This window comes from Bos grunniens, chromosome 17 (assembly GCF_055505025.1).
Source record: "Bos grunniens cultivar Pamir isolate PY7600 chromosome 17, Bosgru_T2T1.0, whole genome shotgun sequence".
NCBI lineage: Eukaryota > Metazoa > Chordata > Mammalia > Artiodactyla > Bovidae > Bos > Bos grunniens.
This window is the reverse complement of record NC_141181.1, coordinates 25,841,561-25,913,649: the sequence shown is the minus strand read 5'-3', so window position 1 is coordinate 25,913,649 and position 72,089 is coordinate 25,841,561.

Genomic DNA, 72,089 nt, shown 5'->3' with positions numbered 1-72,089 from the left:
GCAACCCGCTCCAGTGTTCTTGCCTGGAGAATCCCAGGGACAGAGGAGCCTAGTGGGCTGCCGTCTATGGGGTCGCACAGAGTCGGACACGACTGAAGGGACTTAGCAGCAGCAGCATACATTTTTTAAGTCATGATCTTTCAAAAGTGACTATTTTTATCCATGGCAGAAATTTAGAAACCTGAGTTTTTTATAAATTTAGAAGTTATCTAAGAAATCTACTGAGAAATGTATAGAAGAGTTGCCTTCCCCGACATTAGAAATAGCGATCATTAAAGAAAAAAACTAATCAAAAATTACTCATCACTTTATTATTTTACAGCTACTTTAGAAAATACCTGAATCCCCTGTATAAACAATATGTGCCATTTAGTAAAAGACTAAAAACTTTTTAAAGAATATAATCTTAAAGCCAAACAACATTTTACAGACTCTAGAATTATTCTATATGTGAACATTTAAATCTTCTTGCTGTGACAAAAATAACCAAAACGTTTCAACACACACACAGACTTCTCATCAAAAGTGTATGAAAACTAAGTCCAACGAAAAACTCTTATCCTAGAAAAGAGAATGGCAATAATCTTCTAGAAGATAATACCCCTTCCTTCTCCACTTTTGTTCTAATACCTTTTTGAGGGCAGACTCAGTTATATCTTACTGTGCTAAGCCACTCACCCTAATGGAAAAGAAATGCAAGTCTCCTAAAGCACAACTGAAAAATTCAGTAAATCTGTAATGTGTCATGCTCTCTTCTAATGTCATTTTAAAGAAGTATTAAAGTCAAAGTGGAAAGCACCTGATTTCTCCTACAGTGTCATTTCCCGCCCCCACCCCCGCCCTCAGTGAAATCCCTAACCACCAAGTGACAATTTTGATCTTATACCTAGAAAAACACTCCAAACCTAGTTTCATATCTCTTTGAAAAATCATTTTCCCATCGTAAATTAATCTCATTTGGAAATGATTTTTTAAATTTGATTTATGCAAAACAAATCCCAGTGCCCAGAAGAACCTGCATTTGTGGTCGTTATGCCACAGCTAGAAGTGAAATTACTGATCAGTGAGCTGTTTCAGAATGGCGACGTGAACTGCAGCCTGGATTAAGCAATCTGATGAAGCATAACCTACCATGAAAGAAATAAAAACATTTTATAGGACTCATGGGCATTACTGACAGGTTTCTACTGCTTTTTCAATAGGATTCTGTTTAGCAGGAGATCTCATTTATCCAGAACCCTTTTGTTTAAACATAATAAAATGCCCCATTACATTATGGGAAACATGAAATGTTTTCTCCTTAATATAGTTTTGTGTAGGGAACCGTCATTATAAAAATCTTTTGAAATACTTTTTGAAACACTTTTTGGCTTGTTACATTAAATGTTAAATAAAGAAACAAGATAGATATGTTTTAGATTAAGTAGAGTTTATTTAAATTTGTACGTCAATTAAGCATTTGCTCCAACCTAGTTTTAGGATGACACATTTCTTCAATTAAGAAAAAAGTAATACTTCTTTTGTTAAATCAATATCACTGTAGCAAAGCTGCTATTTCAATAAATAAATACTGTCTTAAGAATCCAGTTCTTAAATTCTCCATTTATTTAAAATAAAGGTTTACTATATGATCTTGTAATGGCAACATGGCCCAGCCATACCTGTTTTCCAAAATGATTTATAAGTCTCCTTGTAAATGAGAAAAGTTACATAAGGAAAATTCACTTGATTTCAAGTGAATTTGAAAGAAAATACTTTCTTTTAAGAATTAATGCATGTCACTTTTCTTTGTCTCTGGTTTTCTATCTCCCCCACACATCAAAATCATCCAAAGAGATAGTAGACACCATTAGATTCCATATGCACAGATTCTGTTTCTGGTTATTAGGGGTGGAGCTCGGGTATTGGTTTATTTAAAGAGCATCCCAAGGGATTCCAATGCAACTGAGTGTTGATGCAACTGCTCTAAACAAAGAGAAAAAAAAAAAAACAAACGAATGTGAACAGGGCTCCTGTGTATGATTATAATTCTATAATTATACTCTTTAAAACCAGAATTTTTTTTCAGATGAAGTTAAAATTTTGCTAAGGGTCTAGGGATAAACTGTCTTGATATTAGTAATTTTCTTTTAATTTAACAATCACAACTGATATTGAAGCTGAAACTCCAATACTTCGGCCACCTGATGCAAAGAGCTGACTCATTGGGAAAGACCCTGATGCTGGGAAAGATTGAGGGCAGGAGGAGAAGGGGACAACAGAGGATGAGATGGCTGGATGGCATCACTGACTCAATGCACATGGGTTTGGGTGGACTCTGGGAGTTGGTGATGGACAGGGAGGCCTGGCGTGCTGTAGTTCATGGGGTCGCAAAGAGTCAGACATGACTGAGCCACTGAACTGAACTGAATGCAAAAATTGTCAGATGAAATCATAATTTTAATATCAATGATAAGTTTGGGAGATATTTTTAACTCGTTACATGAGTTAAAATATGTAAAATTTTTACATACATGAAGTAAAATACATACATGAAGGTCAACTTTTAAAAGGCATTTTCAATGAACACAAGAGATGATATTTCTAATACAAAGCAACAAAAGAATCACTTGTGCAAGCTGACTTGATAATTACCTTAGTTGCTCTCTTACGAAAATGTTCTAAACACCTATATCTTTCAGTCACCGTTCTGATACATTTCACAGCTGCTATATGAAGAAGCAGTTCATAAGACCCAAAGTGTAGAGTAGCAAATGAATACGTGAGAGTTTGCATCCAGTATACCTTATACAAAATGTTGCTATAAAATTCTAAATATAACAAATTTCTTTCTAAAATGCAATATCCAACTTTAAAAACTAGTAAGTTAAACAATGCAAGATGGTAAGTAGTTGAGGTTTATGTCTAGGCCTTTGCACTGCATACTCTTGTTTTACACTATATACAGCCAGAGGCACTGCAGCTTATATTCAGCCAAATATTGACATTGAAAATAATGCTCTTCTGCTATGTCATCATCCTCTTCCACACCTGTTTCCTCCAGTTTGTCATCATTGTCATCTTATGCCATGCCTTTTTTTTCATGAGGTAGAATATGACTCATGAAACTAGATTTTCATTTAAAAAATACTCCAATAGCTAATTAACAACTATTTGAACCCTTGAAAGAAATACATATTAGCCTTTTATCCTCAGGAGTTAACTAGAACACAAAAGCAGTTTGCAAGAGCATTCTACTTGCTCTTTTTATAGCTTAATGATTTTCATAGTGCCACTCTTTCTTTGCTATCAATATACCTGCCTCCCCACCATGACATCTATTATTTCTAGCCCTTGGGAAAAGTAGGTATTTGATCTGACTTGGCCTCATTTTCAATGTTTTTATTAACATCTCATTTGGGAAATAACAACAAATTAAAAAAGAAATTATAGTGTAAAACACATAAGCTTGACAACATTTAAGAAGTTGGACATCTTTCAAGAGTTTGGGAATAGGCATTCACATTTGAATAGGAATATTCAAATATTCCAAGTCACATATTTGAGCATATTAACATTCTTAAAATAGTCAATAAACAATAAGGAACACATTCTGGGTACTTTTTTATTTCATGTTTTATTTTCCTCAACCTTGCATTTCCTCAGAAATTACCCTCCAACCATTTTTTTTTTACATTCATATTTTCTAGACTCATAAATTGAATTGATAACATAATATCTCTTTCCAAAAAGAGCTGGACAGAACCCAGTGTTCCCTATTAAGATTAACTTTTTTAGAGTGTTTGACTTTTACCTGTACAATTTCTTCTTGAAGGTTATTAGGGCAATAATTTATCACTTATCAACTTCCAGTAAGTGCCCAATGTAGCTTAAAGATGCTCCAGTATATTGGCACATCTTTGTAAAGGAGTTTCAAAAAACTGAAGAATTGTCTCCCTTTTAACAGTTGCTTCTTTCTCAACTTCCCCCAGAACAAATCAGCCTCCTCATTTCCTGCAGCATTTTCCATCCTTGTTGCTGGCATAGTCCACATGCTTCTTGGTCTAGAGGTTTGTTTGTATTTCTAGCACCATGATTATCTTCCTCATTCTCTTTGAAGCCAAACTAAAATGGCATCCTGTAATTATGGGTCTGTAAGTACTTTGGGAACAAGATGTATCTGTCTGTCTGCATTGTTTTGTAATTGTTTTGTAAGTGGATTTATGTTTGTACCAGGATTTGGATGTGCCTGGGGGTTGGGCAGGGAATTTTAAGATTAAATCTGCCTGTGTAGCTAAAATGCACCTATGCACAGCCCATTGTGAGCACTCCATCTCCTGCTGACTCTGAGTTTCCTCAGGGTGAGGTGCTTTGTCCTAATGCTGGTGGTGTCTAAAGACTTAGAGACAAAGGCAGCGTGGTAACAAAAAGATCATTCCTGAACTCTTAGGTTCCCTTGTAATGTATATCCTTACTCCATTGTCGAAGTCTATGCTTTGATTGTAATAACTCTATTCCAGGTGTATAATCTGGTGAAGTTCCGGAGTCTATCATTTGATTACTTAATTTGATCCAAGTTTAATTAACAATGAATGCACTTCTCATAGAAGACTATCTGTACACTAACCCCGATAATTTTCCTCTGAAACTGTAACTGTAACACCATAATTTCTCTTTATGAGGACTTTGTACAGATAAAATTTGCAAATTTTAATTTTTACTGTTGATTTTTCCTACTGCATAGATTCCATGAAGATAAAAGCCATCTCTTGGAAACATGACAGAGAGCTCAAAAGCTATGTGTTGACTGGCTCAAGAATCATGGGTTGAAACAGAATCTTAAAGATGTAAGGAAAACTGAATATATTTAGGTCATTGTGAAGCAACCAGTAAAGAAGAGTAAGTGAAAGTCATTCAGTGGTGTTGGACTCTTTGCAACCCCATGGACTGTGTCCATGGAATTCTCCAGGCCAGAATACTGGAGTGGATAGCCTTTCCCTTCTTCAGGGGATTTTCCCAACCCAGGGATTGATCCCAGGTCTCCTGCATTGCAGGCAGATTCTTTACCAGCTGAGCCACAATGGAAGCCCAAAGAAGAGTAAAGTTATGACTGAATATAGTTAAACTACAGAGTATAGTTGTATATTCTGGAATACATGGAAGAAATGTTATAATATTGGGATAATGGATGAAATGTTTTCAAAAGTACAAAAAAAGCAAAATTTTACTCATTGAAGACAACTCTAATAAGAGAAAAGGAAAGGAAAATAGTTTAGAAGATATAGCTATATCAGGACTCATATATAACAAATTTATTTTCTTTCTGAAGTCAGAAGTGAGATTTTCTTACTGAGTGAGGAAAGAGGTATTAAAGTTTGAAGCTGGACATCGCTGGAGAAAATCTGAAGCAAAAGCCATAAAGAATAGGAACTGAGCCAAATAAATGGCACCATTTACTAATGTTGCCTAGGCCTTTGCAGGAGGAATTGTTATAGGAAGTGTGGTACTTACGACACAGAACAGAACTCTGTGGGGCTTCTGGGCAGAAAAGCCTTTCTGTGCCCCCCATTTCTTGATTAGAGGAAATAGCCTTCATTAAGCTCCATAACCTTCCCAGAACTCCAAGGGGCAGGTTCAAATAGATGTTAATTAAGGAAGGGAGGGGATATTGAGATAAGGGAGGAATAGTCAAGAAACCGGAGAAGGAAATGGCAACCCATTCCAGTATTCTTGCCTAGAGAATCCCGTGGACAGAGGATCCTGGTGGGCTGCTGTCCATGGGGTCGCACAGAGTCTGACACGACTAAAGCGACTTAGCATGCATTGCATGCACTGGAGAAGGAAATGGCATCTGGCTCCAGTGTTCTTGCCTGAAGAAAGGGATGGAGGAGCCTGTTGGGCTGCCGTCTATGGGGTCGCACAGAGTCAGACACAACTGAAGCAACTTAGCAGCAGCAGCAGCAGTCAAGAAACAATAGAGCAGCCTTGGGGTGGAGTCATAATTTCCCTTCAAGGGATATACATAGCAATATCTTTGAGCTGTTTTGCATTTAATGAAACTCCCACGTGGTGAAAAAAAATAATGGTATGCTGTTCATAAGCATGGAGACCCCAAACAGAACCGGAAATGATATCATAAACTGATGCTACTGACTCCAACTTACCTCGTGACCAACCAATCAGAGGAATATCCATGAGCTGATCACGCCCTCTTTGAACAAAGACTTTGCTTTACTCTACTTTACTCCTAACAACCCCCTCCAGGTCAGAGCACATAGATTGAGGACATTAGTCTGCCGTGACCCCCTTTGTTTGGTGTGTGTGCTAAGTTGCTTCAGTTACGTCCAACTCTTTGCTACCCTGTGGACTGTAGTCCACCAAGCTCCTCCGTCCAGGGGATTCTCCAGGCAAGAATACTGAAGTAGGTTGTCATTTCCTTTTCTAGGTGACCTTCCCGACCCAAGGATCGAACGTGCACATCTTATGTCTCCTGAATTGGCAGGTATGTACTTTACCACTAGCATCACCTGGGAAGCCCTTGGCAAGGCAATAAAGTTATTTTCTACTTCATCCAAAACTGTCTCCAAAATTTGATTCGGTATTGGGGTACCGAGGCCAAATTCAGCTTCACTTAGAGTAATAAGGTTGTTGCATTGTGTTTAACAAAATTAGAAAGGATTTGTTGCAAACTGCAGTTTTCATCATATTAATACAAAGAAGTACATAGTGAATTTCCAATAGACAAATGTTACATCCAGTATTTGCTATGTTTACTTAAGACCATATTTACTAAAATTTATGTGCATGTAAACATTTTTAGTTAAAATTGTTAGGTAGAATAAGAAAGTGAAAGTGAAAGTGAAGTCGCTCAGTCGTGTCTGACTCTGCGACTCCATAGACTGTAGTCTAGCAGGCTCCTCTGTCCATGGGATTTTCCAGGCAATAGTACTGGAGTGGGTTGTCATTTCCTTCTCCAGGGGATCTTCCCAACCAGGGCTTGAACCCGGGTCTCCCGCATTGTAGACAGACGCTTTACCGTCTGAGCCACCAGGGAAGTCCTAGAATAGGAAAAGGGAGTCCAAAATGGCGGTGGCTGAAAGATAAAGAAGGGGAAAGCCCATGAATAAAACAAAGAAAGATCTGAGGACTGGAGTAAGAACCTCAGGTAAAACAAACAGCCCTCCTGGCTAGCACAATTTACATAGGACAGACTCAGGGGGAGAAAAAAAAAAAATAAAAAGAGGAGCCAAAATTGAGCCAGAGGCTTCTCTTCAGACTTTTGGGTGGTCAGCCTGCCCTCACGCCTTGAGGATGTATGTTCCTTTGCTTCCGAAATAAAACTGAGCTGTAACACGGAGCTGTAACATTCGTACATCTGTTCTCCAAGTTTTTGCTGCAGCGAGCCAGAGCCAAGGAAATTACACACTCCCTCAACGAAATGAAAAGAAAACAGAGAAACCCATTAAAACAATAAAGTTTTATTTTAAAAAGTAGAAAGAAGATAATCGAATGATGAATACTGCATTCAGAAAAATGTTAACTTCATTGAGAGGAAGCCAGGTGGATGGAATAAGAGCAGCAATATATTTACATAAGTTATTATCAAGGTCTCACATTGATTTGTGTGGTAGGTTTGTGGGTGCTTTTTGCATTTAGATAAATGAGTTAAAAAAAACTGACTAAAAAAACTAATACATTAAAAAAAAAACAGGCATGGATCAATGAATACACTGTGTCATGAAAGAAAGATTAAGAATTACTCAAATATATGTACATAAAGTAAAATTAATAAAGTAAGAAAAAATTTTGTTTCCAGAATTATGTGCATGTGCACTATGATCAAATCATCTTAAGTGAAAGTGTTAGTCATTCAGTCATGTCTGACTCTTTGTGGCTATAGCCCACCAGTCTCCTCTGTCCATGGAATTCTCTAGGCAAGAAGACTGGAATGGGTAGCCATTTCCTTCACAAGGGGATCTTCCTGACACAGAAATCGAACCCAGGTCTCCTGCACTGCAGGCAGATTCTTTTCCATCTGAGCCACCAGGGAAGCCCTTAAAGATTTTGTCAAATGTGCCATTTATTTCTTCCAGCAATTCTAAATTCTAGCTTACTCATTGATGTATTTGCCATATGTCTTCTACCTATGGAGGAGCCTCTTTATATGTGTCCTCATTATTATTTTTTATATTTCATTGATGGTTAGTATTGGCAGTTGGTCTACATTATGTGCTACATGCCTGGTAATTAACAGAGGGCAAAATTTTGACTATGGTTGGTCATTGATAAAGCAGCACTGAAGCCAAATGCTACCTTGCTAACGGACCACAATGAAAGCTTCCTGTTTCCTGGTTATTACACCCTCCTTTCTTCAGGCTTTTGTCAACTTGTATCAATCCTTTAGCTCTGTCTCAACATTAGAAGCAAAGAAAGGCACGAACTCTCCCAGAGGTCTCATATCAATTTTACAAATGGAAGTTTTTAGATTTTTGTTTCTCAAACTCTTCCTGGAATCAGCATTCCAAGACTCTGATGCTTTCTGGTGCTGGTCTCCCAGCTCTTGCATATCGCTCAGGGAAGAAAAGCTCCAATGGCTCTCCCCACTAAAGCTCATCAAGAGTTTTATTTCAACCCAACTGCTCTCTAAGCCCAGAGCCACAAAGGTAGACGATTTGCTGAATGATGAGTGTATCACTCATGAAATACTCTGCTTATATGTCCTGCCTCAGAGAACATAGGAGACTGACAGCTCCAGATATGGCCCTTCTGAATCTACTACTACTTTACTACAGGCCACAGTTCCCTTTTCAACCCCAATCTCCAGTCTGCTCCTACCAAATGAATTGGCATAGCTGAGGGTACTAGCGTGGGCTCACTGCTTCAGTAACAGGTCTTCTCTAATTAGCCAATTATATATACACAGAGGTTCTTCCTATGTGTTCTCAAGTATCAGACCTTCCTTGTGGTGTGAAGGTTTCTCATGCCTACTCTTGCACCTACCATCTTTATTCTTCATAAAGCATTTCATTCAATAAATCTTGTGCAAATTTAAGCCTGTCTTGGCAACCAGTTCTCAAATGTCTCAAACTAAGACAATGCAGATGCAAGATGTACATGCAATACCATTTTCTCAGAATCTTTGCCACTGCTATAATATTACAATGTATCAAAATATATGATAACAAATTAGGGTTTATTCCAAGAATGCAAGAAAGTAAATGAGCTATGATATGCTCACATGAATAGATACTGAAATGCATTTGATAAAATTTCTAAACCATTTCTAATAAAAGCACAGAAAGGAAAGAGATTACATAAATATATAATCTATTTCCTGAAAGACAAGAGCAGATATTATTCTAAATAGCAAAGCATGGAAAAGAATCCAATTAAAAATATAAATTTGCATTGAATGCCTATTATGACTATTAACATTTATGGGTGACTCAGAAGTGACTGACAGAAATGTTTACAGGAATAGTTGAATGCATAATGTATACTAGGGACTTCAGGTATGACATAGCAGTTCTGTAGATTATTATCTTTCTCCTCTTCTTCTAGAAATTATGTAAATCTTTCTAATTAAAAAATTACATTCTCCATGTTTTACAGAAACTTGGAGTCAGATGTGATTTACAGATTCAAGCGTGCAAAGTTTGAGTCTGTGCAGATGTCATGCAAAAATAAGTGTAAAGTTTATTTTATTGGCCCAGAGGTGGCAGATTCCAGTATGCACCACAAAAATATACTTCCCACAGATAAAGGAATTATCCTGAGGGGCAAACAGTGTATCTTTTTCTAATAAGCAGGTAAGTAACTTTAATACATTATACCAGGTTTAACATGTTCCCAGAAAGACAGAAAGCAAGAGAGTGGAAAATATCAAAGGACCTCAGCAGAAAATTATTTTTAGCATCAGAAAAGTGCATGTCCTAAATTTAATGTGTTTACCAGGAGTTAAAGTTATTTTATTTTGTAGTTGCTTTTGATAAAGCCAAGAAGTTTAGGGTTGGCAGCAAAAGTCCTCTAGATTCAACTTTGTACAAAGAAACACTGGAGATGGATTTACAAAGAGGGCATAAACAAGGTTTATTTGTAAGAAGCTATCTGTCTCTAGGTGAGAAGAATAAGTAAAAGCTTTGACCTTTTCACCCAAAACAAGAAATTTCTGGAAACAAATAGTCTAATAAAAATGATTATGTTCAGTAATGAATAATAACATAAGAAATGTTAGTACATTGTTATACTATTTTTATTAGAATACTCTGGAGATGAGAAGCAAAATTTTCATAATGTTAAATAATTATATAGATAGAAAAGACTTTTCAGAGCTATGGCTACTGCTAAGCCACTTCAGTCATGTCCGACTCTGTGTGACCCCATAGACAGCAGCCCACCAGGCTCCACCGTCCCTGGGATTCTCCAGGCAAGAACACTGGAGTGGGTTGCCATTTCCTTCTCCAATGCAGGAAAGTGAAGTGAAACTGAAGTCGCTCAGTCATGTCTGACTCCTAGCGACCCCATGGACTGCAGCCCACCAGGCTCCTCCATCCATGGAATTTTCCAGGCCAAAGTACTGGAGTGAGAGCTAGTGGTAAGTAAATATTCTGTCACAAATTAATGAACAGACACACACACATACACTAAAGTTTGCAACCAGTCTTATGAAGGGCAATCACAGAGTTGAAGTATAAAAAGTTAGAGAAGATATAAGAGAACATATGATACATGAGTTTGTAGGATCTACATAACAGTTGAAGGAAAATATAAAATTATAAGATAAAGGAAGATGAAATTCAAAGTGATACCAGGGAGAATCCATCAAAGAAAATACAGAAGTGACTTGGAGAATAGAAATGAGAAAACTGACACAAACATAGTCAAAATCAACTTGCAAAAAATTTGTTGATGGAGATCCATTTTTAAGAGATTTGGGGGAAGGCACATTCTGTATTGTGCTTGATAGGAATACAGATTACTACACCACCTATGGAGAGCAATATCATATACAGTCAACCTTTGAATAATTTGGATTTGAACCATACGATCTACTTATATGTGGATTTTTTTTTTTTTTTTTAAGTAGAAATGCTGCAGTACCACTCAGTCTATGGTTGGTTGAATCCACAGATTGGAACTCCAGAGACACAGGAACCCATGATGTACTCTGGATGGTTGACTCTAAGTTGTATGCAGATTTTCAACTGCTTGGAAGGTGGGTGCCTCTAATCCCACCTGAGTTCAAGGGCCACCATATATGTAATCTCTAAGTTGCAAAAGAATATAACCTTAGAGTTTTCTTCAAAGAATTTTTCATACAGATATACTTGTATGAATGCTATTCATTACCTCCTTGTTTGTACTACCAGTTTTAACAATTAAATGAATGAATTAATTAAATTTTAATTTAATTAATTAAATTTTTATACGTCCAAACAATAGAAAATGTTATAGAAAAGGGTGGATTAATGTCTCTAGGTCCTGAAGTAGAAATGCTTTTGACATATTTTGGAAGGGAAAGGAAAAGTAAGGCAGTGAACTACATATAAACTTATTTGTCAGAAAATAGGGAAGGAATCTGGAGAAGGGCATGGCAACCCACTCCAGTACACTTGCCTGGAGAATCTCATAGACAGAGGAGCCTGTCATGCTACAGTCTGCTGCTGCTGCTAAGTCGCTTCAGTTGTGTCCGACTCTGTGCGACCCCATAGGCAGCAGCCCACCAGGCTCCACCGTCCCTGGGATTCTCCAGGCAAGAACACTGGAGTGGGTTGCCATTTCCTTCTCCAATGCATAAAAGTGAAAAGTGAAAGTGAAGTCGCTCAGTCGTGTCCAACCCTCAGCGACCCCATGGACTGCAGCCTACCAGGCTCCTCTGTCCATGGGATTTTCCAGGCAAGAGTACTGGAGTGGGGTGCCATTGCCTTCTCCATGCTACAGTCTATAGGGTGGCAAAGAGTTGGATACAACTGAGCTACTGAGCAGAGCACAGCACAGGGAAAGTATCAGAATCTCTACTGTTGTTTATTTGAAAATACATAAAGCAAATTTGGACAGATTGACAATCCAGGAGGGCATGCGGACAGACAACTGGGGAGAAATGTGGTAAGACTCAATATTGATTATTTAGCATTTTTAACATTTAATTTTGACTTATATGATTGCAGTATGTATATTAAAAGAAGCTAACAAAATACAAGGGTTTCCCATGGCACAGTAGTAAAAAAATTCATCTACCAAAGCAGGAGATGCAAGAGATGTGGATTTGATCCCTGGGTCAGGAAGATCCCCTGGAGAAGGAAATGGCAACCCTTACTCTAGTATTCTAACCTGGAAAATCCCATGGACAGAGGAGCTTGGCGGACTACAGTCCACAGGGTCGCAAAGAGTCGGACACAACTGAGTACACACTCACATACACACACACAGATAAAACAAAATATAAAGCTAATAAAATACAATATATTATGGTTGTGGTTTAAGCAGTTCTGTGACATAATCTGTACTTTGAATACAAACTGACTTTAGAGAGACAATAAATCTAAAAGAAAGAGGATGAATTTAGGATAAATCTTGAGGGACAAGCTATAGGAATTCTGGATTTATTCCTTTAACAAATATTTATTGAGTACTTGATATATGTCAAGCCTGTTTAAAGGCACTGGTCATTAGATGTTAGCAGTGTTGTGAAAAGGGAAAAATCAAGGGTGACATAAAGGGCATTAGAGTAAACTCCTGAAAACAATGGAAGTGCCATATACTGATGAGAAGTGTTGGTACAGGAAGAAACTTGAGGACAGTGTTTCTCCTCAATCAAATCCAATTTGAAGATTTACATTAGAGATGTCTTTTTGACATTTAGGTGAGGATGTTAAAGAAGGTATATTAGTATGTGACTTTTTTCATATTTTGAAAATCTGATTTCTCAGATACTTGTTTTCAAAAATATGGTGAGGCATACTATGTTTCTGTATAGGAAAACTCAATGTTTTTAAAATGATAGCTCTACCCCCAATTGAACTATATATAATGCTGCCCCAATTAAAATTCTAGAGAGTTTTTTTTAAAGGAACTTTAAATGTTTATTCTAAGCTGAATCTGGGCTTCCCTGGTGTCTCAGCAGTAAAGAATCTGCCTGCCAAGCAGGAGACATGGCTTTGATCCCTGGGTCAGGAATATTCCATGGAGAAGGAAAAAGGCAACCCACTTCAATATTCTTGCCTGAAAAATCCCACGGACAGAGGAGCCTGGTGGGCTACAGTATGTAGTGTAGCAAAGAGTCAGACATGGCTGAAGTGACTGAGCACTCACACACAAGCTTAATCTAGAAAGAAAAATGTGTAAAAATGGTTCATTCTTTTTAAAAAATGGAATTTTTATCACAACAGATATCAAATGTTACAAAATTGCATTTTTTGCAGCACCTTGCGTTTGGTACAGAAATGATCAAAAAATGATTTTATTGGTAATGTTATTTCACAGTCTTTAGTCAAACAGTGTGAATTTTGAGGAAATTGGGTAGGCGGTGAGTAGTATAAGCAATTAATCTTTTCTCTGAAACAGTCTTTTTTTTTTTTTCTCTCTCTTTGTTAAAACTGCCTTTGCTGGGAAAATCCTCAAAATATCCCTCTTTCTGGCAGTGTACAATCTCATTTTGGCTGATGCTACTTGCCACATTAAGGGTATAACTCTAGCATCATGTCAGGTTTCTCTTGCTGTAGCTCCTGGCATTGGACATGAATGGTGTAATTCCCTGGTGCTGCTCCTTCCAAATTCCCCAGGACCCACACAGACAAAATTGATTCCAAATGACATGTGACTATCTGCTTCATGGTTCACCTTTTGCCTCCAGATTCTATCTTCTAGCTTGGAGGATATCTATAATCTTGCCAACTTGTCTTGTTCATCCTGTCTGCTACTTTCAGCAGTTCATTTTTTCACAAATTCCTGAAGAGGTTTGTGGTATGTATATGAAATTCTTAAGCAAACCAAACAGCTTGAAGCAGTACACTATTTTTAGTAGTAATAGCTGGTTTTAAAATTTTTTGAGAAGGCAGTGACATCTCTTTTAAAGCTACCATGTCAGTGACATTTTCCCCTTACATCTTTTTCGGTAAAAAAACTAAAATAAAAAAAATAAAAATAAAATAAAAGGCCTACACACACAAATATTATTTTCCTGACTTTTATTATGCTACTTCAATTTCTTTGAAATAAGATATATTATCTAAATAGATAAATTGATAAATTATCATTGATACAGTGTTTTTATAAATAATGGGCCTTTATGGCACTTAAAAAATAAAATGTTTATTTTTATTATGAATTATAATATGTAAACTAGTGAAGGTTTTCTCTCCAGATGTACTCAGCTTTCAGGGCCTAGGGATGTTTCTGATCACTATGTTTCAATTGCTCAGCCTTGGTTAAGGAGCTATGTACACTCAGTGAAGACTGTATTTGCCTCCATAGTAAAGAAATATACAGAAATATAAGGCCCATATTAATAATTATTATAAACTAGACATACATTTCACAACTTGCAGTCTAGAAATGGTGTTGACAGAACTCCAGGATCCCAGGTTCCTTTCCATGTCATAATTCCCTCACATTTTTCTGGTTTTTATTATAATCATTTTCTGCACATATTATAGTTATACCATTCCCCTTGTAACTTTAATTATAACTTTTTTTTACCAATATATAAATTTTATATTAATTGGAGTGCACAATGCCTTTCTTGAATGTGGATCTGCTAAAGATAAATCCTCTCAATTCTTGCTTACATGAATAGTATATTTAATTCATCTTTATTTTTGAGGGATATTCTCCCATGTTACACAAGTCTACATTTGTTAATCCTTTATCCTTTTGAAAGTGTGATTCCACTGACACTAGCTTCTACTGTTTCAGATCAGATATCATTATTTTTTTTATTGTTGTTCTCTGAATTTGATATGCCCTCCTCACATCTGTTTTCAAGATTCTCCTTTTGTCTTTGATTTTCAAAGGTTTTCTTTGATATGCCTAAGTCTGATTTTCTTTGTTTTTATCTTACTTAAGGTGTGTTGAACTCCCTGGAACTGAGAATAGACGTCCATCAGTTTAGAACAGTCTCTGTCATTATTTCCTCAAGTATTTCTTCTGCCCATTTTACTGTCCTTGAAATAGAGTAGTATGCTAAGATATTTGATATTATCTCACAGATCTTGGTCAATTTTAATTTAATTTTTTTTTCTCATTGTGTTTTTGGATGATACCTATTATTCTGTTTTCATGATCACTTATTCTTTCTCCAGGTATAGCCAGATCATCAAATGACCTCTTCATTTCCAACAACATACGTTATAATTTATATTTGATTTCTATGTGACTCTTGCTTGGAGTTTCTAGATTTCTGCTAAAATTCTGTATCTATTGATAAATCAGTTTTCTCTGTTCCACTAAATTATCTTGTTAGCTTACATTTGCTAGCTTATTTATTAGCTTATATAAGTTAGCTTATTTGTTCATTTCAAAATATCATCAATATATATTCCTCTACTAGCTGCTTTTATCTTAATTATGGTTCATAGATTTCTACTTCTTTCTAATTATATTTTTATTATATGGCAGATCATTTGTACAAAAGAACATATAATAGAAATTGAAATTAACAATATTTAACCCAAACACGTGTATGGACCTATATTTGTTATGCCATTAGGGTGAAAGTGTACTGAGTCAGTCTACTCTCGAGTTGAGCTGGTTTTGATCTCTGTTTCAGTTTTAGTTAGATTCAGCTTACTACTGATTTCAAATGTTTTAAAGTCAAGATAACACAGCCTCTTCATCAGACTAAGCATAGCACTGCCCAGTAATGAGATGCTACTGAGTTATTTCTCTCAGGGCTTACCCTCAGTTTTCTTTTCCTAGTGATGTCTCTTACCATCAGGGATATTTCTTTCTTTCACCACTGATTCATCAGCCTTGGTGGGAGAGCTTTTGCACATTCACTGAATGCATTTGCCTCCATGATATCTCTCTCCCCTTAGTCCTCCATACCTGTCCCGAACTTTCAGCACACTGATATATTCTTAGACAAAGACACATAGGAAAGAAATAGCAGATGGGTACAGACTTACTCTATAACTAAGGACCCTGGGTTATCAAATGCATCGTATCACCCACATGTAGCCATCAAAATCTGTTTTAAGTTTGGGTGCTTTCTCCCTAACCTCAGCTAGGGATAGTTCTTTTGCTTTTATGCCAGATATGAAACCTCTAAAGTCTCTCTTTGTGAAAACAGTTGATTTGCCTGCATCCCTCTCCACCAAAAAAGAGTTGGCTCTATGGAATTGTGTGAATGGAGTCCCTTTGAGTCACTCAGATCTCACAGAATTCTTTCATGACAACCTACCTAAAGTGGACTCTTCTCTCATCTTCCTGCCTATCACATTGATGCCAAAATCTCAGCTTCTGTGCACTGGAGCCAAGTAGAATCTGTGTATAAGGCTTCCCTGGTGGCTGAGATGATAAAGAATTCATCTGCAATGCAGGAGACCCAGGCTCAAGCCCTGGGTCAGGAAGATCCCTGGAGGAAATGGCGAAGCACTCAAGGATTCTTGCCTGAAGAATTCCATGGACAGAGGAGCCTGGGGTAGCCCGCCAGTGGTCATGAGTTAGCAAAGAGTCTGACAGGACTGAGCGACTAACACTTTTTTCAGAAAAGAATAGGATGCTTATTGCTTTGCTAGGCAAGATGGAACACAGTGAGCTCCTTCCCTGGAAAACTTTGTGTCCCAATCTGGGAGGATTTGATGAGGAATTTGACTTCCCTGGTGGCTCAGACAGTAAAGCGTCTGTCTACGATGCGGGGGACCCGGGTTCGATCCCTGGGTCGAGAAGATCCCCTGGTGAAGGAAATGGGTATCTGCTCCAGTACTATTGCCTGGAAAATCCCATGGATGGAGGCACCTGGTAAACTACAGTCTGTGGGATCACAAAGAGTCAGACACGACTGAGCGACTCCACTTTCTTTTCTTTTATAGCAATAGTTCAAGGATGAGCTTGCTGACAAGATTAGGGTGTATGCAGCATTCTTAGTGGTCTAATCTTGATGAGTTTCTCTGAGTCCTTTAATACAGCCTCAGGTGATTTCTTGCCTGCTCCTTTCTTGATTAGCAATTGTTCACATCTGCCCATTGGAATTCAGGGAAGGTCATCAAAGCTAGAGTCTTGCCTAGCAGAAATTGAGGACAAAAAGACCTCTGTGCCTGGGAGCCTCATAGAGCCCTGTCAGTTTCAACATGAACTTATAACAGACTTTCCTGGTGGCTCAGACAGTAAAGCGTCCACCTGCAATGCAGGAGACCCGGGTTCGATTTCTGGGTCAGGAAGATCCCCTGGAGAAGGAAATGGCAATCCACTCCAGCACTCTTGCCTGGAAAATCCCATGGACACAGGAGCCTGATAGGCTATAGTCCATGGGGTCGCAGAGTCGGACACGACTGAGCAACTAGTACTTACTTATCACCACTTTCCAAGTTTCTTTTGAGTTATGAAAACTCCAGCTCCAGGAGAGTATAAAATCTTTTTTCAAAAGAAATAGTCTCATTATCAAGAATGTTATCTGCATGTATATATGTATACACTCTATATGTAATACAAATATATAAAATATATGCAATGAAGAGTTTAGAATAAATGCATAAGAAAATAGTATATAGAAGAGAACTGGTTAACTTAAGAATGAGAAATGATAGAAATTTAGAATCAAATTTTGCAAAAAATAAAATTGAAGAAACTTTCAGTTTTAAATTAAACATTGGTTCAAAAGGCAAGATAGGAAGAATTAAGATTCAACCAAAGAAATACAGGATTTTTTAGAAAGGAGATTTACATATTATGGTATGCAAAATAATGGCTTTACAGAAAAGTCCACATTCCTATACCCAGAATTTGTGAATAGATTACCTTATATGGCAAAAGAGAGGGCTTCTCTGGTGGCTCAGATGGTAAAGAATCTGCCTGAAATGCAGGAAGGAGACCTGAGTTTGATCCCTGGGTTGGGTTGGGAAATCTTCTGGAGGAGGAAATGGCAACCCATCCAAGGTTCTTGCCTGGAGAATCCCATGGACAGAGGACCCTGGTGGGATACAGGCTCTATGGGGTCGCAGTGAGTCAGACAAGACTTAGGGACTAACACACACACACACACACACACACACACACACATGCGCGGCAAAAGAGACTTCATAAAAATGACTAAATTAAGAATTTTAAAATACAGCAATTATGCTTGTTTTCTCTGCATCCCCAATGTAATCATGAGGATCGTAAGAGGGAGAAGAGACAGAAAGGGAACACAACCATTGTTTCAACACAACGATTGAAACAACCATCAAAGTGATTTGATAACTGATGAAAGGTGTTGTGCAGTAAAGGATTAACTCAGCAGACCTGAGTAGAACAACCTGTCTTCAGGACTGCCTGTTGGATGACTTCTGGGAAATGAGGTCTAAGCCCTTGAATATTGTGCTTAATGTGATTGGACTCAGATGCCTGAAGCTTTAGTCCAAGAGGTAGCAATTTGATCTGAGAGTTAATGTGATTTAGAGTGCACACCTATTTTACTCTGGACTGTTGGAGTATGAGAAGCCAATGTCAGTCACATTGTGCTGTGCTGCATGCCTGCATGATTGATCCCAATAAATACCCTTGAGCTTAGGTGAGCTTTTCTGGTTGACAGTACTCCACATTTGTCATACATCATTGTTAGCAGAAGTAAATTCCTCCATGTGACTCTACTGAGATTAGACACTTATCTCTACTGAGATAAGATACATGTTCCTTGTTTTTCTTGGATTTACATCATTCACCTTTCACTTTGGAGACTTAAGTCTGTATCTTCTCATTGTAATTAACTATAACCATTAATGTAAGTTGTAAAGAAACTTCTTGCAAATCATAGCAACTATGAATGGTCATGAGATCTTTCAACCCAATGTAAATTTTGTTCCTGTGTTATTTACTAAACAAAATAATTCTAATGTATATAAGACCACCAAGGCTGTTTTCAAAATCAGTTATTACTAAAAAGGTAATTTCCATAAATTAAAAATATAACAAAAAGTAGCTAGCATCTGAGTGAATTATGTTTTCTAAGCACCATGACAAGAGCTTTACATGATAAAGGGCTCTTTATTCTATGAGGTTAAAATCCATAATGTGACGGTTCGATTTTATAAATTGAGAAAATTTAATTAATCCCTGAAAAAAAAAAGTATTATTTGGCAAAACCGACTCCCCATTCTTTACCTTCAGTAATTATTCTACACTGTATTTAGTATAATGTACCTCAGAATATTGATTATAATGAGGTCAATGAATTTAAATTGTGAAATATACTTTTCAATGATACCTAGTGCTTACTTCTGTCCTATGAATACCTAGTTATCAAATTTTAATTTTGTTCATGCACTTTATAGCTACTATGTATGTATTATAGATCATTTGGTGGCCATGCCTTCAGCCATGATTTGGAAAGAGTAATGTAGCAGTAATAGCTAGGATATTATGAGTGAACAGAAAATAACAAGTAGTGGCCTATTTTTGAAGTAAATTTATTAATGGAATTCATATTTTATTATAAACTGGCATAGGTATACTTTCAAACAATTAAATGACTACAATCTGGTTTATGTACATTTTAAACGAAATCTTGTATTTATTTATGCAATACTAAACATGAAGTCAAGAAACACCTGGAGTAACAGGCAAATTTGGCCTTGGAATACGGAATAAAGCAGGGCAAAGACTAATAGAGTTTTACCAGGAAAATGCACTGATCATAACAAACACCCTCTTCCAACAACACAAGAGAAGACTCTATACATGGACATCAACAGATGGTCAACACTGAAATCAGATTGATTATATTCTTTGCAGCCAAAGATGGAGAAGCTCAACATAGTCAGCAAAAACAAGACTGGGAGCTGACTGTGGCTCAGATCATGAACTCCTTATTGCCAAATTCAGACTTAAATTGAAGAAAGTAGGGAAAACCACTAGGCCATTCAGGTATGACCTAAATCAAATCCCTTAAGATTATACAGTGGAAGGGAGAAATACTCTTGCCTGGAAAATCCCATGGACACAGGAGCCTGATAGGCTACAGTCCAAGGGGTTGCAAAGAGTCTGACACATCTGAGCAACTAGTACTTAGGTCTGATAGATAGAGTACCTGATGAACTATGGAATGAGGTTCATGACACTGTACAGGAGACAGGGATCAAGATCATCCCCATGGGAAAGAAATGCAAAAAAGCAAAATGGCTGTCTGGGGAGGCCTTACAAATAGCTGTGAAAAGAAGAGAAGAGAAAAGCAAAGGAAAAAAGGAAAGATATAAGCGTCTGAATGCAGAGTTCCAAAGAATAGCAAGAAGAGATAAGAAAGGCTTCCTCAGCGACCAGTGCAAAGAAATAGAGGAAAACAACAGAATGGGAAAGACTAGAAATCTCTTCAAGAAAATTAGAGATACCAAGGGAACACTTCATGCAAAGATGGGCTCGATAAAGGACAGAAATGGTATGGACCTAACAGAAGCAGAAGATATTGAGAAGACGTGGCAAGAATAAACAGAAGAACTGTATAAAAAAGATCTTGATGACCCAGATAATCACGATGGTGTGATCACTGACCTAGAGCCAGACATCCTGGAATGTGAAGTCAAGTGGGCCTTAGAAAGCATCACTACGAACAAAGCTAGTGGAGGTGATGGAATTCCAGTTGAGCTATTTCAAATCCTGAAAGATGATGCTGTGAAAGTGTTGCACTCAATATGCCAGCAAATTTGGAAAACTCAGCAGTGGCCACAGGACTGGAAAAGGTCAGTTTTCATTCCAGTCCCAAAGAAAGGCAATGCCAAAGAATGCTCAAACTACCGCACAATTGCACTCATCTCACACACTAGGAAAGTAATGCTCAAAATTCTCCAAGCCAGGCTTCAGCAATATGTGAACCGTGAACTTCCAGATGTTCAAGCTGGTTTTAGAAAAGGCAGAGGAACCAGAGATCAAATTGCCAATATCCACTGGATCAAGGAAAAAGCAAGAGAGTTCCAGAAAAACATCTATTTCTGCTTTATTGACTATGCCAAAGCCTTTGATTGTGTGGATCACATAAACTGTGGAAAATTCTGAAAGAGATGAAAATACCAGACCACCTGACCTGCCTTTTGAGAAATTTATATGCAGGTGAGGAAGCAACAGTTAGAACTGGACATGGAACAACAGACTGGTTCCAAATAGGAAAAGGAGTTCGTCAAGGCTGTATATTGTCACCCTACTTATTTAACTTATATGCAGAGTACATCATGAAAACGCTGGACTGGAAGAAACACAAGCTGGAATCAAGATTGCTGGGAGAAATATCAATAACCTCAGATAAGCAGATGACACCACCCTTATGGCAGAAAGTGAAGAGGGACTAAAAAGCCTCTTGATGAAAGTGAAAGAGGAGAGTAAAAAAGTTGGCGTAAAGCTCAACATTCAGAAAAGGAAGATCATGGCATCCGGTCCCATCACTTCATGGGAAATAGATGGGGAAACAGTGAAAACAGTGTCAGACTTCAATTTTTTAGGGCTCCAAAATCACTGCAGATGGTGACTGCAGCCATGAAATTAAAAGACACTTACTCCTTGGAAGGAAAGTTATGACCAACCTAGATAGCATATTCAAAAGCAAAGACATTACTTTGCCGACAAAGGTCCATCTAGTCAAGGCTATGGTTTTTCCTGTGGTCATGTATGGATGTGAGATTTGGACTGTGAAGAAGGCTGAGCGCCAAAGAATTGATGCTTTTGAACCGTGGTGTTTGAGAAGACTCTTGAGAGTCCCTTGGGCTGCAAGGAGATCCAATCAGTCCATTCTAAAGAGCAGCCCTGGGATTTCTTTGGAAGGACTGATGCTAAAGCTGAAACTCCAGTACTTTGGCCACCTCATGGGAAGAGTTGATTCATTGGAAAAGACTCTGACGCTGGGAGGGATTGGGGGAAGGAGGAGAAGGGGACGACAGAGGATGAGATGGCTGGATGGCATCACTGATTCGATGGATGTGAGTCTGGGTAAACTCCGTGAGTTGGAGGCCTGGCGTGCTGCGATTCATGGGGTCACAAAGAGTCAGACACGACTGAGCGACTGAACTGAACTGAAACACTTGTTTGGAGAAGGCAATGGCGCCCCACTCCAGTACTCTTGCCTGGAAAATCCCATGGACGGAAGAGCCTGGTAGTCTGCAGTCCATGGGGTCGCTAAGAGTCCGACAGGATGGAGCGGCTTCACTTTCACTTTTCACTTTCATGCATTGGAGAAGGAAATGGCCACCCACTCCAGTGTTCTTGCCTGGAGAATCCCAGGGACGGGGGAGCCTGGTGGTCTGCTCTCTATGGGGTCGCACAGAGTCGGACACGACTGAAGCGACTTAGCAGCAGCAGCAGCAGCAAACACTTGTTTGGAGAAGTCAATGGCACCCCACTCCAGTACTCTTACCTGGAAAATCCCATGGACGGAGGAGCCTGGTACGATGCAGTCCATGGGGTCGCTAGTAGTAGGACACAACTGAGCGACTTCACTTTGACTTTTCACTTTCATGCATTGGAGAAGGAAATGGCAACCCACTCCAGTGTTCTTGCCTGGAGAAATCAGGGACTGGGGAGCCTGGTGGGCTGCTGTCTATGGGGTCTCACAGAGCCGGACATGACTGAAGCAACTTAGCAGCAGCAGCAAACACTTGTTTTATATTTATTCATTAGAATAACCATTTTTTATAACCTCATAGCAGAAAGTTAGAGACTTTTAAGCCTCAAACAATTACTTCCTTGCCCCCGAAATAGTATGACTCAGATAAGCTTTACAAAAATATAAGTGCTAGTCCAGGTTTTTTTTGGTAACTCTTGCCTTGTTTTTGTTTCAAAAGGTGATTCAGACCATTACTAGAAGGAATTCTGGAAGAGAGTTTTCTGAGGCATTAGAATGCTTAGAAAATCATGCTTCAAATAAGAGGAGTTTTTTTTCTTTGTTTGTTTTGTGTTTGTATATTTGCATGATGGAAAGCACACTCTCAAAATCTCTAAAGCCAAAATAACTTTAAAAAATAATGATTTTGATTTCATTATGTTATTATATATTGATCTCCTCCTGTGTTACTTAAAACTGATAGTTGAATTTTCATGATATCTTTAACAAGCTAAAGTGAAACTGGTGGCCGTTCAGCTTCTCTTGATACTAAATAGAATTATTTTTAAAAAGTAGAGATGAGACTAAGGTTATTTTCTTTCCCTGTGCTTGACGCTCTACTGCCACTACTTAATTTTCAATTTCCTACTCCCAGTAAGTTGCCAAAAAACAAAATTACCCTGCACAAAAAGCTGTCACCATGTTAATTAAAAATTATTACCAAAAAATTACCTTTTCAGTTGCCTATGTTCAAGCTATTGCAAATCTGTTAGTGAATATTTTAAGTTATCATTATATTATACAATACTAAACATAAAAAACATGTCTCATCATTCTTTTTGTTTTTTAATGTAAAAAAAAGTTCTCAAAGATATATAGCCCATCTAATGATATTATTTAAAATCCTCACCAGTAAAATTTAATGTTTTCTATAATGTATTAGTATAAACAATTAGATATTGAAAAAGTTTAAATCTAGATAATGTTTCCTGCATAAATATAAGAAGTAATTAGAATTTACTAAAAATTATTTATTCTAATTAATTTAATGAAAATTCAAATAGTGCACTAAAATGACACTGAACCAGTATGTATTAAAATTTGGGGAAGGAAAATCTAATACTGTGATTATCTAATTGTTACTACAGCATAAATTTAAATAAGCAAATTAGATATAAATTAAAAAATATAAAGAAAGAATACAGCCAATTTTAAAGCATTTTCCACAACTGAAAAAGGTTAGTGATATTGATAACTTTTATAATCGCCTATCAGGTCAGTTTTTTTCCCCCTCTGTTCTTGTCATAGCAAAAAGTTGAAATGATAGGCGAGGACAGTTCAAGCAGGCAGGATTATTAAGCAAGCAGCATATAGCATACAGTACACAGAGATGTGACAGCGAACCAACCCCCATGGAAGTGGTCCCTCCACGTTTTAGGTTTCCCTTTTTATGTCCTTTGTTCCCATCCTTAAGTGGTCCCTGGAGCCTAGTTGGCTATTCCCTATGCAAAATAGGGCTTGTATGGAGAGCAGTCAGGACAGGGGGCATGTTGGGCATGTTTTCCTGCCAGAGATTCTCACTCCAGCTTTCCCTTTCCTTGTTTGTCCTGCCCATGGTCCTTTCAGTCACCACATCCTCTGATTGCTATCTTGGACCCATTTTTCCTACTCTAACTGCATAATATATCTTTCCATTTAATAACTGTGTATTAAAGCCTATGTAAAAGATACTGGTGGTCCCAAAGATGTCCATGAATTCTGTATGGACAAAAGGTCTTTACCTGCAAATTGATTAAAATAGACTAGAATACTTCTTCTCAAATGTTAATGTGAAAACATTTAACCCATGCAGCATCCTGGATGGGAGGAGATTTGGGGGGAGAATGGATACATATATATGTATGGCTGAGTCCTTTTGTTGTTCACCTGAAACTATCAGAACATTGCTAATTGGCTATACCTTAAAACAAAATCGAGTTTTTTATAAAAGAAAACATGTAACTCAATTGTCTTGTTAAAATACATTTTCTGATTTAGTGGGTCTGGGATGGAGTTTGTATTCCAGCAGAACGCCAGGTAATATCAATGGTCTCAGTGTGAAGCCTACAGTTTGAATAGCAAGAGTTAGACAACCCTGCTGTTTATTTACTTTTTGACTCTTCAGATCTAGTTACAGATTGGCAGGAAAGAATGAAATAATAAAGCTATTATATGACAGAATATTATTTTAATAGCAGATGTAAAAATAACTTGGTTTCTTGTCTAAAAAGAGATTTGAGTTGATTTTGAATGTGGGTATGGGAAAGTTCTGCATAGAAAAAATTAATTTTGTTGTTAGTATTGAAAGATGGGCAAGATTTAAGGATGCAGAGAATGGAAAGAAGAGATTTGTTTGAAGAGGAAACAAGAATCAGAGTGAGCAAGGAACTATGAAAAATTTGGGGGACTGTCATATGGTCAAGTGGCTTAGAATGGCTGGTAGAGTATAAGAAAAATAAAGATATAAAGTTCTTCGTGCCATGTTTTGTCAGTCTTGTAGGTCAATCTAAGAAATTAAAAATAGTGATCTGGTGCATTTTGTGTAGTAACTGTTTATATGCTTATTTATGTATTTTTTAAATCAAAGGACAGAAAGTTCAATGTAGTAGCATTTATTTGCTCTTTATAATATTTCCTAGAGCTTGTGCTAGTTCCATATTGCATGAAAACAACTTCTGGATCATTTCTCAATACTTTCAGACCCCCTGTTTCCTCTTTACAATAAATACATTTAGAATTCCATGTATTACACTGAAATGAGATGCATAGATCACCTAAGAACATTCAAGCATTTTAAATCAGAAGGATGCATAATTTTGATATAAAAGAAAAATAAATAAGAGATGAGTTATATTTCAATATATGAATGCCTGCACTAAACTACATAAATAATATAATAAAGTAGTCAGGTGCTTGTACCTATATGTGGATTAACTCTAAACATAAAAGTTACAAATGCAGCCAAATAAAGGCATCTTTGGGCTTCTCAGGTGGCACTAGTGGTGAAGAAACCACCAGCCAATGCAGGAGACATAAGAGACAGGGGTTCAGTCCCTGGGTTGGGAAGATCCCCTGGAGGAGGGCATGGAAATCCATTTCAGTATTCTTGCTTAGAGAATTCCATAGACAGAGGAGCCTGGCAGGATATAGTCCATAGGATCACAAAGAGTAGGACATGACTGAAGCAACTTAGCATGCACACACACAAAGATATTTTCCTGGTAATTCAAACACCACAAACAGTATGATCTGGGATCATATGTTAAATAATGAATAATCTTGGTAACACTGCCAACAAAGTTAAGAATAGTCTTCCTTAAATTTATATAGGGCTTAATTCCTGGATAATTTTATTTACATGAAAAGCATGCACAAAATACTTTATGCATTATTTTGTATTTATATATGAATCAGAATGATGTCCCAGGTGAAGATAATTAATAGCTAATTTTCATATACATGAATGACTTAAAGGTTATAGAAACCATATGCAGGATGGGAAGCAAATCTTCATGGGTGACTCACTACAGTAGAGGATATCAGGTATCTCTGATATCAGTGGTACAAACTTGGTGACTGTGAATGTCAAAAAGACCCTATGAATTTCAACCTGCCTGAATGGTTTCTCAAATGATGAAGTCACAAATGATATTTTCAAGCTGGTTATCTGCCATATTGTTCAAATACATTGTGAATTAGTTTGTTAATACAAGTTCACAATTGAGGAACATTTATTGTATCAGAAGTGCAAATCTGAAAATAAAGAGCTTTTAATTTCATTTAAAAGTGACTTTAAATGTTTTATCAAATTTTTCTTTCCTGATAAGAGTTTTTAGCTAAGATGGTGGAGGAATAGGACGGGGAGACCACTTTCTCCCCCACAAATTCATCGAAAGAACATTTGAGCACCAAGCAAATTCCACAGAACAACTTCTGAATGCTGGCAGAGGACATCAGGCACCCAGAAAAGCAGCCCATTGTCTTCGAAAGGAAGTAGGACAAAATATAAAAGATAAAAAGAGAGACAAAAGAGGTAGGGACGGAGATCCATCCTGGGAAGGGAGTCTTAAAAAAGAAAGAAGTTTCCAAACAGCAGGAAACAGTCTCTCCAGCGGGTCTGTGGCGAGCCTTGGAATCTCAGAGGGCAAAATAACCAGGAAGAAAAATAAATAAATAATTAAAACCCACAGATTATGTGCTCGACACCAACCCCCAGCGGTGCAACAGCCCAGACACTCGCATCCCCCACTAGCAAGCAGGGGAGAGACAGGGAGGAGCGGGCAGTATTGCTTAGGATAAGGACCAGATCTGAATGCCCTGAGGGGAATCTGAGGGAACTAGCTTGAGATAGCAACCCAGATAGTGGGATAGCTGTCCCACAATCCCCAAAAAGCCCTAACCACCACCAGGCATGCTCACAGAACAAAGGACTAAGCAGAGCTAGCCAGCTGCGGACCGGCCCATCCCCTGCCAGAGATAGGCAGGCAAGGGCAGCCAGAGCGGGAAGGGGGCAATTGCAGCCCCAGAGAGGCATCGTATACCAAACTGCAAGCAGACTTCGTTGCTAACCAAGATTTCTTGGGATTCTGGACTGTCGACATCCACCGGGAGGGTTGCAGCCAGAGATCAGCTTCCCAGAAGAGAGAAGGCGCTCCTGTTGTACAGCCAGAAAACTGAGCGGCTGGACGGGGGAGGGGATAAGTCACAGTCTTGAACAGGGGGCAACTATGCACGCCAAGGACCTGGTCACCTGAGCTGCTCAGACCTCGGATGGGCGCAAAACGCAGGCCCAATCAACTCTGCGCCTTTGTTGAGTACCCGAGAACATGAACCCGAGCGGCTTACCTGGGAAGTGCATGCAAACCAGGGCCCGCATGAGGCAGTTCCCAGCAGAGCAACCTAGAGTCTGAGCAGTGTAGACTGGAAAGCATACACGCCTTGAGTGGGGGCAAACCCAGTGTGGCTGAATCACTGTGAACACACGCCAGTGACATTTGTTTGCAGTGTTCCTCCCTCCCCAAAGCACGACTGAACAAGCAAGCCTAAAAAAATAGTGACCACCACCATGCCCCTTGTGTCAGGGCGCAAATTAGACACCAAAGAGACCAGCAAACAGAAGAAGCTAACATAAACAGAGGAAACTACTTTTGAAGTGACAGGTGCTGTAGATTAAAACCCTGTAGTTAGCACCAACTGCATAGAAAGGGGCCTATAGTCCGTGAGAAGTAACTATCTGAAAATGAATTGACCCCACACTGTCAGTGACAGCTCCAGAGACAGTCTTAGATATATTTTTACTATTATCATCTTTTTAATTAAAAAAATTGTATTTTTTTAATTTTTAAGTTCTCATTACTTCTTTAATTTTCATTTTTATAACCTACAATTACCTTGCAAAAAAAAAGAAAGACTCTATTTTTAAAGCAAATTTCATATATATATATTTTATAATTTCTGTGACTTTGTGGAGTTTTTTTTTGTTTGTTGCTTGTTTGTTTGTTTGTTTCTTAATATTATATTTTTGAGAATCTAACCTCTACTCACGATGGTGTGATCACTGACCTAGAGCCAGACATCCTGGAATGTGAAGTCAAGTGGGCCTTAGAAAGCATCACTACGAACAAAGCTAGTGGAGGTGATGGAATTCCAGTTGAGCTATTCCAAATTCTGAAAGATGATGCCGTGAAAGTGCTGCACTCAGTATGCCAGCAAATTTGGAAAATTCAGCAGTGGCCACAGGACTGGAAAAGGTCAGTTTTCATTCCAGTCCCAAAGAAAGGCAATGCCAAAGAATGCTCAAACTACCGCACAATTGCACTCATCTCACACGCTAGTAAAGTAATGCTCAAAATTCTTCAAGCCAGGCTTCAGGAATATGTGAACCGTGAACTTCCTGATGTTCAGGCTGGTTTTAGAAAAGGCAGAGGAACCAGACATCAAATTGTCAACATCCGCTGGATCATAGAAAAAGCAAGAGAGTTCCAGAAGAGCATCTGTTTCTGCTTTATTGACTATGCCAAAGTCTTCGACTGTGTGGATCACAATAAACTGTGGAAAATTCTGAAAGAGATGGAATACCAGACCACCTGATCTGCCTCTTGAGAAATTTGTATGCAGGTCAGGAAGCAACAGTTAAAACTGGACATGGAACAACAGACTGGTTCCAAATAGGAAAAGGAGTTCGTCAAGGCTGTATATTGTCACCCTGTTTATTTAACTTATATGCAGAGTACATCATGAGAAACGCTGGGCTGGAAGAAGCACAAGGTGGAATCAAGATTGCCGGGAGAAATATTAATAACCTCAGACATGCAGATGACATCACCCTTATGGCAGAAAGTGAAGAGGAACTAAAAAGCCTCTTGATGAAAGTGAAAGTGGAGAGTGAAAAAGTTGGCTTAAAGCTCAACATTCAGAAAAGGAAGATCATGGTATCTGGTCCCATCACTTCATGGGAAATAGATGGGGAAACAGTGGAAACAGTGTCAGACTTTATTTTTCTAGGCTCCAAAATCACTGCAGATGGTGACTGCAGCCATGAAATTAAAAGACACTTACTCCTTGGAAGGAAAGTTATGACCAACCTAGATAGCATATTCAAAAGCAAAGACATTACTTTGCCGACAAAGGTCCATCTAGTCAAGGCTATGGTTTTTCCTGTGGTCATGTATGGATGTGAGAATTGGACTGTGAAGAAGGCTGAGCACTGAAGAATTTATGCTTTTGAACTGTGGTGTTGGAGAAGACTCTTGAGAGTCCCTTGGACTGCAAGGAGATCCAACCAGTCCATTCTGAAGATCAGCCCTGGGATTTCTTTGGAAGGACTGATGCTAAAGCTGAAACTCCAGTACTTTGGCCACCTCATGCGAAGAGTTGACTCATTGGAAAAGACTCTGATGCTGGGAGGGATTGGGGGCAAGAGGAGAAGGGGACGACAGAGGATGAGATGGCTGGATGGCATCACTGACTCGATGGACATGAGTCTGAGTGAACTCCGGGTGTTGGTGATGGACAGGGAGGCCTGGCGTGCTGTGATTTATGGGGTCGCAAAAGTCGGACATGACTGAGTGACTGATTTGATCTGATCTGAACCTCTACTCACGATTTTTAATCTTTGCTTTTTGGTATTTGTTATTACCTTTGTCCCTTTAAGAACCCAATCAGCAGTACCTATTTTGACTTGGGAGCGAGATCACTGGCCTAATTGCTCTCTCCCTCTTTTAACTCTCCACCAGGTTGCCTCTATCTCCTCTCTCCCTCTTTTCTTCTCTACCCAACTAGGTGAATCTCTTTGTGTGTTCTGGGCTGTGGAGAACACTTAGGCAACTGATTACAGGTTGGATCTGTCTCTCTCCTTTTGATTCCCCCTTTTATCCTCCTGGCAACCTCTGTCTCCTTCCTCCCTCTTCTCTTCTCTGTGTAACTCCGTGAACATCTCTGAGGGATCCAGACTGTGGAGAGCACATAGGGAAGTGATTACTGGCTCACTTGCTGTCTCCCCTTTTGATTCCTCCTCTTCTCCTGGTCACGTCTATCTCCCTTCTCCTTCTTCTCTTCTCCATGTACCTCTGTGTACCTCTCTGGGAGTCCCTCACTAGGGAGAAATTTTTCATCATTAACCTAGATGTTTTATCATCAGTGCTGTATAGATGGAGAAGACTTGAGGCTACTGTTAAGAATAAGACTGAAAACCAGAGGCAGGAGGCTTAAGTCAAAATCCTGAGAACACCAGAGAACTCCTGAATCCAGGGAACATTAATTGATAGGAGCTTATCAAATGCCTCCATACCTACACTGAAACCAAGCACCACCCAAGGGCCAACAAGCTCCAGAACAAGACGTACCACACAAATTCTCCAGCAACACAGGAACATTACCCTGAGCCTCAATATACAGGCTGACCAAAGTCACACCAAACCCACTGACATCTCAAAACTTATTACTGGACACTTCATTGCATTCCAAAAAGAATAAATCAAGCCCCACCCACCAGAACACTGACACAAGCTTCCCTAACCAGAAAACCTTGACAAGCCACTTGTCCAACCCCACCCACAACGAGGAACCTCCACAATAAAGAGAAACCACCAACTGCCAGAATACAGAAAACCACCCCAAACACAGCAGTATAAACACGATGAAAAGGCAAAGAAATACCCAGCAGGTAAAGGAACAGGATAGTTCAGTTCAGTGCAGTTCAGTTGCTCAGTCGTATCTGACTCTTTGTGACCCCATGAATTGCAGCACGCCAGGCCTCCCTGTCCATCACCAACTCCCAGAGTTCACCCAAACTCATGTCCCTCGAGTTGGTGATGCCATTGAGCCATCTCATCCTCTGTCGTCCCCTTCTCCTCCTGCCCCCCAATCCCTCCCAGCATCAGAGTCTTTTCCAATGAGTCAGCTCTTCACATGAGGTGGCCAAAGTACTGGAGTTTCAGCTTTAGCATCATTCTTTCCAAAGAACACCCAGGACTGATCTCCTTTAGAATAGACTGGTTGGATCTCCTTTCAGTCCAAGGAACTCTCAAGAGTCTTCTCCAACACCACAGTTCAAAAGCATCAATTCTTTGGCACTCAGCCTTCTTCACAGTCCAACTCTCACATCCATACATGACCACAGGAAAAACCATAGCCTTGATTAGATGGACCTTTGTTGGCAAAGTAATGTCTTTGCTTTTGAATATGCTATCTAGGTTGGTCATAACTTTCCTTCCAAGGAGTAAGTGTCTTTTAATTTCATGCTGCAATCACCAATGCAGTGATTTTGGAGCCCCAAAAAATAAAGTCTGACACTGTTTCCACTGTTTCCCCATCTATTTCCCATAAAGTGATTGGACCAGATGCCATGATCTTCGTTTTCTGAATGTTGAGCTTTACGCCAACTTTTTCACTCTCCTCTTTCACTTTCATCAAAAGGTTTTTAGTTCCTCTTTCTGCCATAAGGGTGATGTCATCCGCATATCTGAGGTTATGGATATTTGTCCCAGCAATCTTGATTCCAGCTTGTGCTTCTTCCAGCCCAGCATTTCTCATGATGTACTCTGCATATAAGTTAAATAAGCAGGGTAACAATATACAGCCTTGACGTACTCCTTTTTCTATTTGGAACCAGTCTGTTTTTCCCCGTCCAGTTCTAACTGTTGCTTCTTGACCTGCATATAGGTTTCTCAAGAGGCAGGTCAGGTGGTCTGGTATTCCCATCTCTTGAAGAATTTCCCACAGTTTCTTGTGATCCACACAGTCAAAGTCTTTGGCATAGTCAATAAAGCAGAAATAGATGTTTTTCTGAAACTCTCGGAGCAGGATAAATGCCCACCAAACCAAACAAAAGAGGCAGGGATAGGGAATATACCTGATAAAGAATTCCAAATAATGATAGTGAAAATGATCCAAAATCTTGAAAAGAAATTGGAGTTATAGATAAATAGCCTGGAGACAAGGATTGAGAAAATTCAAGAAAGGTTTAACAAGGACCTAGAAAAATAAAAAAGTCAATATATAATGAATAATGCAATACATGAGATCAAAAGTATTCTGCAGGGAACCAACAGTATAATAACGGAGGCAGAAGATAGGATAAGAAAGGTAGAAGACAGAATGGTAGAAATAAATGAAACAGAGAGGAGAAAAGAAAAACAAATTAAAAGAAATGAGGACACCCTCATAGACCTCTGAGACAATGTTAAATGCCCCAACATTCGAATCATAGAGTCCCAGAAGAAGAAGACAAAAAGAAAGACCACGAGAAAATACTTGAGGAGATCATAGTTGAAAACTTTCCTAAAATGGGGAAGGAAATAATCACCAAAGTCCAAGAAACCCAGATAGTCCCAAACAGGATAAACCCAAGGCAAAACACCCCAAGACACATATTAATCAAATTAACAAAGATCAAAGACAAAGAACAAATATTAAAAGCAGCAAGGGAAAAACAGCAAATAACACACAAGGGGATTCCCATAAGGATAACAGCTGATCTTTCAATAGAAACTCTTAAGGCCAGGAGGGAATGGCAGGACATACTTAAAGTGATGAAAGAAAATAACCTACAGCCCAGATTACTGTACTGAGCAAGGATCTCATTCAGATATGAAGAAGAAATCAAAATCTTTACAGACAAGCAAAAGCTGAGAGAATTCAGCACCACCAAACCAACTCTCCAACAAGTGCTAAAGGATCTTCTCTAGGCAGGAAACACAAAAAGGGTGTATAAATTCGAACCCAAAACAATAAAGTAAATGGCAACAGGATAATACTTATCAATAATTACCTTAAACGTAAGTGGGTTGAATGCCCCAACTAAAAGACAAAGACTGGCTGAACGGGTACAAAAACAAGACCCCTATATATGTTGTCTACAAGAGACCCACCTCAAAACAAGGGACACATACAGACTGAAAGTTAAGGGCTGGAAAAAGATATTCCACACTAATAGAGACCAAAAGAAAGCAGGAGTAGCAATACTCATATCAGATAAAATAGACTTTAAAACAAAGGCTGTGAAAAGAGGCAAAGATGGACACTACATAATGATCAAAGGTACAATTCAAAAAGAAGATATAACAATCATAAATATATATGCACCCAACATAGGAGCACCCCAATATGTAAGACAAATTCTAACAAGTATGAAAGGGGAAATTAACAATAACACAATAATAGTGGGAGACTTTAATATCCCACTCACACCTATGGAGATACTTCCCCAGCGGCTCAGAGGTTAAAGCATCTGCCTGCAATGTGGGAGACATGGGTTCGATCCCTGGGTCGGGAAGATCCCCTGGAGGAGGAAATGGCAACCCACTCCAGTATTCTTGCCTGGAGAATCCCATGGACGGAGGAGCCTGGTGGGCTACAGTCCACGGGGTCACAAAGAGTTGGACACAACTGAGTGATTTCACTTTCACACCTATGGATAGATCAACTAAAGAGAAAATTACCAAGGAAACACAAACTTTAAATGATACAATAGACCAGTTAGACCTAATTGATATCTATAGGACATTTCACCCCAAAACAATGAATTTCACCTTTTTCTCAAGTGCACACAGAACCTTCTCCAGGATAGATCGCATCCTGGGCCATCAATCTAGCTTTGATAATTTCAAAAAAATTGAAATAATTCCAAGCATCTTTTCTGACCACAATGAAGTAAGATTAAATGTCAATTACAGGAGAAAAAGTGTTAAAAATCTCAACATATGGAGGCTGAACAAAACACTGCTGAATAACCAACAAATCACAGAAGAAATAAAAAAATAAATCAAAATATGCACAGAAACAAATGAAAATGAAAACACAACACCAAACCTATGGTACACTGTGAAAGCAGTACTAAGGGGAAGGTTCATAGCAATACAGGCTTACCTCAAGAAACAAGAAAGAAGTCCAACAAATAACCTAACTCTACACCTAAAGCAACTTGAAAAGGAGGAAGTTATGAACCCCCAGATTAGTAGAAGGAAAGAAATCTTAAAAATTAGGGCAGAAATAAACACAAAAGGAACAAAATAGACCATAGCAAAAATCAACAAAACCAAAAGCTGCTTCTTTGAAAGGATAAATAAAATTGACAAACCATTAGCCAGACTCATCAAGAAACAAAGGGAGAAAAATCAAATCAATAAAATTAGAAATGAAAATGGAGAGATCACAACAGACAACACAGAAATACAAAGGATCATAAGAAACTATTATCAGCAATCATATGCCAATAAAATGGACAACTTGGAAGAAATAGACAAATTCTTAGAAAAGTACAACTTTCCAAAATTGAACCAGGAAGAAATAGAAAATCTTAACAGGCCCATCACAAGCACAGATCGAAACTGTAATCAGAAATCTTCCAGCAAACAGAAGCCCAGGTCCAGACGGCTTCACAGCTGAATTCTACCAAAAATTTAGAGAAGAGCTAACACCTATCCTGCTCAAACTCTTCCAGAAAATTGCAGAGGAAGGTAAACTTCCAAACTCATTCTATGACACCACCATACCAAAACCTGGCAAAGATGCCACAAAAAAAGAAAACTATAGGCCAATATCACTGATGAACATATTTGCAAAAATCCTTAACAAAATTCTGGCAAACAGAATCCAACAACATATTAAAAAGATCATATATCATGACCAAGTGGGCTTTATCCCAGGGATGCAAGGATTCTTCAATATCTGCAAATCAATCAATGTAATACACCACAGTAACAAACTGAAAAATAAAAACCATATGGTTATCTCAATAGATGCAGAGAAAGCCTTTGACAAAATTCAACATCCATTTATGATAAAAACTCTTCAGAAAGCAGGAATAGAAGTAACATACCTCAACATAATAAAAGCTATATATGACAAATCCTCAGCAAACATTATCCTCAATGGTGAAAAATTGAAAGCATTTCCCCTAAAGTCAGGAACAAGAAAAGGGTGCCCACTCTCACCATTACTATTCAACATAGTTTTGGAAGTTTTGGCCACAGCAATCAGAGCAGAAAAAGAAATAAAAGGAATCCAAATTGGAAAAGAAGAAGTAAAACTCTCACTGTTTGCAGATGATCCTCTACATAGAAAACCCTAAAAACTCCACCAGAAAATTACTAGAGCTAATCAATGAATATAGGAAAGTTGCAGGACATAAAATTAACACACAGAAATCCCTTGCATTCCTATACACTAACAATGAGAAAACAGAAAGAGAAATTAAGGAAACAATTCCGTTCACCATTGCAACAAAAAGAATAAAATACTTAGGAATATATCTACCTAAAGAAACTAAAGACCTATATATAGAAAACTATAAAACACTGGTGAAAGAAATCAAAGAGGACACTAATAGATGGAGAAATATACCGTGTTCATGGATCGGAAGAATCAATATAGTGAAAATGAGTATACTACCCAAAGCAATCTATAGATTCAATGCAATCCCTATCAAGCTACCAACGGTATTGTTCACAGAGCTAGAACAAATAATTTCACAATTTGTATGGAAATACAAAAAGCCTCGAATAGCCAAAGCAATCCTGAGAAAGAAAATGGAACTAGAGGAATCAACCTGCCTGCCTTCAGTCTCTGCTACAAAGCCACAGTCATCAAGACAGTATGGTACTGGCACAAAGACAGAAATATAGATCAATGGAACAAAATAGATCCATGCACCTATGGACACCTTATCTTTGACAAAGGAGGCAAGAATATACAATGGATTAAAGACAATCTCTTTAACAAGTGGTGCTGGGAAAACTGGCCAACCACTTGTAAAAGAATGAAACTAGAACACTTTCTAACACCATATACAAAAATAAACTCAAAATGGATTAAAGATCTAAACGTAAGACCAGAAACTATAAAACTCCTAGAAGAAAACATACGCAGAATACTCTCTGACATAAATCATAGCAGGATCCTCTATGACCCACCTCCAAGAATATTGGAAATAAAAGCAAAAATAAACAAATGGGACCTAATTAAACTTAAAACCTTCTGCACAACAAAGGAAACTATAAGCAAGGTGAAAAGACAGCCTTCAGAATGGGAGAAAATAATAGCAAACGAAGCAATGGACAAAGCATTAATCTCAAAAATATACAAGCAACTCCGACAGCTCAATTCCAGAAAAATAAACGAACCATTCAAAAAGTGGGCCAAAGAACTAAACAGACATTTCTCCAAAGAAGACATACAGAGGGCTAACAAACACATGAAAAGATGCTCAACATCACTCATTATCAGAGAAATGCAAATCAAAACCACTATGAGGTACCATTTCACACCAGTCAGAATGGCTGCAATCCAAAAGTCTACAAGCAATAAATGCTGGAGAGGGTGTGGAGAAAAGGGAACCTTCTTACACTGTTGGTGGGAATGCAAACTAGTACAGCCACTATGGAGAACAGTGTGGAGATTCCTTAAAAAATTGGAAATAGAACTGCCTTATGACCCAGCAATCCCACTGCTGGGTATACACGCTGAAGAAACCAGAATTGAAAGAGACACGTGTACCCCAATGTTTATCACAGCACTGTTTATAATAGCCAGGACATGGAAGCAACCTAATGTCCATCAGCAGATGAATGGATAAGAAAGTCATGGTACATATACACAATGGAATATTACTCAGCCATTAAAAAGAGTACATTTGAATCAGTTCTAATGAGGTGGATGAAACTGGAGCCTATTATACAGAGTGAAGTAAGCCAGAAAGAAAAACACCAATATAGTATGCTGCTGCTGCTGCTGCTAGGTCGCTTCAGTCATGACCGACTCTGTGTGACCCCATGGAATGCAGCCTACCAGGCTTCTCCATCCATGGGATTCTCCAGGCAAGAACACTGGAGTGGGTTGCCATTTCCTTCTCCAGGAGATCTTCTGGACCCAGGGATTGAACCTGGTATACTAACATATATATATATGGATTTAGAAAGAAGATAATGATAACCCTGTATGTGAGACAGCAAAAGGGATACACATGTATTGAACAGTCTTTTGGACTCTGTGGGAGAGGGAGAGGGTGGGATGATATGAGAGAATGGCATTTAAACATGTGAAATATCATATATGAAACGAATTGCCAGTCCAGATTTGATGCACGATACAGGGTGCTTGGGGCTGGTGCACTGGGATGACCCAGAGGGTTGGAATGGGGAGGGAGGTGGGGGGGGGTTCAGGATGGGGAACACATGTACACTCATAGCGGATTCAAGTCAACGTATGACAAAACCAATACAATATTGTAAAGTAAAATAAACTAATTAATTAATTTAAAAAAGAGTTTTTAAAATGTAATTATCTTCTTAGATATCTATTTTGGAGATTTCTAATAGTATATATGAAATCCATATTATCTGTTACAAAACATTACTTATAAAAGAACAATTTAATATATCTTAACTATAAATGTTGTTTATTGTCTTTTAGATCCTTTTGTCAAGTTATATATTTAAGTCAAAAATTTCAGTATAAACTTAATGACATTAATATTAATTAATGGTGCTTATTAGAAAAATTGTGCATCATTAATGGATTAGCATAGTAGAATAATACTGTAGTAGCTCATTTTGAACTGAAAACTCAGTTTCTCCTGTAAGTGTAAAAAGAAAGCATTGAAATAATTTCATAACATATTTCAATGTATTAGTAAGTATTTCTGCTTTATTGACTATGCCAAAGTCTTTGACTGTGTGGATCACAATAAACTGTGGGAAATTCTTCAAGAGATGGGAATACCAGACCACCTGACCTGCCTCTTGAGAAAATTATATGCAGGTCAGGAAGCAACAGTTAGAATCGGACATGGGACAACAGACTGGTTCCAAATAGGAAAAGGAGTACATCAAGGCTGTATATTGTCACCCTGCTTATTTAACTTATATGCAGAGTACATCATGAGAAACGCTGGGCTGGAAGAAGCACAAGCTGGAATCAAGATTGCTGGGAGAAATATCAATAACCTCAGATATGCAGATGACACCACCCTTATGGCAGAAAGTGAAGAGGAACTAAAAAGCCTCTTGATAAAAGTGAAAAAGGAGAGTGAAAAATTTGGCTTAAAGCTCAACGTTCAGAAAAGGAAGATCATGGCATCCGGTCCCATCACTTCATGGGAAATAGATGGGGAAACAGTGGAAACAGTGTCAGACTTTATTTTTTGGGGCTCCAAAATCACTGCAGATGGTGATTGCAGCCATGAAATTAAAAGACGCTTACTCCTGGGAAGGAAAGTTATGACCAACCTAGATAGCATATTCAAAAGCAGAGATATTACTTTGCCAACAAAGGTCCATCTAGTCCAGGCTATGGTTTTTCCAGTGGTCATGTATGGATGTGAGAGTTGGACTGTGAAGAAAGCTGAGCGCTGAAGAATTGACGCTTTTGAACTGTCATGTTGGAGAAGAATCTTGAGAGTCCTTTGGACTGCAAGGAGATCCGACCAGTCCATCCTAAAGGAGATCAGTCCTGAGTGTTCTTTGGAAGGACTGATGCTAAAGCTGAAACTCCAGTACTTTGGCCACCTCATGCGAAGAGCTGACTTATTGGAGAAGACTCTGATGCTGGGAGGGATTGGAGGAAGGAGGAGAAGGGGTCAACAGAGGATGAGATGGCTGGATGGAATCAGCTCGATGGACATGAGTTTGGGTGAACTCTGGGGGTTGGTGATGGACAGGGAGGCCTGGTGTGCTGCGATTCATGGGGTCACAAAGAGTCGGAAATGACTGAGCAACTGAACTGAACTGAACTGAGTAAGTATCTGCAATTTATTCTAAATATAGAAAATATTAGATAAAATAAAAAACCTTTAAACACCAGAGGCTTCATCAACAGCTTTTTATGAGAATGTGCTATCAAGGCAATATATTGTCACTTTTTAAGGAAGAAAATAAAAATTTAAAGACAGCTGTGAGGTTTTATATTATTATACAACATAAAAAAATAAAGTGCAGTAATTCTTCAAGTTGACTCACCTTCAAAACATGTCAGCTAAAAATATCTATCTCCATTAATTATCTAACTCCATTAATTAAAAATATCTAACTCCATGGGGTCACAAAGAGTCAGACATGACTGAGCGACTGAACTGAACTGAACTCCATTAATCCTTCAGCACTCACTTGGTTCATTTCCATGTCTTGGCTATTGTAAATAATGCTGTTATTACATGGTGGTGGTGGGGCGGGGGGCGGGGTTTGCTGACATCTCTTTATAACATAATGTTTTTGCTTCCTTCAGATATAGTCCCTGAAGTGGAATTACTCTATTATAAGGTAGTTCTATTTTTATAATTTTTAAAGAAACCTCCATATTGTTTTCCATAGTGAGATTTTTTCCGCATCCTTTCCAGTACTTGTTCTCTTGACTTTTTCATGATAGCCATTTTAACAGGCATGAGGCAAAGTCTCATTGTTGAATATGAGTGTGTTAGTTGTTCAGTCATGTCTGACTCTTTGTGACCCCACGTACTGTTGCCTGTCAGTCTTTTCTGTCCATGAGATTCTCTGGCAAGAGTACTGGAGTGGGTTGCTGCTTCATCCTCCAGGAGATCTTCCCAACCAAGGGATCAAACCTGGGTCTCATTTACTGCAGGCAGATTATTTACCATCTGAGCCACCAAAGAAGCCCACTGTGGAATGAATATATGTATATACTCATGAATTTTAGTTATAATAAAGAAGGAAATTTGCAACAACATGGGCAGACCTTGAAGGCATTGTCTATCAATATATAACATCTAATTAACTCTGGATATCTGTTCTAGTTTATTAGAAAATTCTGCTCAAAAATCTTAATATTCTCTTTCTCTAGAGTCCTGAAGTAACCATAATTTTCTGACTTCTTTATTGTCTTTCACCTCAGTAATCCATCTACCACAGACTGATTTTCCTTACTGGTTTTGTCACTGGAGTCCAAATATGTCTTTTGAAAACCTTTCACATAAACTGAATGGTGTTATGAGGTTGAGGACAGAAGAAGACTAATGCTTCAGACTTAAGAAGGACAATGATAGAATACAGACATGAGTTTCATGCCAATGGGGATTTTATAGTAGAAATTTGAGGATATTTTACATGATAATTTGAACTTTCTTCATGATAATGGTTTACTTGGTTGCCTTATGACTTCAGCTCTCTGGTGGATTCAAGAAAATACATACTTATATATTTTATCTTATTTCTTTCATTGTTAGATTGAGAGCAGAAATCTTTGTAGATCACTATATCGTAAGTAGAAAGAGATCCTCTCTATTACTCTGGATAATTTAATGGTTAAATTAGAACTTTCATTTCACTAGGCTAGAGAACTGAGTGCTGAGGGGTTTTGACATCCCTATTTAAATTTAGCCAAACCTGCAGTGTGCAACCAGTAGGTGATTTCTCTGTATTTTTTAGAAAACTTGCTAGAGCTTGGGTCACTGGGGTAGGTTCTGCTATCTAGTGCCTCCACCTATTCACTATCTTTTTCAGCCTTCAAAGTCCTTTGGACTTCAGAGGACAGGAATCTGTGAACTTCTAGAATGCCTTCTCTTGGCACTTCTGCTTCAATCTCCAATTTCTTTTCTTTTTTCCAAGTGAAAGCCTGGAATTTCTCTCATCTACTTTTCTCAGCTCTCTTGCTTTTCCTGGTTGCATTCTGAGAATAGTTACCTTGCTTGTGATGGATAGATTATCTATAACACATGGAGACACTCAACTCCCATTCTATGCTGCAGCTTTTGGCATATTCCACTGAACAGTTAGCAAACACCTGCGTAAGAGGTAGCTGGTGGGTGTAGATTCACTTGGTGTCTGGACTCTGGGATTATAATTTTTCTGGCCTGCCCCAGAGCAGATACCTGGTCTCTTGAGTTCTTTTGCTTTCACAGAATTTTATCATAGTGGCCTTGGGTTATCTACTCACTGTTCTGCAATTACAAACAAAGCTCTCATATGACAAGTTTTTCTCTTTCTGGAATTTATTTTAGTTAGGTTTCTTTGAGTCTTCAACTTTTTCTCATTTTAAGGAAAGCTATAATTTTATATATTACTTAGATTGTCATGTTTTTGTAAGTGTGAACACTTAGTCTTGCAGATTTTCATATTTAAACTGGAAGCAGAATATGTTTTCAATTATTTTAAATTTAATTTTTTGATGGTATGTTTGGATCTGTAATTTTTTTTTTTTAATTCACTAGACAAAGTTAACTGTAAGTGAACTACACATACTCATAGTATTTTTCAATGAGAGTGTCTAAGTGAAGTGAAGTTCTCAGTCATGTCCGACTCTTTGTGACTCCATGGACTGTAGCCTACCAGGCTCCTCTGTGCATGAGATTTTCCAGGCAAGAATACGGTAGTGGGCTACCATTTCCTTCTCCAGGAGATCTTCCCAACCCAGAGATTGAACCTGGGTCTCTCACATTGTAGGCAGACACTTTACCGTCTGAGCCACCAAGGAACTGAAATGCTATTTCAAACACTGACTTAGGGGATTTGCTTTTGCAAACATATTAGCAAAGAAATAAGTGGGGGAAATGATGCTCCTATGAAAATATCAGTGAGTTGTCTTCACTATCAAACAGTTTCATCACGTTAGTCTTTTCAATCATACACATCAATTCAGTTCAGTTGCTGAGTCAGGTCCGACTCTTTGCGATCCCATGGACTGCAGCACGCCAGCCTTCCCTGTCCATCACCAACTCCCAGAGCTTGCTCAAACTCATGTCCATCAAATCAGTGATGCCATCCAACCATCTCATTGTCTGTCATTCCCTTTTCCTTCTGCTTTCAATCTTCCTCAGCATCAGGGTCTTTTACAGTAAGTCAGTTCTTCACATCAGGGGGCCAAAGTTTTGGAGTTTCAGCTTCAGCATCAGTCCTTTCAATGAATATTCACGACTGATTTCCTTTAGGATGGACTGGTTGGATCTCCTTGCAGTCCAAGGGACTCTCAAGAGTCTTCTCCAACACCACTGTTCAAAAGCATCAATTCTTTGGCAGTCAGATTTTTTTTATGGTCCAACTCTCACATCCATATATGACTACTGGAAAAACCATGGCTTTGACTAGACAGATCTTTGTTGGTAAAGTAATGTCTTTGCTTTTTAATATGCTGTCTACGTTCATCATACTTTTTCTTCCAAGGAGCCAGCATCTTTTTATTTCAAATTTGCATTCAGCATCTGCAGTGATTTTGGAGCCCAAGAAAATAAAGTCTCTCACTGTTTCCTTTGTTTCCCCATCTATTTCCCATGAAGTGATGGGACCAGATGCCATGATCTTAGTTTTTTTTGAAAGATATTTAGGAAGAGAGAAATTCTCTCTCCAGATTGAGTCCTAAGGAAACATTCACTTCTTATTTGGAGATCAATCAAAAGAAGCAGTAGTTACATTCTAAAACTTTGCCTCTGCAGGCTATTTTTAGGTCACTTAAACTTTTATTATTTCACCTTAATCTCTTATTCTCCACAGCTGCACTATGTTATTAACCCCTAAGCTGGCCTCTCTTGTTCTAGTGTGTGTTCAATTGGATATGCTTCAACAAACATAGTGAACAACCAAAAATACAACACTCATCATATTAATTCTCTTTTAAAAAAATCAATGTCCACTTTACATGGTATAAGGATGTTAAAACAAGAGTGGAAATATGGAGGCATTTTAAATAATTAAATGTGCATTTTATATTAGAAAATATTGCAATACTAAGACTATATTAGCTTATAATCAATAATATTATTGATTGCTCATTTCATGCTAGGTACAATTCTAAGTTCATTATGATAGATTGGCTCAATTAATTCCTACAAAAACTGTATGATATGAGTAATATTATTACCATATCCTCTGTTTTACAGATAAGGAAAGAGCACAGACAGATTGAAGAAGTTGCCCAAGGTACCAAGTTAGTTATTTTCCTTCCCTAGAACCTAAAGTGTAACCAATATATTATTACCTCAGTTGATAAAATCATTTAGAAATATTAATAGAATGTAAACTATATGTCTTATATAATAATTTATTTTTTTTTATTAAGTTAAAATTTTTTACTGTTTCACTTATGACTTTTCTTACATTAATACTTTTTTTTTTAACTTAATTTTATTTTATTTTTTAACTTTACAATATTGTATTGGTTTTGCCATATATCAAAATGAATCTGCCACAGGTATACATATGTTTCCCATCCTGAACCCTCCTCCCTCCTCCCTCCTCATACCATCCCTCTGGGTCGTCCCAGTGCATCAGCCCTAAGCACCCAGTATCGTGCATCGAACCTGGACTGGTGACTCATTTCATATATGATATTATACATGCTTCAATGCTATTCTCCCAAATCATCCCACCCTCTCCCTCTCCCACAGACTCCAATAGACTGTTCTATACATCAGTGTCTCTTTTGCTGTCTCGTACACAGGGTTATTGTTACCATCTTTCTAAATTCCATATATATGTGTTAGTATACTGTATTGGTGTCTTTCTTTCTGGCTTACTTCACTCTGTATAATAGGCTCCAGTTTCATCCACCTCATTAGAACTGATTCAAATGTTTTCTTTTTAATGGCTGCTTAATACTCCATTGTGTATATGTACCATTGCTTTCTTATCCATTCCTCTGCTGATGGACATCTAGGTTGTTTCCATGTCCTGGCTATTATAAACAGTGCTGTGATAAACATTGGGGTACATGTGTCTCTTTCAATTCTGGCTTCCTCAGCGTGTATGCCCAGCAGTGGGATTGCTGGATCATAAGGCAGTTTTATTTCCAGTTTTTTAAGGAATCTCCACACTGTTCTCCATAGTGGCTGTACTAGTTTGCATTCCCACCAACAGTGTAAGAGGGTTCCCTTTTCTCCACACCCTCTCCAGCATTTATTGCTTGTAGACTTTTGGATTGCAGCCATTCTGACTGGTGTGAAATGGTACCTCATAGTGGTTTTGATTTGCATTTCTCTGATAATGAGTGATGTTGAGCATCTTTTCATGTGTTTGTTAGCCATCTGTATGTCTTCTTTGGAGAAATGTCTATTTAGATCTTTGGCCCATTTTTTGATTGGGTCCTTTATTTTTCTGGAATTGAGCTGTAGGAGTTGCTTGTATGTTTTTGAGATTAGTTGTTTGTCAGTTGCTTCATTTGCTATTATTTTCTCCCATTCTGAAGGCTGTCTTTTCACCTTGCTTATAGTTTCCTTTGTTGTGCAGAAGCTTTTAAATTTAATTAGGTCCCATTTGTTTATTTTTGCTTTTATTTCCAATATTCTGGGAGGTGGGTCATAGAGGATCCTGCTGTGATGTATGTCGGAGAGTGTTTTGCCTATGTTCTCCTCTAGGAGTTTTATAGTTTCTGGTCTTACGTTGAGATCTTTAATCCATTTTGAGTTTATTTTTGTGTATGGTGTTAGAAAGTGTTCTAGTTTCATTCTTTTACAAGTGGTTGGCCAGATTTCCCAGCACCACTTATTAAAGAGATTGTCTTTAATCCATTGTATATTCTTGCCTCCTTTGTCAAAGATAAGGTGTCTATATGTGCGTGGATTTATCTCTGGGCTTTCTATTTTGTTCCATTGATCTATATTTCTGTCTTTGTGCCAGTACCATACTGTCTTGATGACTGTGGCTTTGTAGTAGAGCCTGAAGTCAGGCAGGTTGATTCCTCCAGTTCCATTTTTCTTTCTCAAGATTGCTTTGGCTATTCGAGGTATTTTGTATTTCCATACAAATTGTGAAATTATTTGTTCTAGCTCTGTGAAGAATACTGTTGGTAGCTTGATAGGGATTGCATTGAATCTATAAATTGCTTTGGGTAGTATACTCATTTTCATTATATTGATTCTTCCAATCCATGAACATGGTATATTTCTCCATCTATTAGTGTCCTCTTTGATTTCTTTCACCAGTGTTTTATAGTTTTCTATATATAGGTCTTTAGTTTCTTTAGGTAGATATATCCCTAAGTATTTTATTCTTTTTGTTGCAATGGTGAATGGAATTGTTTCCTTAATTTCTCTTTCTGTTTTCTCATTATTAGTGTATAGGAATGCAAGGGATTTCTGTGTGTTGATTTTATATCCTGCAACTTTACTATATTCAAACCTAACTCTACACCTAAAACAACTAGAAAAGGAAGAAATGAAGAACCCCAGGGTTAGTAGAAGGAAAGAAATCTTAAAAATTAAGGCAGAAATAAATGCAAAAGAAACAAAAGAGACCATAGCAAAAATCAACAAAACCAAAAGCTGGTTCTTTGAAAGGGTAAATAAAATGGACAAACCATTAGCCAGACTCATCAAGAAACAAAGGGAGAAAAATCAAATCAATAAAACTAGAAATGAAAATGGAGAGATCACAACAGACAACAAAGAAATACAAAGGATCATAAGAGACTACTATCAACAATTATATGCCAATAAAATGGGCAACGAAGAAGAAATGGACAAATTCTTAGAAAAGTACAACTTTCCAAAACTGGACCAGGAAGAAATAGAAAATCCTAACAGACCCATCACAAGCACGGAAATGGAAACTGTAATCAGAAATCTTCCAGCAAACAAAAGCCCCGGTCCAGACGGCTTCACAGCTGAATTCTACCAAAAATTTAGAGAAGAGCTAACACCATCCTACTCAAACTCTTCCAGAAAATTGCAGAGGAAGGTAAACTTCCAAACTCATTCTATGAGGCCACCATCACCCTAATACCAAAACCTGACAAAGATCCCACAAAAAAAGAAAACTACAGGCCAATATCACTGATGAACATAGATGCAAAAATCCTTAACAAAATTCTAGCAATCAGAATCCAACAACACATTAAAAAGATCATACACCATGATCAAGTGGGCTTTATCCCAGGGATGCAAGGATTCTTCAATATCCGCAAATCAATCAATGTAATACACCACAGTAACAAATTGAAAAATAAAAACCATATGGTTATCTCAATAGATGCAGAGAAAGCCTTTGACAAAATTCAACATCCATTTATGATAAAAACTCTCCAGAAAGCAGGAATAGAAGGAACATACCTCAACATAATAAAAGCTATATATGACAAACCCACAGCAAACATTATCCTCAATGGTGAAAAATTGAAAGCATTTCCTCTAAAGTCAGGAACAAGACAAGGGTGCCCACTTTCACCATTAGTATTCAGCATAGTTTTGGAAGTTTTGGCCACAGCAATCAGAGCAGAAAAAGAAATAAAAGGAATCCAAATTGGAAAAGAAGAAGTAAAACTCTCACCATTTGCAGATGACATGATCCTCTACATAGAAAACTCTAAACACTCCACCAGAAAATTACTAGAACTAATATAATAATTTAAAGGAGGTGGCAAAATATCATTTGCTTCATTATAAAATCATATTTTTTAAAAAAAATTTAGGTTAATTTTGGTTTGTTAGTTTAATTAAGGACTTGAATTGTACTTGCTGGGAACACTTATCTTTAGAAGATCAAAGAGCAAGATCAATTCAATATTATGATCTATATGCTGATGGAAACCTGATCCATTATTAAAAGCAACTGGAACAGATATATCATTATTCTACCTGGAAAGTGGTTTGGGAGTGGAGGGGTAGGGGTAACTTTAGTAGCCAAAGTTACTCAGTAAGTCAAAGCAGTGAGGGGGGACAAATGGTGTTCCTAACAAAATTTAGCTCAATAAACATTCATTCAATTCCTGCCTAGAAAGTTTTGATAACAACAATAATAATTAACAAGTAAGCTATACTTCTTAAGTGTTAGTTGTTACCCTAATAGGACATAATTATTGAAAGATATTTTTCTATCCAAACTTCTTTTCTATCCAAACTTAGAAAGGATGAAATCTATAAATAATAAGTATTCTGAAAATCACTACCAGCTAGTAAATACATAGGCTTATGCTATAATAGAAAAACAAATACATGATTTGACATTTCCAAATATCTGGATCTGTGGAGACAACATGTAAGGGTAACTTACTGAATACAAGGACTCTTCCTCTGAGGAGGACAAGACAGATTTGGAAAACGGCTTTTTCCATCTTGAACTGGGCATCCCAGGTGGGGTAGTGGTTAAAAAAAAAAAAAAAAAAAATCCTCCTGCCAATGCAGGAGAAGCAGGGGATGTGGGTTCAATCCCCGGGTTGGAAATATTCCCTGGAGGAGGGCATGGCAACCCACTCCAGTATTCTTGCCTGGAGAATCCCATGGATGGAGGAGCCTGGATGACTATAGTCCATGAGGCCACAAAGAGTTGGACACCACTTAGTGACTGAGCATGCATGCACACTGATCTGTAACTGCAAGACCCTTCCTCCAATCACTACTGATAGATTCTCATAATAAGCACAATACCCTATATCTAATAGTCATTCAATCTAAATATATTGAATTGTTAAATAAAATTAGTTCTAGGACACATGGTAAAAATTGCTAATACCATAATGAAAATTATGGTACTTTAACTATACCTTTCTAAAATAAAAGGGTTAGTTTTATAGTTTGAAGTTCTAAATTTTGTATATTAGCCCCAGTCCTGTAACCAACTCTCAAATAGAACTTGTGTAAGTAATTAACCTTTGTGTGACCAGGTTCTCTCATCTATAAAGCAAATACAATAATTATTATCGCCTACCCTGTGTACATAGTGTGAGGATTAATGAAGTACTTTCTAAAAGCTAGTTGCTTGAACAGAACTTTATATTTACAACATCTTACATCTGGGGAGGCCTTACAAATAGCTGTGAAAAGAAGAGAAGCGAAAAGCAAAGGAGAAAAGGAAAGATATAAGCATCTGAATGCACAGTTCCAAAGAATAGCAAGAAGAGATAAGAAAGCCTTTCTCAGTGATCAATGCAAAGAAATAGAGGAAAACAACAGAATGGGAAAGACTAGAGATCTCTTCAAGAAAATTAGAGATACCAAGGGAACATTTCATGAAAAGATGGGCTCGATAAAGGACAGAAATGTTATGGACCTAACAGAAGCAGAAGATATTAAGAAGAGGTGGCAAGAATACACAGAAGAACTGTACAAAAAAGATCTTCATGATCCAGATAATCATGATGGTATGGTTACTGACCTAGAGCCAGACATCCTGGAATGTGAAGTCAAGTGGACCTTAGAAAGCATCACTACAAACAAAGCTAGTGGAGGTGATGGAATTCCAATTGAGCTATTTCAAATCCTGAAAGATGATGCTGTGAAAGTGTTGCACTCAATATGCCAGCAAATTTGGAAAACTCATCAGTGGCCACAGGACTGGAAAAGGTCAGTGTTCATTCCAATCCCAAAGAAAGGCAATGCCAAAGAATGCTTAAACTACCGCACAATTGCACTCATCTATATATAGGTCTTTAGTTTCTTAAAGTAATGCTCAAAATTCTCCAATCCAGGCTTCAGCAATATGTGAACTGTGAAATTCCAGATGTTCAAGCTGGTTTTAGAAAAGGCAGAGGAACCAGAGACCAAATTGCCAACATCTATTGGATCATTGAAAAAGCCACAGAGTTCCAGAAAAACATTTATTTCTGCTTTATTGAGTATGCCAAAGCCTTTGACCGTGGATCACAATAAACTGTGGAAAATTCTGAAAGAGATGAAAATACCAGACCACCTGACCTGCCTCTTGAGAAACATATATGCAGGTCAGGAAGCAACAGTTAGAACTGGACAGGGAAAAACAGACTGGTTCCAAATAGGAAAAGGAGTATGTCAAGGCTGTATATTGTCACCCTGCTTATTTAACTTATATGCAGAGTACATCATGAGAAACGCTGGGCTGGAAGAAGCACAAGCTGGAATCAAGATTGCTGGGAGAAATATCAATAACCTCAGATATGCAGATGACACCACCCTTATGGCAGAAAGTGAAGAGGAACTAAAAAGCCTCTTGATGAAAGTGAAAGAGGAGAGTGAAAAAGTTTTCTTAAAGCTCCACATTCAGAAAATGAAGATCATGGCATCTGGTCCCATCACTTCATGGGAAATAGATGGGGAAACAGTGGAAACAGTGTCAGACTTTATTTTCTGGGGCTCCAAAATCACTGCAGATGGTGACTGCAGCCATGAAATTAAAAGACGCTTACTCATAGGAAGGAAAGTTATGACCAACCTAGATAGCATATTCAAAAGCAGAGATATTACTTTGCCAACAAAGGTCCATCTTGTCAAGGCTATGGTTTTTCCAGTGGTCATGTATGGATGTGAGAGTTAGACTGTGAAGAAAGCTGAGTGCCAAAGAATTGATGCTTTTGAACTGTGGTATTGGAGAAGACTCTTGAGAGTCCCTTGGACTGCAAAGAAATCCAACCAGTCCATCCTAAAGGAGATCAGTCCTGGGTGTTCATTGGAAGGACTGATGCTAAAGCTGAAACTCCAATACTTTGGCCACCTCATGCAAAGATTTGACTCATTTGAAAAGACCCTGATGCTGGGAGGGATTGGGGGCAGGAGGAGAAGTAGATGACAGAGGATGAGATGGCATCACTGACTCAATGGACATGAGTTTGAGTGAACTCTGGGAGTTGGTGATGGACAGGGAGACCTGGCGAGCTGCGATTCATGGGGTCGCAAAGAGTGGGACACAACTGAGAGACTGAACTGAAATAAAATGCCCCAGGCTATTTGTTTTATTTTCATCATGTACATCCAAAGTCTAAATGTTTCACAAAGTAATATTTTTTCTTTTAAATTTAAGTTGATCAGTTATGACTAACAGAGATCTGATAGTTCAATGAGAGTTGAAATGTGGTAATAATGAAATCTTGATATTTCTATAGTTTTTCTTTAATTGGCTATAATTTTGTGTTGAATAATATATTCTTGTAGTTTTGTTTTGTTTGTTTTTTGTTTTTTGCTCACCACACTGCACAGTATGCAGGATATTAATTCTCCTACCAGGGATTAAACCTGAGCCTCCTGCAGTGGAAGTGCAGAACAGTAACCACTGGACCTTCAGGGAATTCCCTTTGTAGTGTTTTATGTGTGTATTTTATTTTATTTATTTATTTTTAGTATTTTCCACCACACCCCATGGGATGTGGGATCTTAGTTCCTCAACTAGGAATCAAACCTGCACCCCACTGCATTGGAAGGCAGAGTGATAACCACTGGACCAACAGGGAACCCCTGTATGTCTATTTTAAATTGAACATTCTTTAGGATGAGTGATCTTTTTTTCTAAAAGTTCAGAATTTTCTTGCTACTTTTTAAAATCCAATAGTTAAATACCAAAAGTTGCTGTGATCTATCTAGAAGGTACATTGAGAAGGGTTCCCCCACCTCAGCACTCCTGGAATAGTTTATTTAGACTCATTTGTTTTGGGGGGACTGTCTTGTGCGCTGTATGCTTGGACTTCACTCACTAGATGTCATAATAAACCCCCATTGCTGACATTCAGAAATGTCTAGTTTTGACATTACCAGTTGTCCCCTGCAGGGAAGAATCACATTCACTTGATAACTACTGCCCTAAGGGCATTAAATAGGGTCATGGCTTGTCCAGACTGTGGTACAATCAATTTAAACAATGTTAACACTGGGGGAATGCACACACAGAGATACACACACACACACACACACACACACACACACACACACACTTCTAAGAGGACCAAACAGCTTAGTTTGCTTGGGATAGTTTTGATTTACCCTTGATACCTTAGCATCCCATAATGATTTGTACTGGGTTTTCTATTTTGTAATGGAGTTTTATTATTAATCCATGTAACAAAATAAACACATGAGGATCTCACTGACCTACCATCTGTACTTCTAGTTTCTTCCTTTTTATTTATTTTATTTATTTATTTTGTCTTACTGAGTATAGGATCGGAGTGCAGTGAAGATAATTTTCACTTTAAGACCTCACTAATATGAAAAATGCACTCATATCTTATTTATTCTGCCCATTCCTGAGACAATGAAACTAAAGCTTCCTTCTAGAGCCAGTACACGGAGCAGTGTGGAGAGAAGGAGCTTCAGCTGCTAGCTAGCCTTCCCTTCAGAAAAGACACAGAAGCGGGATCATTCTCTCTGCCCCTGCCAATAGCTGGATGTCTCAGTTACTCTTGTCTTGGCTGGTGCATGGGGCCTCAAGGTGGTGAGTCAGTGGTGATCAGTGGGAAAGGCAGGAACTTATAGACTGACTATTCACAAAATCTATACAGAAAGTAGAAACTAAGAAAGCCCACTTCAGAATATACATCCTTGCTGTGGTTGTTTTTAAATGTATTATGTGGTGGAAATTTATAAATAATGTATGTCAAGGGAGTTTGTAATTTCCTCAGTTCTGTCTTGCCGCAGCAAGAATTTGAAGTGATGGACAGATCAAGTGTTACAGCTCAGTGTTACAGCTCAGTTTTACTTAGCAAGCAAAGGAAAATACATCCTGGAGGCGTGAGGGTGGGCCTACCCAAAAGACTGAAGAGAAGAGAAGCCCCTGGCTCAATTTTGACTCTTCTTTTTATGTTTTTTCTCCTCCCCCTGAGCCTGCCCTATGTAAAGTGGGTTAGCTAGGAGGGCTTTTTGTTTTACCCGAGGTCCTCCCTCCAGTCCTTGGACCTTCCTTTGTTCTGTTTTTGTGGGCTTTTCCCTTCTTTGTCTTTCAGCCACCGCCATTTTGGACTCCTTTTTCTTATTCTAATTACCTAACACTCATACCTGAATATGCCTACTTAAAATATAACTGCTACTCTTAAAATATTATAAATCATTTCCAAAGTACACACGTGTTTTAAAGAATGTACTATTGTGCCCAGAGAAATTGTTTTGTATAGGTCTCAGACTAGATAGTGGTGCTACCAGGTAGAGATGCAGGGGAGAGGGAAGTCCTCAGGACTCATACTACTTGTGGTAAATTCCCAAAGGACCTCCACCCCACCCCACACAGCCATCCACAAGAGCCCATTTTGCTGCTGAACTGGTTCTTATTGTGACTATAATACATGCCTTATCAACCACTATTGGGGAACTTTGAAAAAGAAGCTTTATTGCTCACAGGTCATGAACTTGCAGGCCCCAAGGGAGGTTTTGGGTAGAGTGAGAGAGAAAGCCTGGACCTGAGTTCTGCCTTTCTTAGGGTCAAGGTTGGGGTGCCTGAGATTTCCGGGGTTCACTGTTTACTGGTAAATTTAAAACATAAGAGAAGAAATTAACATGCAGAAAGGAAATACCAAGACAAGTTATCTAGGTCAACCATGGGCTTCTACAAGGGGAACTTCACGGTTCGGGCAGCCTGGCTCTTTATCTAGTTGAAATGGCGATGTGTTTATTCAGGGTGGTGTCTCTGAAGCCTGTGCCTAGGCAAACAAAAGCCTAAGGTTGGACACTTGCATTACAATAAAACTGCTAATTGCCAGGCACTTTACACTAAAGATATTTTCAAAAAAAATATTTAATCTAGATTACAAATGCTTTAAAGCAATTGAAATTATTACTGAAAACCTTCTCATTTTTGTATGGTATTTTATTCCTTCCATCAAAGTGACACATGTTTCATTTCACATTTCTAACGACCAATAAACAAATGAATCAGTTTTAGTTGTAGGTTTTCTCATTGTCTTTGTTCAGGCTGCTATAACAAAGTACCATAGACCACAGAGCTTAAAGCAACAGAAATTTCTTTCTCACACTTCTGGAGACTGTAAGGCCAAGATCAGGATGCTGGCATGGTCTGGCTCTGCTGAGAGCCTTTTTCTGGGTAGCAGACTGCATTCTTTTTAGTGTCTCTTCCTGTGGCAGAAAGACAGTGAGAGATCTCTCTGAGGTCCCTTTTATCAGGGAACTAATCCTTTTCATGAGGATTCCACCATGTCACAACCTGGGTTAGAATTTCAACATATTATATTCTTTACCATCTGCGCTAACATGGAAGCCATTAGTCGCTCAGTCATGTCCAATTCTTGCAACCCCAAGGACTGAAACCCACCAGGCTCCTCTCTCCATGGAATTTTCCAGGCCAGAACACTGAAGTGGGGTGCCATTCCCTTCTTCAGGGGATCTTCCCAACCCAGGGGTCAAACCTGCATTTCAAGCCAATTCCTTACTGTCTGAGCCACCGGGGAAGCCCAATAAATTGGAAAGGGACATATAAACATTTTGTCCATATCCCTTATGTTCTGCTATATTTTCAAATTGAACACATTTGGCCTTTAAAAATTTTTTCACTTTTAATTATTTGAGAGAAAAATTCGTGAACAAAAATTGTAGGCTATGCAATCATTTTCATGTTTAAATAGCTTGCTCTGCAGATGTGGTATGCAAAGCTGACCTTTTAGGTAGTATATTTTTCAAAGTGGTTGTGTGTTACTATAATAGCCATTTTACATGTAACAACTGCTGTGAAGTAATCCTTTTCTGCATTTTAATTTGGAAATTTTAATCTGTAGTATTATATATTCATTTTCCTCCAAAGTTGAGATAATGCAAAGGTACTCTGATATAAAAGTTGGCAATACTAAGATTATACTTTAGTTGGATATTATAAAACTGAGAAAAGTGGTAGAGAATAATCATTGATTTACCAGGCAAAAATCTTCTTAATTTGTATACCAGCTAAGGATAAGTGTAAAGAAAATTCCAATGCGAGGCTAAGGATGTATAAATACCTCTTGCTGAGTGATGCATGTCAGGTAAAAGAAATTGGAGCAATTAGAGCAAAGAGGAAAATTAATGTGACATGATGTTAGAGAGGAAAGAAAGGAAGCAGTGTTATGGAATTTTGTCTTTTTTTTCTTAAGGCCATTGTATAGCAGTTGCAGAATTTTAAACCTGGAGATTGGTGTATTTATGTAATATGAACATTCAAGTGTGACATAAACAGATTTCAGCCTTATAAACAGCATGCTGATTTCAGTGTGGAGAATGAATTTGAGTGAGAGAAGAATGGATCTCTGTGTATCAATTAGGCTTTTATGGGTCACAGCTATGAACTGTGGCAAGATGGTAATTTGGTTTAGGATTGTGATAACTGAAATGGAGAAGAGAGGAACTTAAAAAACATTTAGAAGATTAGGATGGCAGAATGTCATGATGAAGAATTGAATATGTGGAGGAAGAGAGGTAATGGAGCAGAGAACCTCTGCTAGAATTCTGATTTAAATGACTCAATTGGAATGGAATAGAAGAAGACCAAATTTGGAGACATCTATGAGATTATTTAGGTCCAAAATACTTAGGAAGATTTTTCATATAAGAAGTTGGATATAGGGATGTAGAGCTTGGAGGAGACATCTATAATGAGGATAACTGACCCATGATTCATGTATATAGATGGTCGTAAGAGTCATGGACACAAATAACACCACCTACAAGGGGAAGATAGAATGATAAGGGGACTGCTATTAAACGTTTAGGGATATAAACATTTATCTGATACACGAAATAAGGCTACAAAGGAACTGAGAAGGTAGGGGGAAAAATCAGGCGAGTGAAAAGTCATAGAAAACACAGAAGGAAAATAGTTCACTAAATAAAAGAGTGGCTACAAGTGTCAATATTGAGAGGTATAACAGGAATCAATCAAACACAGTCTCATAGGGTTTTTCAATTTGAACACAATTGCAAACTTTAGAGAGCTGTTTTGTGAGCAATATTGAGGTTAAATTCAGATTGCCATGGGCATAATCACAAGGAAGCACTTAAATATGAAGAGGAAGAGACTGGAAAGGATGGAGAGTAATAGCATCATTAAGAAAATATTTTTTTCATGAACCACCCAAAGCATTAGTCTATTAAAATTATCTTATAAAGTTCAGTTTCATCCTTATCCTATTAGGAAATATTGCTGTGGTCTCAGGTCAGTGAAACTATTTTCATTTGATGTCATTATAACTTGATATTAAAATGTGCTATATTTGAAACCAGATATACCACTGCATACTTATTAGAAAATTTACAGAGTTCTATGAACTTTCTCCAGAATAATGTATAATTTTATTATGATACTATATATAACATCCTCTTTCACCCTCATCAATTTGGACATGAGCTTGAGCAAACTCTGGGAGATAGTGAAGGACAGAGAAGCCTGGCATGCTGCAATTCATGGGGTTGCAAAGAGTTAGAGACCAGTGAGCGACTGAACAACAATAGAACATCAATAACTCAGTCCTAGACTATATATGAGATATTTATCTTATATACAGTATATGTTAAATGTTGGGTGAGATCATACATGTGTACATGTAATAAAATATTGATTAAATATGACATAAACACTTTTCATTTCAAGTTTAAAAAGTATACTTTTATTTAGTTCTAGAAGAATAAATATATTTATTATGCACTTAAGCTCTTTAAAATAAGTTCACCAATGATTTTAATGTTTATTAGTTTATGATACATTGTAAACTGAAATGAAAGCTGATTATTATTTAGCTTCATTTTGATACTTGCAAATACCCCAAGAATACTAACTGTAGTAAGCCAGTAACCAGCATAACATTGTGGCCTAGGTATTTAGTTGCTTCATGTTTCCCTTACCCAAATGCATAGAGCTTTTATTACCAGAGTTGTCCTTAGAAAAAAATTACATAGGTTTATATTTTTAGAAGGCCAAAAAGATAGAATGAGAATAGGACTTGCACAGAAAGAGAGGAAAATTTAGGACATTTATTAAAAAATTAAATTATCGAAGGGAAATACATTTCTTCTGATAAAATTAGTTGGAATATCTATTAATATTTTCACACTTATAGGGAAAAAAATGTTTCTTAGAGAAAAAGCAAAGAACAATTAAGAAAATAATGCTTTATTCAATTGTCAGCCAAACCTTAGGGCTGAGTGGCCTTGTTGGAAAGGACAATGGTATGGTGTATCTCTGGATGGGAATGCAAGGAGCCAGTTTAGTCCCTAAATTCAACAGACGCCCAATAAATATCAGTGCCTCAGGCGTGCAGATCTTTAGATTCTGGCAGAATAAAAAATCTGGATTAGGACAATGGATAACTGCTTATTGTTATTGGCAATAGACTTGCTTCAATACCTCAGTTTCCTGCGTCTATTTGAATCAGTAAAATGGATGCTTAAATATGATATTTTGTAAAGTAAACAAATAAAAATCCTGACTATTAGATGATTGTAGTCAGGTGGCCTCAATTCCTTATTCACCATTCTCTGTGTTTTCTTTTTTCCCTTAGCAGTATAGCCTGCCTTTTGATCATTTGATTTGTCAGAAGCTTATATCACTTTATTCACTGTAATGACTGATGTTTGATTATGGATAGTAGGAGTAGCAATGCCATAACAGTGTCAATTTTCCAAAGTCAAAACTGGTAACTTCTGAGTCATTAAGCCCTTCATAGTAAAAAACAGAATTGAAACAAACACAAAACACAAAACAAAATATAAAAGAACTCTCTCCTTCCCTTTGTGTTCCAGTTCTGGCTAGAAACACTATGCTGTGAAAATGTCTACTATATTAGGTACTACTTTAAGTCACTGTGAAATCTCCAAAAGTAGTTAGTTGTATTTGGATAATAATTTGTCACACTTTCATTCATATCCAGAGCACTTTAAAACAGAAAGCTGAATATAAAAACTTCCCAAGAAAGTGGATGAAACATATCGGCCTCCTCAGATACCTATAGTTGCAGACACAAATTTTTACATAACTTCAAGATGATATAGTTAAGTTCTTTTTAGTTTAGAGATGTAGATTACTTAGAGCAAGAATGAAGAGAAAATCTTTCGTAGACTTCTGTAGCTGTGAAATCCTTGAGGGACTTTCAATATCTGTAACCCTGAGAATTGGGTATAGGAAATTACAGAAAACAGAAATGTATGTGTGCATGGAAGCTATGGCAGTGGCTACTAGTTGCCTAAGAAATATCCACTCTCTCCTTCTTTAAAAATGGAGCTCTAGGCTTCCCATGTGGCTCAACTGGTAAAGAATTCACCTGCAATGCAGGAGACCTGGGTTCAATTCCAGGGTTTGGAAGATCCCCTGGAAAAGGGAAAGGCTACCCACTCCAGTATTCTGGCCTGGAGAGTTCCAAGGACTGTATAGTCCATGGGGTCGCAAAGAGTTGGACACAACTGAGTGACTTTGGGCTTCCCTGTAACTCAGTTGGTAAAGAATCCACCTGCAATGCAGAAGACCCCAGTTCAATTCCTGGGTTGGGAAGACCCACTGGAGAAGGGATAGGCTACCACTCCAGTATTCTTGGGCTTTCCTTGTGGCTCAGCTGATAAATAATCTTCCCATGATGAGGGAGACCTGGGTTTGATCCCTGGGTTGGGAAGATCCCCTGGAGAAGGGAAAGGCTACCCGCTCCAGTATTCTGGCCTGGAGAATTCCATGGACTGTATGGTCCATGGGACTGCAAAGAGTCAAACACAACTGAGCGACTTTCACTTTCCAACTTTATACCAGGAAGCCAAGTGGCAAAATTAAGGGTTTTACCTTGCAGCCTCCATTGCAACCAGGATGAGTCTTATTGTAACATCATTTACATGTGATCTGACTCAGCTGAAAGGACATTATTTTCATGAACTCTCTTTATTTTTCTGCCAAGTCTGTGAACAAGTCTGAGGCAATCTTGATTTGAGTCTCATGCCCTTCAAGGTAGTGTATAATTAAAAGACATGATTTCTCCTGTGCATAGAGCTACCACACTGACCTTGTGTTTCTCTCTCTGATTTGTGTGTGAGAAAAAAAGCAAACTTGGTTTAAATATTCTTTTTATTATTTCTCACTTGTACACAGCCAAGTCAAGCCTAATTGATTCAATTTTTGTTTGGAGGTGTGCAGATGGAAGTAAAGTCATTCCAACAAGAAAAAATGCACAGTCCAGCAATAGCACACAGAGTGCAAAAAGCAGGAAAAAGGATGGACTGGTGTTTCTCATTGGCAGCTACTGATCTGTGTTATTAAAACCAGTGTATCAACTTAAAAAAAAGACATTTTGTGCATTCAGGTGGAACATATACTCTCTAGTCACCTTTGCAACCTCTAACATTTATTTTGCTCACCTAAGCTCTGAAGGCATTTTAGTATCACATTTAAGAGCATAATAAGTACTCAATTAAATCTGAATAAAGTGCATAAGGGAAAAATATCAAAATACTTTCAACAGAATAACAGTGGAATATAGACTCTTTAATGGTAGATCCTCTCCATCCCACCATATGAAGACATACAGACCAAATTGTGACAGACAAAACTAAACAGGTTCTCTTGTGAGATGAGGAGTGGGTGTTTCTCATGTTTGGAGTGAAGATGGGACTGTATTTAATAGCTCTCAGTAAGAAATAAAATGAAAAATTGTAGGCTGTGGTCAGAGACTGAAATTCTCAAGTTTAAGCTTTTAGAAGTGGTAAGAATGAGTAATGCACAGTCACATGAAGGTTTGAGAAACAGCTATTTACAGAATGAGTATAGCAAGCTCTGGTGTGGCTGGTTTCTAACAGTAAATGACTCCTGAGAGCCATGGCCACTCTTGCCAAAGTGATTTCTAAATAGATGGTTACAGATTTACTGGGTAGACTGCCATTGGAAAGAAAGAAATCATGTGTTAAAGGTATTAAAGTGTGATATGTCTATTAATGTTTCTATTAAAGTGTGATATGTCTATTAATGATGATGGTAAAGAACAAGATGTTCTCAATGAAAAGTCTATTTCAGGTTCTACAGGAAATTGGAAAAATACAATTCCAACTGTCTGTTGATAAATTTAAATCTTTAATTCTAAATATCAAAATATATTTTTTGTGGTTAACATTATTATTACAGATAAAATGAAAATTCATGTTAAGACATTCACCAAAGACATTTTTCAAATTGATTGTCCAAAGTAACTAAAAAATACAAAACTTGTCAAGGATTCTATTTCATTCTTAACATCAAAACCTGTATCTCACTCAAATGTAATTTACTGAATCGTCTTTCTATTGGATTCAGAGAATTCATTCCTGCATTCTCCCATTAGGTTAAGTTTATCATATTAAATGAATTTCAAATGAAATCAAAGCATATGCTAAGTGTATTGAAACTAAGACATGATTTTCTAATTTTCAAGGATAGCTAGTGTATTTTATTTATGAGGATTTAAAGATGCATCTATCAATTAAAATACTTAATTCATAAAATACAGAATGTATTTTACAATTTTAGTTATATTACATTGAAAACAAAAATTTACCCTCATTTTCCATTAAGTATTCAATCTCTGTTTTTCTACAAATATAGGCTGTTACTTTCTAACACTATTTGTTTCCTTGTTAATTCTATAAATTATTTCAGGTACATTTTAATGCTTGAAATTACACTTGAATGAAAATTTTCCATTTCAGTTACTTGTAGTGCAGGAAACTTAAAATTACTTAACAATGTCTGTGGAGATAATAGAATGTTAGGGAAATGAAAGATGTGCATTAATGTGAAGCATATTATTTTATTAAGTTAGTAAAATGATGTTTTACAAAATATAGTTTATAAAATATTTACATATGATTTTTCCTTAAATAAACTAATGCTGAAATACACTTACAACCATGACTAGGTCTAATAGTAATAGGTTAGGTGAATAATTACTTCTAAGTGCAATAAATAATGGTAGGTTGTAATAAATATTGATGATAAAAATTACTTTAAATACGATCAAGATTTTGGAGAGTTACATAAAGAGAAATGAGCTATTTTTCTTGGATACACATTGCAATTTTTTCAGATACAACCTATGTATTTTCTGAATGTTGCTTCTATACTTTTAAAGTGACAAAAATGGAAAAGCTGTAAAGAGACTTCTTTAAATGTAGATTAGATAAATTGTGTGGCCTCATGAGAATTGTTATAGGTCTGCTATACTCTAACTATTAGAGTCCAATCATTTGTGATATGCTACGGTGCAAGGGAACAATTTTTCAGCAGTTATCAGCACTTTTTTCCCCCAGGAAGCGAAGTCTCTAACTTACATTTTCTGCACGCTGGCTGTTTAGGCCTCCTTCTCAGGAATGTGTCTGTAATACGCTCTTCTTACTTGGGAAGAGATCCAAGTTCATAGGTTCTCTACAACCACCATTGATTCATATTAAAATTATCAACCCCTGTTATCTGTGTACTCTCACTAAAACCAACAAAACTGAAGAAGAGCAATTTACCTACGAGGGAGAGAGAGCAAAATAAAAAGTAAACATATGAAACAGGAAGAAAAATTGTTTGTCATATATCACATATGAAATTACATATAACTCTACGATTGAAAACACTATATAGTATTTATGCCAAGTAAGCAAATTGCAACAGAAGAGGAGGAAAAAAAAAGAAAGAGGCTAAAATAGACTGACAAATAGATGAAAATCCCATTTATAAGAGAGGAGAGAGTGATCAACTTTGGGCAGACAGTGAATACTTCTGGGGAAAAGGATGTGTATACATGTAATAAATATTACTGATGTTCTCTGTAGATTTCCAGATGTCTGCACATTGGGCATAGACAGGATATTGAGTGTGACTGAATGGAGCTGGAAGCACTTAGCTGTAGTAGAAAACCCCCACTAACTTCTCCCCATAAGCTTCAAACCAAAAGCTTTTTCTTTCTACTGGTAACTGAGAATGACCCAGTATCAAACAGACTGCTTGAATGTTAAGCAATCTGAGTTTTGTGATCCCATTCTACCAATAGCTAGCTGATCTCAATTTAAGTCTGAATTTTGCAATAAAGAGTTCATGATCTGAGCCATGTTAGCTCTTGTTTTTCATGATTGTATAGCGCTTCTCCATCTTTAACTGCAAAGAATATAATCAATCTGATTTCATTATTGACCATATGGTGATGTCCATGTGTAGAGTACTCTCTTCCGTTTCTGGAAGAGGGTGTTTGCTATGATAAGTGCATTTTCTTGCCAATACTCTGTTAGGCTTTGCACTGCTTCATTCTGTACTCCAAGGCCAAATTTGCCTGTTACTCCAGGTATCTCTTAACTTCCTACTTTTGCATTCCAGTCCCCTATAATGAAAAGGATTTTTTTTGGTGTTAGTTCTAGAAAGTCTTGTAGGTCTTCATAGTACCGTCCAACTTCAACTTCTTCAGCATTACTGGTTGGGGCATAGACTTGGATTACTATGATATTGAATGGTTTGCCTTGGAAACGAACAGAGATCATTTTGTCGTTTTTGAGATTGTATCCAAGTGAGAAAACTATATGCAGATCAGGAAGCAACAGTTAGAACTGGACATGGAACAACAGACTGGTTCCAAATAGGAAAAGGAGTACGTCAAGGCTGTATACTGTCACCCTGCTTATTTAACTTCTTTGCAGAGTACATCATGAGAAACGCTGGGCTGGAAGAAGTACAAGCTGGAATCAAGATTGTGGGAGAAATATCAATAACCTCAGATATGCAGATGACACCACCCTTATGGCAGAAAGTGAAGAGAAACTAAAAAGCCTCTTGATGAAAGTGAAAGAGGAGAGTGAAAAAGTTGCTTAAAGCTCAATATTCAGAAAAATAAGATGATGGCATCTGGTCTCATCACTGCATGGGGAAAAGGGGAAAAGGACCTTTTTGGGTGAAAATGACCTAGAAGGTCCTATAGGTCTTCACAGAACCATTCAACGTGAGCTTCTTCAGCATTACTGATTGGGGCATAGACTTGGGTTACTGTGATATTGAATGATTTGCCTTGGAAATGAACAGAGATCATTCTGTCATTTTTGAGATTGCATCCAAGTACTGCATTTCGGACTCTTTTTTGACTATGATGGCTACTCCATTTCTTCTAAGGGATTCTTGCCCACAGTAGTAGATATAATGGTCATCTGAGTTAAATTCACCCATTCCAGTCCATTTCAGTTCACTGATACCTAAAATGTCAATGTTCACTCTTGCCATCTTCTGTTTGACCACTTCCGATTTGCCTTGATTCATGGACATAACATTCCAGGTTCCTATGCAATATTGCTCTTACGTATCAGACCTTGCTTCCATCAACAGTCACATCCACAACTGGGTGCTGTTTTTGCTTTGGCTCTGTCTCTTCATTCTTTCTAGAGTTATTTCTCCACACTTCTCCAGTAGCATATTGGGCATCTACCAAACTGGGGAGTTCATTTTTCACTGTCATATCTTGAAGAAAGTCAGGAAAACCACTAGACGATTCAGGTATGATCTAAATCAAATCCCTTATGATTATACAGTGGAAGAGACAAATAGATTCAAGGGACTAGATCTGATAGACAGAGTGCCTGAACAACTATGGATGGAGGTTCGTGACATTGTACAGGAGGCAGTGATCAAGACCATCCCCAAGTAAAAGAAATGCTAAATGGCAAAATGGTTGTCTGAGGAGGACATACAAATAGCTATGAAAAGAAGAGAAGCTAAACACAAAGGAGAGAAGGAAAGATACACCCATTTGAGTGAAGAGTTCCAAAGAATAGTAAGGAGAGATAAGAAAGCCTTCCTCAGCGATCAATGCAAAGAAATAGAGGGAAACATTGGAATGGGAAAAACTAGAGACCTCTTCAAGAAAATTAGAGATACCAAAGGAACATTTCATGAAAAGATGGACACAATAAAGGATAGAAATGGTATGGACCTAACAGAAGCAGAAGATATTAAGAAGAGGTGGCAAGAATGTACAAGAGAACTACACAAAAAAGATCTTCAGGATCCAGATAACCACAATGGTGTGGTCACTCACCTAGAGCCAGACATCTTGGAATGTGAAGTCAAGTGGGCCTTAGGAAGCATCACTATGAACAAAGCTAGTAGAGGCGATAGAATTCCAGCTGAGCAATTTCAAATCCTAAAAGATGATGCTGTGAAAGTGCTGTACTCAATATGCCAAAAAATTTGGAAAATAGCCGTGGCCACAGGACTGGAAAAGGTCAGTTTTCATTCCAATCCCAAAGAAAGGCAATGCCAAAGAATGCTCAAACTACCACACAATTGCACTCATCTCACACGCTAGTAAAGTAATGCTCAAAATTCTCCAAGCCAGGCTTCAACAGTACATGACCCATGAACTTCCAGATGTTCAAGCTGAATTTAGAAAAGGCAGAGGAAGCAGAGATAAAATTGCTGAAATCCATTGGATCATCAAAAAGCAAAAGAGTTCCAGAAAAACATCTATTTCTGCTTCATTGACTATGCCAAAGCCTTTGATTGTGTGGATCACAAGAGCCTGTGGAAAATTCTGAAATAGATGGGAATACCAAACCACCTTATCTTCCTCCAGAGAAACCTGTATGTAGGTCAAGTAGAAACAGTTAAAACTGGACATGGAAGAGCCGACTTGTTCCAAATTGGGAAAGGAGCACCTCAAGGCTGTATGGCATCACTCTGCTTATTTAACTTATATGCAGAGTACATCATGCGAAATGCTGGGTTGGATGAAGCACAAGCTGGAATCAAGTTTGTTGGGAGAAATATCAATAACCTTGGATGTACAGATGACAGCACCCTTATGGCAGAAAGTGAAGAAGAACTAAAGAGCCTCTTGATGAAAGTGAAAGAGAAGAGTGAAAAAGTTGGCTTAAAACTCAACATTCAGAAAACTAAGATCATGGCATCCAGTCCCATCACTTCATGGCAAATAGATGGGGAAGCAATGGAAACAGTGGCAGACTTATTTAGGGTGGCTCCAAAATCACTGCAGATAGTGACTGCAGCCATGAAATTAAAAGACGATTGCTCCTTGGAAAAAAAGTTATGACCAACCTATTTTGCATATTAAAAAGCAGAGACATTATTTGTCGACAAAATTCCATCTAGACAAACTTATGGTTTTTCTAGTAGTCATGTATAGATGTGAAACTTGGATTATAAAGAAAGCTGAGCACCAAAGATTTGATGCTTTTGAACTGTTGTTGGAGAAGCCTTTTGGGAGTCCCTTGGCTTGCAAGGAGATCCAACCAGCCAATCCTAAAGGAAATCAGTCATGAGTATTCATTGGAAGGACTGATGCTGTAGCTGAAACTTCAATACTTTGGCTACCTGATGCGAAGAACTGACTCATTGGAAAAAAGACCCTGCCACTGGGAAAGATTGAAGGTATGAGGAGAAGGGGATGACAGAGGATGAGATGGTTGGATGACATCACCATCCTGTGACATGAGTTTGTCCATCCGGACAATTCCAGCAGTCGGTGCCGGACAGAGAAACCTGATTTGCTGCAGTCTGTGAGGTCGCAAAGAGAGTCGACTGAGTGACTGAACTGAACTTTACTGCTGCTGCTAAGTCGCTTCAGTCCTGTCCTTAATTGCTGAAAATGTATCTGTGGAGAGTCCCAGCGCCCTCTGCAGGTGGAGGAGCCTTTAGACAGGTTCTAAATTGAGTTCAGATTCTGCAGCTGGCCTGAAGGAGCTGAAGGTAGCCTCTCCCGTTTCCAACCAGCTCTTTACTAGGTAATTTGAGATATGCTACCCTCGTGTTGTTTTCTGGAGCTAATGCTTATGGTCATAATCAGAAAGAAAGAGGGGCAAAAGGCAGAAATTGGAAGAAGAAATTGAAAATGCATGTAAGAAATGTCAGTATTAATATGTGAAAAAAACAATAGATCAAGAAAATAGAGTAGAAATGATTAAAAATATTTGGAAATCATGAAGCTATATTAGCAATCTTGGTGCAAAAATTGAAACTATTAGGTCAACACTAATTAAAAGCCTTATAACATGTATTAGACAGGAACAAACTGATAAATTGCTAACAATTACATAAATCATAACTACCTTCAGAAGAGATTACTGTTATCCGATAAAACAAGATATACATATCTTCTAACTTAAAAATTTGTACATATGCACGAAGGGATATATATGAGAATGTTCATAGAAGCTTTGATTGTATTAACCAAGAAACTAGAAATAATTAAAATGTATATTAAAAAGTAAAATGGAGAAATATTTAGTTTTCTACATTAACATAAAGGAATGAACTATGGCAAGATATACCAGAACCTTAGAAACTCGATATTGAGGATAAAGGAAGGCATAGAATGTTATTTACATAAAAATAAATGAATAATATAAAAAACTAAGCAGTGTATTGTTAGGGATAGAAGTTTGTGGACAAACATAAGGAAGTTCATTGAAATAGTAACCATAAAATCACAAAAATGGTTGTATCTTCAGTACAGGAGGATAGTGTAATTTGGTCAGACACCTCTATTTTTAAAAGACTGTAATACATTAAAACACAACTAATTTGTATTTTGTTCATGAATAATAAAATATATTGATGTTTTCAATAGAATTTTGTTTCCTTCATTATGATTTAAACAGACTTTCAGAAATATTCATGCCTGCCTTGTGGATACATAAGAAAATAAATTACACTGTATTATTAAACTAAAATATTATATATTTTAGATGTGATACAAAAAATGTAACAAAATTCTACTGCATCAGAATTTGGAAAAAATGTAGCTAAATGATGTTTCCTTTTTTATTTTTAATAATTGACCATTTAGTAATTCTGCCTACACTATAAGAACTGTCAAAATAAATTATTTATAAGCCTTTTTTATATATACTTCCTGGTTATTTTAGACAGACTAGAAATGAACAAGTATTATGAAGATGACTGTGAAAATCTGACATCTGGTGGAAGTAACCTGAACTACAATTTAAAAATTATATATATATATATATATATATGTATATATGTATACATATATATATTTCTTTTCCCTTCTGGATATTTCCATATCACTCCCAAAAGAAGTGGGAAATGGAAAAAGAGGGTGTTTGCTTGTTCGTTTATGTCACAAACACTGAAAAATTATTTTGAACAAGTTATAAAATCTGGTGATTGCAGCCATGAAATTAAAAGACGTGTACTCCTTGGAAGGAAAGTTATGACCAACCTAGATAGCATATTCAAAAGCAGAGACATTACTTTGCCAACAAAGGTCTAGTCAAGGCTATGGTTTTTCCTGTGGTCATGTACGGATGTGAGAGTTGGACTGTGAAGAAAGCTGAGTGCCGAAGAATTGATGCTTTTGAACTGTGGTGTTGGAGAAGACTCTTGAGAGTCCCTTGAACTGCAAGGAGATCCAACCAGTCCATTCTAAAGGAGATCAGCCCTGGGATTTCTTTGGATGGAATGATGCTAAAGCTGAAACTTTGGCCACCTCATGCGAAGCGTTGACTCAATGGAAAATACTCTGATGCTGGGAGGGATTGGGGGCAGGAGGAGAAGGGGACGACAGAGGATGAGATGGCTGGATGGCATTACTGACTCGATGGACGTGAGTTTGAGTGAACTCCAGGAGTTGGTAATGGACAGGGAGGCCTGGCGTGCTGCGATTCATGGGGTCGCCAAGAGTCGGACACGACTGAGTGACTGAACTGAACTGAACTGTGAGTTTTATGAGAAAAATACGATAACAGAGAAAAATAAATGTTCTGTTTATATTATTATTATTTTCACTAAAAATAGACTCTAATAGTCTTTAGTTCAGTTCAGTCGCTCAGTCGTGTCCAACTCTTTGCGACCCCACGGACACCAAGCTCCTCCGTCCATGGGATTTTCTAGGCAAGAGTACTGGAGTGGGTTGCCATTTCCTTTTCCACGGAACTTTCTGACCCAGGGATCGAACCCAGGTCTCCCGCATTGTAGACAGACGCTTTACCGTCTGAGCCAAAAAGCACCACTACTTACTGTCAACATTCTTACCTATATTGAGGAAACAGCTGAAATAACCGTGGTTTAGTGACTACCACAATAATTCAATTAACTATATAAACTCATATGTAAAATAAAGAGTAATGTTGAGAAAATCCCCTAGAGAAGGAAATGGCAACCCACTCCAGTGTTCTTGCCTGGAAAATTCCATGGAGAGAGACTAGTGGGCTATGGTCCATAGGGTAGCAAAGACTGAAGCTACTTAGCATGCATGTGAGTGTCTTGGATCTAGAAAAATTTACTAATCTGAAGTAATGCTATATTTACTTAAAGATCCATAGTATTCCTAAAACAAGAGAACTGAGATATATAACTTGAGATCGGAGAAGGCAATGGCACCCCACTCCAGTGTTCTTGCCTGGAGAATCCCAGTGATGGGGGAGCCTGGTGGGCTGCCGTCTATGGGGTCACACAGAGTCGGACACGACTGAAGTGACTTAGCAGCAGCAGCAGCAGCAGAGAAAAAATAGGAGATAACATTTTATAGCAAAAGCATATATGAAAAGGAGGTATGGATCTGTATTCAAGTATACCTGGGAAGTCTAATCTCTGTTTCAACTACATCTTTGATTTGAATTGTAGAGCACTTGGCTGAAGAGAGTTCTAAGAACGTGGACTAATCTATAAGGGAGAAAGGGTTTAAAGACATTAACAACCAACTTCTGGGCAAAATAAAAATAATACATGATAATGAATAATGAAAATAACAGATTAAGATAAAAAATAAGATAAATGACAGATATGTTGTCCCATTAATAAATTTGGTTAGGAGAGATTGGGATTTATTAATGTAGCAGTCAAAATAAGAGATAAGGGATTTAGGCTTTGAATCATCCATTGATGGACTTATCAAACAGAAATGTTAAGATAGCTGCAACAACAATAACAAAAACTTATAAGTAGACAAGAAATCAGAAATAAGACTGGAACGTTTTCTTTGGATGTGAGTAGATATCTCTATGTCTTGCAACTTCAGAGAAAAAGTCAACTGCAGTTTTTTGGTTTGTTTGTTTTTTAAAGACAGCTAGAAAAGTTAGAGCACTTGCTATTAGAAGTAATATCAGTAATATCTTTAAGTAGAAAACAAATCTTTGAACAAAAACCTCAATATAAAACACTAGAAGATGTTACTTTAAGTTTACCAACCAGTATTTATATCATGGTGATGCCATTAACCTATTTAAAGTTGTATAGAAAAAGAGAAAAATTACAGGCTATTCAAGTCTAGACAATCAGAATTGTATGCTGCTGCAGCTGTGTGCAATATTCCTTCTGGTTGTCCACCAACACACGCTCACAAAACCCGTTCATGATGACATATTAATTTGTTGCTACAGATGTAGAAATCTCTCACTGATGCACACTTATTGAGCTTACTACCTGCAGTAAGTTTATTGGGTTAAATTAATCTCTCTTTATGAATTTCTGATTTGAACAAAACCTAATATTTTCTACTCTTTATGATGTCACTCTTGCTATAGTTCTTTTTATATTTTAATAATTAAACTGAATACAAACTTGTACTAACTTCTAAGTTCGATTTTCTTCAAAATTCAAATGAGCTTTAAGTCTTTGAGATAGATTTGTGTGTATTTATATGTGCAAACGTGTTTGCTTTTGGAAAGTAGAAAGAGGAAAGTACTTTTCCATGTTAAAATTACATCACCTAACATGGAAATTGATGACCCTCCTGATTCATTGATCTCAAAGTTCTATGGTTTCCTAAATACAGGAGAACTTCATTCAAATCATATTTTTTCATCTTTCTTGATAGCTATGTCACAGATACCATCATCTCCTAAAACTGCTCCAATAAGGAAGATTTTAATATTAGAGCATGTGATCTTTCCAACTTTCCCACATCTTTATACTCAGTGATTTCTCTCCACCAGCTTATTGTAAAATTCAGATCCTCACCAATGTATCATTTTCAAAGACTACTAACATTATTACATCAGAAGTTCTTGACATGTCAAAAGTGGATTCCTATTAATTCATTTGAACAATGCCCATGAAAATACAGTAAGTCCCCTACATACAAACCTTCAAGTTGCAAACTTTCAAAGATTCAAATGAGTGCCCGTAAATGAGCTGTTATATTGTATTACTGTACTTTTCAAGGTATTGTACTGTAAGATTAAAAATGTTTTCTTTGCTTTTTGGGTTTGTTTTTTATGTATTACTTGTGTGCAAAGTGTTATAAACCTATTATTGGACTGTACTATTATATATAGCCAACTGTGTTAGTTGGGTACCCAGGCTAACATTGTTGGACTTACAAACAAATTGGATTTATGAACCTGCCTTCAGAGTGGAACTTGTTTGTATATAGGGGACTTACTGTAATACAAGATTTTCATGTCTTTTATTTACCTCTGTATCTATTAAGTCAATCTTCAGAGTGGCCCATGAAGACAGTTGTTTAAATTGTCACAACTTTTCATGTTTCGGACATGAACTGTGAGTTGGCAACTACCTAGTAAGGCATTTAACTCTACAATGTTCGTTTCTCAGAAGTCTCACAAATGAAATTAATGTGCAGAAAAAGTTATTTTCATCAAGCTTACATTCTTCCTAAGTGAACAAACATATTAATTCTGCTCCATCACTATTTCTTTTATATTCCCTTTTCCCCAGACCCACCAATCCTGCTCCATGTATTTCAGCTCACCATTAGTCAGCAGTTTCTTTATCCTATGCCCCATAATTTGCAGGATTACTTTATTATTATTTTAAAATCAATGTTAATTATACTATGAACAATAATCATAGCAGAATGTATTTGTATAATGTTTCTACTGAAGGAACTCTTCAATGTAGATCAAGTTAGGCTTGGGGTCTTTGGAACTTTTCTCTCTAATTTGGCGAAGAAATAAACCCTTCTGGCTGTCTTAGCTCAGTAAATTTATTTGAAACCTCTATCCCCTGAAAGTATCATCACATCAATGCTGTGCTTAATTATAAACATGAATCAAACTCTGGAATCTTTTGTACCATCTACACTTTCTTAATCTATGTAATACATTAAAATTTTAAAGCATATATTGTAAATTATATCTTTGCTTATTATGTGTCATTCAGCTTGGCTTTTTTATATAATTCTGATTTCCCTATTCATTTTTATTCTAGTTTATTGAGATATAATTGGCATACAGAACTATATAAATTTAAGGTGTATGGCATAATGATTTGACTTACATACATCATGAAATGATTATCACATAAGTTTAGTGGACATTCATCATCTAATATAGATACAGAAAAAAACAGATGAAAAATAATCTTTCTTTGTGCTGAGAATTCTTAAGATTTACTCTCTTAAGAATTTTCATATATAATATATAGCAGTATTAATCAATATTTATCATGTTGTGCACTATATCCCTAGTAGTTATGTATCTTATAACTGGAAGCTTCTATCTTTTGACTACCTTCATCAAATGCCCCCTCACCTCACTCCCTGGCTGTGGTAACCACACATCTGATTTTTTTCCCCTATGATTTTATTTTTGAAGTATAAGTGACCTACAACACTGTTAGTTCCTGTTACATAACATAATGATTCTATATTTCTATACATTTCAAAATGATCACCAGAATAAGTTCAACTACAATATGTCACCATGCAAATATTGACTCCATTCCCAAAATGGTACATTTCATACCTATGACTCATTTATTTGGCAGCTGCAAATCTGTGCCTCTTATTCTCCCTAGCCTACTTCTCTACTCCTCACTCTTTTTCCCCTATGGAAACCACCTATTTGTCCTGGGTTGTTTTTGTTTGTTTTATCTTGGTTCTTAGGGGTCACAGTGGTAAAGAATCCGCCTGCCAATGCGGGAGACACAGGAGATGAGTGTTCCATCCCTGAGTCAGGAAGATCCCTGGAGTAGGAACTAGAAACCCACTCCAGTATTCTTGCTTGAAAAATTCCATGGACAGAGGAGCCTGGTGGGCTACAGTCCATGGGGTTGCAAAGAGTCTGACATGACTGAGCATGCATACACACAACAATGTGGATAATTATGAGCTATTTATTGATTAAATGTATTTAAATTTTCTTAACCAGTTAGATCTTTCCCCCTCACCACTGGATATGTACATGGCTTGGAGGTTACTATTAAAGTTCCATAAGCTGTGATTTTTTTTTTTTTCCAGACAAGAACTAGCAGTTTATACTTTTCCTCTCTAATCACTATTGAGACAACATGTCCTTAGACATTCCTTAAGTCTTCTAGATGGCCAAGGATGAGTATGATTTTATTTATAAGGCTTTATAGGAATTGACTTTATAGGAATTGCTGCTGGGTTAGAGTGGCTTATTACTTAATCAGTAGTTGCTCTGAGATTGTGTTTAAGCCCCCATATAGGTGATGCTTTGGCCTTGTATCGATGTGTCTGTGTATAACTTGTTGAAAGGTTTATTTTCAAATTGATGAGAACTATAACAATCACATTAATCATTCTCTCCTGCTTTAGACTTTTCAAAACAAATTTTAAAAAAAAGAACATCAGAATATCATTCACTTAAATTGAGCAACTACAGCTAATGGTGTATGGAAGAAGTCTTTACTGGAAAGACATATGGATTGAAACTTACTTCTCTTTTGTATGGTTTCTTGAATCTTTAATCAAACTGTGTTATTTACTGTTTTCCTAAGTATCTTCCCTTTGCATAAATACATTAATATTATAATTTTTCACAAATAATATTGTCTTTGCCTGTTTTCAGTTCCTAGGGCTGTTCTTACAAAGTACCGCTTAAAGCAATAGAATTGTATTATTTCACAGCCCTGGAAGCTTTAAATCTAAAATTAAGGTATCAACAGGGCCATTCTTCCTCTGAGGTTCCTTCATCTTCCTAATTTCCAACCAGCACCTTGTTATTCCTTGGGTCATATCTTCATGGCTCTAATCTCTGCCTCTGTGGTCACAGGGTTTTTCCCATGTGTCTCTGTATTCACATGCAATTTCCCTCTTCTTATAAGGACATCAGTCATATTGGACTAGATCCCACCGTAATCCAGTGTAATTTTATCCTAACTAATTACATTTGCAATGATTCCATTCCCAAATAAAATTATGTTCAGAGGTACTGGGAGTTAGGAACTCAGAGTATTTTCTTAGGTACATGATTGGTCCTATAATATTGTTTTTCATAAAATTCCAGAAGTATTACTAATGAACCCTTTCTTTCCCTTGGTGAGACTTGTCCAAACCCTTCTTTAATAGGACAGAAAAAAAGGAAAACTTAAAAATAACTTGTACCCAAGCA